Raw genomic sequence first — 72,089 nt, 5'->3', positions numbered from 1 at the left:
AGTGTGAAATAAAGAAAAAATTAGATTTCCCAATGTGGCAAGGGTTTCCTGAGTTAATTTTTGGGCCTAGAGGTTGAACACTGTTTGGTAGCACTTGGCTGTAGTGGTAGTAATGAAATTAGGGTCACATAACACAGCAAAATTCTTAGGTTCCTGCCATCACTGCTTGTGATAGCATCATCCTGGTCCCCAGGATGGTTCAGAGTTGCAAGTCCCTCTCCCATGGCTCCTTATGCCTAGGAGTCACAACCTGCTTATCCCTCTGCAGTGCTTCTTGCTTCTACTCTGTCCATTTCTTACCCACGGACACTAGCACTAGCACAAGCCCTTTTTTTTTTTTTTTTGACAGAGTTTCCCTCTGTCTCCCAGGCTAGAGTGCAATAGCACTATCTCGGCTCACTGTGACCTCTGCCTCCCAGGTTCAAGGGATTCTCCTGACTCAGCCTCTGAAGTAGCTGGGATTACAGGCATGTACCACCACACCTGGCTAATTTTTCTATTTTTAGTAGAGTCGGGGTTTTGCCAGGTTGGTCAGGCTGGTCTCTGACTCCTCACCTCAAATGATCCACCTGCCTTGCCTCCTAAAGTGCTGGGATTACAAGTGTGAGCCATCCTGCCCAGCCTCAAGTACAAGCTTTAACTGACTATTTTTAAGATGGTGGCACTAATTGAACTGGTCTTCAGCTTTCTTCCTTCCAACTATCTTATAAGCCACTGCCTTAGCAATTTTCCTAAAATCCCCAATGAGAAATGCATGCCTTTGCACAAAAAGATTGATAATTGAATCAAGTCCAGTGTATTCATCATAGTAGATAAGAGTCCTCACCCATCCAGCCCCAGTGAGGTGCTCGGTAGTTACGTCTTACGCAGCTGCCCACGTTCCTGCCATACCAGCTTTGTCGCTGATCCTGATAGTTCTCCCAGTTTTCTCCTCTTGATGACTCTCATTCACATGTGAAATGCTGGTTCTTCCCTGGTACCATTTCTGACTTGAAATTGTGCTGATTCTCTAAATTTGTCTTTCACCTTCAAAGGCAATCTCTGCTCCCATCTGAAGAGGAAACGAATTTCTCTGTTGTGTCCTTTGAATGGCTTTGTGCTGTTTTCTGTCTTGTACTCTGTAGAGGTGGGCATGTTGAGTTATTTTGCTAGACTGGAGGCTCGTGCAGGGCAGAGGCTAGGCTTTGCTCGCTTCAGCATCACGTTCTCCCACACGTAGAGCCAGACATGTAGTAGGCCTTTGCTAAATGCTGTTGATTTGAAGAGAGTATTTGCAGATTCTCTCCAGGAAATGGTGAAGTTTAATCTAGACCATCAACTCAAGTTTTTGTGTCTATAAAATGTGTAAAGCAAATATGATAAAAAAGTAGGGATGATTAATTTGATGTCAAATTATTCTGATCATATTTCCTAAATCAAAAAATCAAAATGTGATTTCATAAAGGATGTTTAAAACATGTAATTGACAAATGACAATAGGACAATTTCCTCCAAATTGGATATATTAAATTTGATTCCTTTTATATGTTAGCACATAACAACTAATGACTCTTATAGATGCAAAAATATGTAGTAATGCCAAAGGTTGTTTACTCAATATGCTGGCATGGGAAGACTTTACATATTTTGGTATATGTATCTTTTTAGTTTTTTAAAGAAAGCATACTTACATTTGCCTTTATAAAAACTTGTATAAATGTAAGGGGTACAAGTGCAGTTTTGTTACATGGTATATATATATCTTATGCCTTTATTTTCCTCATCTCTTTTTAGAAGTGAACTCTATCACATGGTACATTTATGAGAAGAGGAACCAGCAATGTTTCTTTCCATCTTCAACTATACTAACATCTGATGTTTAAGCTAGTCTGGGAATTAGGGGCACAGAAAATTGCATATTAAAGTCATACAAGTTTTTTTTTTTGTTTTTTTTTTTTTTTTTTTTTTTTTAGAAAAGCTCTTTCTGTGATTTGTTGCTCCAAATCTTTCTTCTCTTATATTAAAAATTATAATGTTGAGAATGGATTCTCTTTGCACCCAGCAGCAATATTTTAGTAAGCCTCTTTTCAGTTTTGAATAGTTTGTCTTTTTTCCATGAGTACCTTCAGGCCATACATACTTGGCTTTTTAATTTTTTTTTTTTTTGTAATGCTATTGTAATGGGCCTGCTGTTCAGTCCCCCAACACACTTAGCTACTTCTTTTGGGTGCTTGGGTGCAGATTTTCCTTTGAAGCCAGTGGGAGCTACATGCACAGATGAAACGTGTGGCAGGAAGGGGACAATTCCCACCTTCTCATCTCTTGGGCTCTTTCATCTCTGTGCGATAATGTTTTCCACTCCTCTATAGATAAGAATCTTTTTGTAAATTTCCTATATTTAACACCAAAACTAAATGCTGTTAAGCAGCATCAGCCATTCTCACCACATCCACTGAGACTAAAAGTGAGTCAGACAATTAGGTTACTCGGGCAGGAACTGTGACCCCACAAACTGATGATGTTTGATAGTGTCTTCCAGCATGTTCTCTTCTGCAAATGCTAGGATTCAGACTAAGGCAATTTCCATTTTGCCTCCCCCTTTTAAAAAAAGAGAGAGAGAATAAGATATGTATTTTAATGTATTCTTGATACTTTCCCTGCTTTTTTAGGGCCAGATGGGTGCTCAATGATACCGCTCAGTTCTTACGTGTGGTCACTGGATTTCATCTAACCCTCTTCCCCAGAGGTCTTGCTTAACACTGAAAAATTTAAAACTTAAGAAAAAGACTATCTTTTTTTCCCCCCCAAAATGGAGTCTTGCTCTGTCGCCTAGGCTGGAGTGCAGTGGTGCGATCTCAGCTCACTGTAGCCTCTGCCTCCCGAGTTGAAGCAATTCTCCTGCCTCAGCCTCTCAAGTAGCTGGGATTACAGGCATGCACCACCGTGCCCAGCTAAGTTTTGTATTTTTAGTAGAGATGGGGTTTCGCCATGTTAGCCAGGCTGGTCTTGAACTCCTGACCTCGTGATCGGCCTGCCCTGGCCTCCCAAAGTGCTGGAATTACAGGCGTGAGCCACCGTGCCTGGCCCAGAAGAAGACTATCTACAAATTCCCTTGACAATCCACGGCAATAGTGAATGGTCTTTCCTTTCAGGGAAGTGCCACCTTAAGTGATTGCTTGAAGAGAAATAACCAGCTGGTTCTCATCTGGAGGTCTGAGGAGTGCCAGGTCTGCCGTGTCCTGTACTCCTTTAGATCTTCGAAAGACTCCATAGGCCAGTCCTCGCGCTGACCTGACCATTCCAGACCTTGTAACTGAGGTCTTAGCTTCTTCTTGGTTTCTTTCTCAGAATTATCTTCCAGATCTCTACAACCTAGGAAAGGCTAAAATTGAGGCTTTCTTTACCCTAAAATTATTTCCCACATTTAAATTTCTCCCACACGAAGTAAACTCAGTGGAGGAAGATTGCTTTTCACCAACCAGCTCCACGCCAGCTCTTTCAGTTCTGAAATTTAAGGATCTAGAAGGGACACTCTAGAGACTTTTTAACTAAAGGAAACTAAACTTTTAACTAAAGGACATTATTTGCTTTTAACTAAAGGAAATTCTTAATTTTAACTAAAGGGAATTCTTAGTTTTCCAACATGTGTGTTTTCATATATGCTTGGGATTGAACACTTGAGGACAAATGAAAAATGTTCTTTAAATATTCAGATATAAACTACATTTACTATTAAACTAATCTAAAGGACTCGCCTGCACCACCAAGAGTAATTTTGTTTTAGAATAAACAAAACAAAATTTTGTTTGGAATAAATTGCCAACCAGTAATTTACATTTACTAACTTATTTAGGATAATTTTCCATGTGTTCTTCAGCAAACTGAACACTCTGTTACTGTGTAAGTTTCCTTGTCTGTAAAATTAAGCAGAGGACGTAGATTGTCCCAAAGATGTTTTTAACTATAATCATATTTTTTGATTTTGTGATCCTAGATAAACTTCAGTGTTTATCCTAGATAAACTTCGGTGTTTTCAGTGTGGATAGAAAGGTGATTAGAAGGGACAGCTGGGCAGAAAGACATAAAGTACAGTGTTCAAAGCAATTTGGGAGTCAAATTGGATCCTCTCTCTTCCTCTGAGGAAGTGTTTGAATGACTCAGGAAGAGCCTCCAACCTTCTCCCCTCCTGCTACTTTTTCTTCTTTCTCTTCTTCTTTGTCCTTTTGTTTTCCTCTTTGTCCCCCTTATGCTCCTCTATTTTCTTCATTCTTTGTTTTCTTTTCTTTTTTTTTTTTTTTTTTTGAGGCAGGATCTCACTCTGTCACCCAGGCTGGAGTGCAGTGGCATAATCACGGCTATCTGCAGCCTCAACCCTTGGGCTCAAACAATCCTCCCACCTCAGCCTCCTGAGTAGCTGGGACTAAAGGCACATGCCACCACACCTGGCTAATTTTTAATATTGTGTAGAGATGGGGTCTCCATATGTTGCCCTGGCCGGTCTTGAGCTCCTGGAGGCAAGTGATCCTCCTGTCTCAGCCTCCCAAAGTCCTGGGATTACAGGTGTGAGCCACTGTGCCCAGCCAATGTAGTGCATTTTTACTGGTTTGATATATTTATTTTATTTTTCAATGAAAGTCCAGTTACAATGATTAAGCCTATATTCTATCTCCTCTGCTAGCCCATCCCATATAACTAAGCACCAAAGTCGTCTTAGATTTATTAGATTTCAAAGAACAGGAAAAAGGAAATCAGTAGTTAATTTAGTGATGTTTTCTCTTGGACATTTTCCATGTACCTGAAGAGTGTGTGAAGAGTGATGACCTATTTTTTGTTGTTGTTGCTTTCTATAACTATCTTTTAGTATTGATTTTTTTTTTTTTTTTTTTTTTTGGTCAGAGAAGATTTCAAACAATTTAGAATAGGTTTTAAAGTCATCAGTCTTTAGAAAATTTGTCCTGTCAATACTATGAAATACATCTGTATATATTCATTTTTGAATTGATGGACAGATGACAGGCAGTAGGCAGCAGGATTCCGTATTAAACAATTCTTGTGTTAGTTTCAGAAAGCTTAACAATCTGATCTTTAGTACATGAAAATAAGCTGGAAAAGAGCAAAAACAGATATATGCATGAGAATTTGGTCTCAAGTCAGAAAATAGCAAACAATTACTTTTATTAGAATTTTTTTTTTAAAGTAAAGCTAGAAAATGGGAATGATTGATACCATTACGAACAAATGAGCTAATTATTTTATGTTTTATTGAAAAGTTATCTGTTGTCTTATGCCATGTGGAAAATTTTAGAGATTAGTTGAAAGGGAATAAAGAATGATTAAAAGTTTGGAAGACTGAATTTATGAGGAAAAATTTTGAAAAAGCAAAGTTCTAATGATGATCTTCCAGTAAAAGGTAGTGTGGTTTGGTGGGAAAGGCGACAGTTTGGGAAACAGAAGGCCAGTGCCTGACTGCAGCTACTCCCAGTGACCCCCCTGTGTCAAATTGTCCATATTTGTCAAATGAAGGCACTGTATTGAGTGATTTTTTAAAAAGTCCTCCCAGCTCAAACTTTATAATGGCTTTTTATCTACCAAGAATATAAAACAAAAAGAAGTGTGCAGAGTGTATTGAGTTAGCCCTGTTAAGAAACAAAACAAAACAAAACAAAAAAGATAGAGCATTTTAAAGCTAGGGGTGAAACACTCATAGAATTTGGGAAATTTTATTCCATTTATAATGTTGGCATTTGGGTTCAGTGCTTATCTTTTTTTCTTTTCCTTTGCAAAGCCCATTGTGTTTTGCTTATTCTTGGCAGTGTTCACACACAAGCTCTAGGAAAGAAAAAAAAAAAATAGAAAAAATAATGCAAGTGCAATTTCTTCTGGGGAGTCCACTGGTTTCCTCTCAGCTTCCCCTACTTTTTCTCAAACCTGGCTTGCATACCAATGTGTTGTGTTTCTTTGCAAATCTTGTTAGAGTTTTTGCACAACAACAACAACAACAACAACAACAACAACAAAAAAGTTTAAAAAAGGAATGAGAATTACAAAACTAAATAAAACTGACAGGCTACCAGTACTTAAAAGCAAAGTAAGAGCGAATTCCCCTCTGCACCCAAGTCCTTCAGGAACTCATGGAAACAAGTAAATAAGTAACTGCTTTCACCTGAAGTATGACAAAGAGGGCCTCTGGGTTTGCTGGGCAAGTACTAGATGGTCTTCAGCTTCCTATGTGGTCCAGAGTTTCCGTAACATGATTTCTGCCCTCAGGGAAATCACATTTCAAAAGTGGGAAAAAGGGAAGTGTAGACGAAACTAGTGTGTGGCTCATTTGAAAAATGACAAAAGCTAGTTTACCTCTGAGTGTGTCTCTAAACACCTCTGGCATTCCATACAAATACAATTATTTTCTCCCTTGGGGAGTTCACCGGTTTAGGTGGGTTTTTGTTTTCTAGTTGCTTGGGAGAGTGAGTCATGTTTCAAAAGCTAAACCATTAAGCAAAGAATAGCAAGCCATAAGCAAGGGACACAGTGTAGAGTGAAAAAGCTATAATGGTCTATGCACTTATGAACTATTTAGTATTTAAGAGAAGTTTTACTTTTTGAGAAATTCAAAGGCATAAGTATAATACTATCAGTTTCCAGTAGTTGGAAAACAAATAAAAGTTAATTGTAATGAACACTTAATTGTGGAATCCTTACACTTTAGAAAGGATTTCAAAAGCATCTATTATAAAAACAAAAACAAAAATCTCCTCTAAAATCCAGCTAATAAACTGACTCGCTATCCAGGGCATCAATACACTGGCAAAAAAAAAAAAAAAAAAAATCATTCTGCTTGTTGTGAGTGTAAAGCTTTGGGTCTCTTTTCCAGGGTGAAGAGAGAAGGAAACATTCCCTATATGGTTATGCATTTGTGTGGATTGTATACATAATTTTTTTGCGAGGTGTTATAAATCAGACAAAAAGAGAAAACGTATTTTACCCAGAGATAGCAATTACTTAGGGGGATAAAATACAGCAGCATAGAAAGACTAGGAACTATTAACAATCTCCTTATCACCGAATGAAACTGTTGTCCGACACACTAATTATGGAGTTGAATATCATATCATAGATAGAAGTGACAGATCGATACAATCTGGCTTTTGCTTCATTCAGTTTCTTAACTTGTGGCTAGAAGCCAGTGATATATTTTGCTGTCTTTGTTCCTCCCTCCACACGTGCTCTGGTGAGCAGCTCTTATGTTTTCCTTTCCTTGCTTAGCCATGATCAGTGTACTTTTTTGAGGTCCTAGTAAGAATTTAAATCAGTCCTGGCCAGTAATTACTGTCTCTTTCCAGATGTAAATCTCTTAACGCATACTTCATTTTTATTCTTCTCCAGTGTTACGAAGAAGGGTGAAGTTCTGTTACAGAGCTTGTTGTACCATTAGCAGGAAGGGCATAAGTTGCTTTCCTCAGTCCTTCTGTAAAATGGGTGAGGACATCGTTTTCTGATACTGCTAATCTAAAACAGAGGTATTTTGGTGATTGCATATGCTTTGGCTTTTCTCCTTCCCTGACCCCAAGAATGTTCATTATTTCCACATCGCGCAGGTTCTACCTAGTCTAAAGAAGACAAATTTGTCAGGAACAATAGCTGTTGTATCTCTCAATGCATTCTCAACATAACCAGCATTCGTCTACAAAACTTTTGAGTATTTCACCCAGTGAGGGTATGAAATAGTTTAGAATAAGATTTTTAATTTTGGCCACTTTTATCTGCTTTGACTTTCTCCATATTATCTCAGAAACCATTATATGCCATTCAATCAACTGAATTATCTGCTCCAAATATTTTATTTATTTGACTTATATTTATGCAATTTTTACATATCATAGATATATGTAAAATGAGGTTCTTGTCTTAATAGGAGGATGCCATGCAAACAAATAACTGCGATATATGCTGATGTGTCAAGAGCTATGTGAGTAGGGCAAAAACTAAATCTTATAGGACTCCAGGAGTGGTAATGAGACATATCTGGTTGCTTCTATCAGGGAATACTTCAAAGACGAGGTGGCATTTAAACACAGCTCCTAAGTGAAAAAAAATTTCAACAAACAAAGATGGGGTGGAGTATATGTTGGTCAAAGGATCCAAAATTTCAGTTAGACAGGAGGAATAAGTTCAACAGACCTACTGAACAACACAATGACTATAGTTAATGGCAACGCATTATGTATTTGAAAACTGTCAAAACAGTAGATATTAAATGTTCTCACCACAGAATAATATGTGTGATAATGCATGTTAATTAGTTTGAGTTAGCTATTCCACAATGTATATATATTTTAAAACATCATGCGGTACACCATACATATATACAATTTTGATTTGTCAATTTAAAAAATAAAAAACAAGGGGGTGAAAAATAGAGATGGGGAGAATGGGGAGGGGGTTTCAGAAAGAGAGCAGTTTAAACAAAGATACAGAGCTATGACAATGCTAGATGAATTGTCAGGAGGAAGGCTATCATATCTTGGAGCAGGAAGCCAATATATTTAGACTAAAAGCTAAGACTGGAAAATTAGGTACAAATTAGATTGTAGATGATTTTGAATGCAAGGCTAAGAAGTTTAAATTTAATTCAACATTTATTGAACTTGGGAACTTGGCACTATTAGATAGGAATAGTTTGGTTAGGAAGACCGTATATGGGAGACCAGTTGCCATCTATAGTGTTGTGTTGAGGACTGAACTTCGGTCCTCAACTAGGAAGCTGCTGGTGGTCATGGAAAAGAAGAGAGATATATCAGACATTCCAGACGCAGAGATAACAAAATGGGAAGTCTAATTGAATAGAAAAAGAGAAGTCTGAGACAAATAAGATGGGAGCTGTGTTCCCTACAGGATCGTCCTGGTGAGTCTTGTTCTTTCTCTACTTCAATGTGTGCATTTCTTGGAGCATGGAGTGGGCTGTGCAAATTACACTCTTCATTCTGAATGCTCATCTTCTCCAGCTTTACATTTCTGAAATCAGGATATGTCTTACCATCTATGGATACGTTTAATATGGAAATTTTTCTTGAAAGGCAGTTAGTAAATCAACGATGCATATTTTAATTGATGATACCTTATCATCAAATAAATAAAGTGTACATTATTGCTGTGTTTGGGTTTTGCTTTCAAAACAAAGTTATTGTTTTGGGTCTTGTTTTCCAAACAAAATTATTCTATAGTCTTGCAATTAAGCCAAACAGCCTAGAATGCATAAAATACATTTAAATATTAAAAATACAGCAAATAATATCCAACAAACACCTACATTGCCCGAAGTAAAGAATCACTGTAAAAATAAGTCAATTGTCAGAGCTTTGGGCAGATTATGCAAGTATTCATCAAATGTTTACTGACTAGCTCTTAGGAAAAAGCCACTCTTCTAGGTGCTAGAGGGACACAGCACAAAGAGAAAAGAATTCTGTCTTGGAATTGGGGGTGGAGAGGTGGAGTTCCCAAGAAGAAAAGACAGGTATACATAATTTTAACAAGGCAAAATATGATTATCATAAGAGAGATCCCCAAGTTGTTCTTTGGATTATTTGAAGAGGGGATGCTCATGTTTGCTTGGGAATATCAGACGAGACTTCAGGGAAGATGTGGCATTTAAGTTGGGCCAGGAGAGTGGGGAGAATTTCTGTAGATAGAGGTCAGAACCTGAAAAGGACCATGTGTGTTCAGGGAACACAGCAGTCCAGAGTAGTTGGAGTGCAAACCATAAGCAATAGCAGTGATAACTGTAGGAAGCATTTGCTGAGCAATTACTATGTGCCAGGCACTGTTGTGTTTCACTTGGTGATATGCGGTGTTATTGGTCCCATTTTGTAGATGAGGACACAGAAGCACAGTTAAATAACTTGTGCAAGGGGCTAACAGCCCAAGCATCACCAGTTGTCTTTACTTCTTTTGCAAGCAGGACGCATGTAAGATCTCACACACACAGTGATGCTCAGCTATGAAAGAATGCTGAACACAGGTCAGGGGAGGTGTTGCAAACTTATGTTAAAGTTTGGAGTTTATTCTGTAGCTGAAGTGACAACATTCTCTAGATTTGGAACACTATGTCACTACCTCATGGTGTGTATAGTAGAATTGAACCATAATGGTCTTTAGTAATATGGTACCAGGGAAGTATAGAATTGAACCATAATGGTCTTAAGCAATACGGTACCAGGGAAGTGTAGATTGTGTGTCAAATTCTAGCATCTTTCAGGGGATATTTAAACTCCTAACTTTTCATAAGACTTTGCATTCTCAAAGATCTTTTCTATTACCTATGTTATTTATTTTGATTCTCATAATGGTGTGGCATTTCTTCCTGTATTGGTTACAAGGGGAAATGTACCCGAAACTGGCACTGATTGTCTCAAAGCCCTATGGCTAACAGGTGGTGGAGCCAGGGAAAGAAACAAGGTATCTGGAGCCTAGATAATTGCTACTGTCTTCTGCTTAGTCCTTGGCACTTTCTTCTTTTTACTGGTTTTGTCTCAACAATCCTCCTTTTTACAATCAGAGGTGTAAATAAGCATGCATATGGGAATTGATAGGTTTGCTTGACACTGGAAGTCAGTTCTCTTAAGTAGGAGATAGTATTCTTACCAAGAAAGAAAAGTGGACCATTCTCTGGCTGACATTAGCAGAAGCAGGAGGTCGGGTGTTTGCCCAGTAGCTTCTGTAGATTTCCGTTGACGAGTAGGGAGCAATCCTAGCTGGCTACCTCTGGAAGCTCAGTGTCTGGACTTCATGGCAATTTCGCTAGGCTTCTCTTTCAGGAATTAGGCCAACTGTCCAACTCCCTTGGGCTAAATCATTCATTTCACAACCTCTTCCCTGTCTCAGCTTATAAGTAAAATAAGATGTTCACAGTGCTTGGCTAAAGAACAAGTGTCACTCTTTCTCAATTCAACATGATTTTTTTTTTTTTTTGGCCATATATTTGTTTGTAAAATTTCAATGCTTATTTCAAAGACCTTCCACTCTGTTTTGAGTCAATATCCAGGCAAAGGAGGTACTGGGTAGTTATCCATTATTGGGGTAGACAGCACATTCCACTTTTAATATGGTCTTAAATATCTCTAAGTGTAAGAAAGAATGGATAGCATATAAATTTCCTAGGACTGCCATAACAAATTACCACCAACTTAGTGGCTTAAAGCAACCAAAATTTATTTTCTTATGGTTCTAGAGGTTAGAAGTTAGAAATGGAGGTGTCACCAGGGCATGCTTCCTCTGAGACTGCACAGAAGCCTTTATTCCCTCTTCTCTGCTTCTAGTGGTGGCTGTCAATTCTTGGTGCTCTTTGACTTGCAGCTACAAAGTTTACAATCCAAAATCTGCCTCTATCATCACATGGGGTTCTTTTGGTGTGTCCGTCTTCACCTGGTATTTCAATCTCTTATAGGACACCAGTCATATTGGATTAGGGCCCACCCTAATGACTTCACCTTAAAAAATACCCTATTTCTAAATTAGGTTACTCTTACAGGTACCAAGGGCAAGGATGGGATGTCAATATATCGTTTTAGGGGGACACAATTCAGTCCATAAAAGATACAACCAATAATTGACAATCTTCCTTTTATTATGGTTAGTTACATACTCGTCGTATCACTTTCTCACGATTGTAAATTTCTTAGGCATATGAGCTGAGCTCTAATAGAAGAAATACTTTGATCCTCTTTGGTAAATCCATAGTATTGTTAGAATTATTGTTTTAATTGTGATCATACAAAAGTTTTTTTGTCAGTCTCTATCTTCCCTACTGGATTTTTTTTTCTCCATGAGGGCAGGGATCTGGCTCATTTTTATGTTCTCATGGGATTAGCACAGTTAACAGGAAACATTATTGCAGAGTGGCTAACCTTGTCATGTTTGGAAAATGATGATATGGATTGTAATTCTGGCTGTTCTGGGTCTTAGTTGTTAACCTTAGGCAAGTGTGTTGGCTTCAGAATCCTCATCTGAAAAGAATGATAAATATCATACTCTTCTTACGGGTTATATAAAATTAGACACATTTTGCATATTGCCTAACTGTTATTATAATTATATACTCAGTAAGGGCTTGCAGAATTGAATTCAAGGAGGCCAAACAGTCTAGTCATAGTTCTGCCATTAAATTACTCTATTTCTTTGGGCAAGACTGCCATCTTTTCTGAGCCTTAGTTTGTTTACCTGCAAACTAAGGGAGCAGATGAGATGACTTTAAGATCCCTTCCAGTCTGTGAATTCAGCTAGTGTCTTCTTATGACTTCGAGAATACATACACACACACACACACACACATACACACATACGTATATACATATGTATATATACACACATACATATACATAAATATATGTGCTCTCTCCTGCTACATATATATATGTGTATATGTATATATACACATATATATGCAGTCACTCCTCTGTATCCATGGGTTCCACATCTGTGGATTTAATCAATAATGGATTGAAAATATTAGAAAATAAAAATGGATGGTTGTAGCTGTATTGAACATGTACAGACTTTATTTTCTTGTTATTACTTCCTAAACAAAAAACTATTTACATAGCATTTACATTGTATTAGGTATTATAAGTAATCTAGAGAGGATCTGAAGTATATGGGAGGATATGCATAGATTATATGCAAGTACTACATTATTTTATATAAGGGACTTGAGCATGTGTGGGTTTTGGTATCTGTAGGGATCTTGGAACCAATCCCCCACAGATATCGAGGGATGACTAGAGATATACAGATGGAGAGAGAGAGAGAGAGAGAGAGAGAGAGAGAAAGAGAGAAAAGAGAAATGTATATATATATTTGATATATATAGTAAACCAATATATACTCAATTCTATTCTTTATTGAGGAGTCTAACAAATAGTATGGATTTATTAGAGGGCTCTATTGTTATTGGTTTCTCTCCTGTGCTTACTACCCTGCACTGTATGTATTTGATGGATTATGTCAATTAAATAAAATTTGAGAAATATTTATGGCTGCCTATTGTAAGTCAGGCTCTGTGCTAGGTTATGGGCACCCAAAAATGACTGGTATACTATTCCCTGTGTTACATTTGAATCTCAAAACAATTGAGATTTCATATCATTTTTTACAACTTGTAAACAGGCAGGAAAAGAAATAAAATAGAGGATTCTGGTTTTCTAAGAAGTTACCTTATTGCTTTTCTGTAGTTCCTTCTGCTACACACGCACACACACACACACACACACACACACAACCTTCTAGACTCTGAAAACGAAAGCGGAGAAGGTGAGGAACATTGCAACTGTTGCTTCCTGCTGACCTTTCTCTGCTGATCCACTTACCATTCTCAAAGACAAGCCCCTATAGGTGGCAGAGCTAATCCAGGCAGTTCCAGATGGTAAGCAGATTGGAGGAGGGTCTATTTGGGGAACACTAAGGTGAAAGTTCTCCCTGGAACTCATCCATCCACATCTGGATGTGGCTTATCACCTTTATTCAATGGGTTGAGTTGGGACCTCCCTAGTCGGTAATATTTGAACTGGGATGTGGAGAAAGAGAGAGAAGACAAATGAAGCAGGCCAAGGGGAACAGTGTTTTGGGCAGAAGAAGCAGTAAGTGCAAAAGCCCTCAGGAGGAATTGCTTCCTGCCAGAGGAACAGAGGGAAGGCCAGCGTGACCGGGTCAATATGAAGTTGTAGGATCTGCCAGAACATGCAGGACCTCACAGGATAGAGTAAGGAGTTTGGATTTTATTCGAAGCTCCGGGGAAAATCACCTAGATTTGATGTGGGTGTTTTGTTGTTCCAAGTATTACACAAAATTCCAGTCCCCAAACAGGTTTCTTGCTTTCTAAGAAGTTACTTTCTACAGCCCTGAAGCCCTTGTCGATTCTGTGGGGCTGCCTGTCCACACCCATTGGGCAAGAGTGAAGATTAAGTAAAAGCCAAGCACTGAGTGTGACGCAGGATGCTAGGTAAGGGAAGAGGAAGGAACTCTGTCACTTATTTACCTTGAATTTTGATAAAAGATTTGGATTTCGAAATGGAACTGTGTATGTGGTAGAGAAGGGTAGGGGTAATAAGTGAATTTGACACTAGACAACTGCCACTTTAGAAAGTGAATTTCAAAAGAACACACCAATGCCCTTTACCACCATAAAAATTCATGGCTCCTCTCTGCTGCTATATTATTTTATGGAGACTTCAGTAGATCTTTTTGAGGAGGAAAAAAAGATAAAGAAATATGAAAGAATTGCCTCAAAGAATGAAAACAAAATCACATTAAGCAAAATAAAATGTTAGCCTGTAAACAAACACCAAACAGCCAGTGGATAAACCAATAATTCTCATTGGTAAGCATAAACAAAAGTATGAGGACCTTTAAAACCGTAAGACATTATGAACTGTATGTGATTGGTTTTTTATAATTCTTTTTGAATTGTTGGTATTTTTAAAGTTGACCAAATAATATATGAATGCATACTTACTATAAAAGATTCAAGCCATACTGGCATACACTTTGAACTTTCCTCCCCATCTTCTCCCACAATGGTTCAAGAAGTAACCACTCTTCTATTAACAGGCTGGTATATGTCTTTCTAGTCTTTTATGTCTACACATGTTAGTGTACATATACGTATGTGAACTTTAAGGAAAAAGTATAAATGGGATCACACCATACCTATTATTCCACCTTTTTCTCCACTTTGTCTTAAAAATCTTTATCAGCATGTTAGTGTTTATTGTATGCTTTTTAATGGGTGCAAAGTATTCCGTTGAATTAAATTACCATAAATTATCTCACCAGTTCCCTATTAACATAAATTTAAAACTCCGGTTTTTTGTAATCACAAACAATGCCATAAGAATCATTCTTGAATTGGTTTTTGCACATATGGAAGTATTTCCATAGGGTCAATTCTCTCTCTCTCTCTTTTTTTTTTTTCTTGAGACAGGGTCTTGCTCCATCACTCAGGGTGGAGTGCAGTGGCTCCACCATGGCTCACTGCAACCTCTGCCTCCTGAGTCCAAGCCATTCTCCTGCCTCAGCCTCTGGAGTAGCTGGGATTACAGGCACCTGCCACCACACCTGGCTAATTTTTGTATTTTTAGTGGAAATGGATTTCACCATGTTGGCAAAGCTGGTCTCGAACTCGTGACCTCATGTGATCCACCTCGGCTTCCCAAAGTGTGGGATTACAGGCGTAAGCCCCTGCGCCCGGCACTAAGGGTCAATTCTTAAAAGAAGATTCACTGCCATTAACTGTCAAAAGTGTAACACATTACATGTTGCACATTTAAAATTTTGATACTGTCAAATTACCTCACTGTTATTATGTCTTTATTGATTTGTATTCCTACCAGAAGAGTTTAAGTGCTCACTTACTTGCAATTTTGCCAATACTGGACATCACTAACTTTTATTATTTTTGTTTATTTGGTGGGCAAAAAGGAGTATCTATTTCAATTTTTGCTTTCCTGATTACTAATTAGGGTGAGTTCCTTTAATGAATCTATCAACAATTTGTATTTCAGTTGTAAATTATCTGTTCATAGCTTTTGCTATTTAAAAATACTTTGTTGAGAAGTATAATTTTAAACACTCTATTATAACCATTAAACAATTGTCTGTCACAAATAATTTCTTGCTATCTTTCACTTAGTTTTCAGCTATGAACATTAAAGCTTTCATTGAACAGAAGTTTTTCGTCTTTACATAGCTAATGCTTTCTGGGCTCTTATGTATTGTTAGGAAAAGCATTCCAACCTAATTATATTAAATATTCTATATTTTCTGCTATTCTTTTATAGATTTTAAGTTATTTTTACCTTTTAACTCCTTAAGCTACCTGGAAGTTGCTATTATATTATCATACAAAGCTAAGATTTATTTTTTTTCAAATGAGTTCCAGTCTTATTTATTGGAAGATATATTATTTTCCTAGTACACTGGAATGACTTCATGGAAATATAAATTCTTACATATGCATGGGTGTGTTTGAGGAGTCTCTATTCTTTGATAATATTGTATTTATAGACATTCTTTTTATTGACTTTTTCCGTTTGACAATACAGTTCTAACCCATATAACATTAAAGATAGTTTTCCCAATGCCCATCCTTACCTCCATCTCTTACCTCTTTAAATTTTCAGATTTTTCTTGTGCAGTTTCTCTTTCAGACGAGTGTAAGAATGTGTGTCAAATTTTATAAACAAACAAGCAAGCAAACAAACAAAACCTATAGAGATTTTGACTTGCAGTGAACTATTTTAGAACATTTGGGGATAATAAATGTCTTTACAAGATGGGCTCTTCTCATATGAGAACATGGCACGCCTTTTCCTTAGTCTGGACTCTAGAATTTTCTTCATAACATCTTAAAAATGTTTGCTAAATTCATTTCTGTTTTATGACTTTTTGGCTATTTTGATGTGTCTTTCTCCCATTCTTACAAGTTCTTTTGTAATAAGATAATATTATAATATAATATATTAACAAACATATAACATAATAACTGCAACTGTATAAGAAACTTGTTTCTTTATATTTGTGTGTTGTCTTTTGAATGCTATATTTCAGAAAAATTCTTACCAGGTTTTTGTTCTTCATGAATTGTCCGGGATAATCTAGTTATGAAGCCATATAATCAACAAACTTGACAGTTTTGTTGTGTTTGTTTATAAATTCTATACCTTTTATTTGTGATATACTGTAAAACTGTGAAGAGTGATGATGGTTATGGTCATCATGGTCTTCCTTCTTACAATAATGAAAAAATTTACATTTCGATATTAAGGTTAATGTTGGGTGGGTATTTCTGGTAGATACTCTTCATTATGTTAAGGTATTTTTCCTTCTATCCCCAGCTTACTTGGAGTTTTTAAAAGCAAAAATCAATCTTAATAGCTTCGACATCTATTACATTGAATTTAATTTCTTTTTAATGCAGAAATTTAGTGATTTTATTTTGTTGCCTAAGGTCATGCTCTTTGACTCAAATAGATTTGAATGAACTGATTTCAATAAATTATTCCTACCGAGTGCAGTGACTCAGGCCTGTAATCCCAGCACTTTGGGAGGCCGAGGTGGGTGGATCACAAGGTCAAGAGATCGAGACCATCCTGGCCAACACGGTGAAACCCCGTCTCTACTAAAAATACAAAAAAAAATGAGCCGGAGCCGGGTGTGGTGGCGGGCGCCTGTAGTCCCAGCTACTCGGGAGGCTGAGTCAGGAGAATGGCGTGAACCCGGGAGGTGGAGCTTGCAGTGAGCTGAGGTCGCGCCCCTTTACCCCAGCCTGGGCGACAGAGCGAGACTCCTTCTCAAAAAATAAATGAATAAATAAATAAAATAAATTATTCCTATATTCAAATAGAAACAGCCCTCTTCACTGAAGCCAATTTCTATTGGGTGTGGCTAATATAATTCATTTCATGGTTGTTATGGCAGCAAGATAAAGATATATATGCATCAGGTTAAAAATAAAACTAAATGAAAATTATCTATCTATCTCTCTATATAGACAGGTAGATTTCTATATGCCTCTATATCTTGATCTTGACATTTGAACTTGATTGGACATATTCTTAAATATTTTATTAATCAAGTGACTTTAAAATAAAAATAGCTGCTTTTTAAAAAAATACAATAGTCCTCAAAGAAGGAAAATACTCCTGGTAATAAGTGGTCAACCAATTATATATTTCTCTTAAAGCCTTAATCTTGCTTGGAAAGGCATCTTTATATTATAGGACAATTGCCTTAGTACAGAAATGTTGTTCATTCCAGTTGAGTTAAACCCTCTCTACCTTTGTCTTAATAGGTTAATGAACAAAAGATTGTTTTGAATGCATTTTAAACAAATCCAGAATTAGGGTTCCTTTAACTATTGGTTATCCTGGTTACTTTGTGTTTCTTTTTAAAGGGATTTTTACTGTTAGGGCTTTATCTCTCCAAAAAGGTGATAGTTGGTAGAAATTGGGGAACTCATTAGAGGGCTGACACTTTTTTTTTTTTTTTTTTTTAAACAGAGGGATCCAATAGTCTACCGTTCTTCACACTCTATATGAATAGTCTTTTCTGTTTTCTATAAGCCTGTATTTTCATTCAGTTTTATTTTTTAACCCGATTAAATCGTGTGGCATGAATGGGAACACAATATAAAGCAAAGCAATTACGACTACTGTGGTTGATGGCAGCACTGAAAATCTCAGAATCCCCCTCTCATGCCTTTTTCTTTTTCCTCTTCTTCCTTTTTTTCCCAGGACATTCAAAGGATCTTACATTTTCATGAGTACAGTTTTAAAATCATTGCATAGACTACCTCTTAAGACCCAAAACAACCCTGATGCATTCACAGAGCATTTTGTATAGATATATGGATAAGTCCACAGGAGAAGCTGCCTTTTAAATCCCACGCACATCCTGACTGCTTCCAAGAGGCCCCAGTACTACTGTGTACCTTCAGCATGGACCCTTCAACATGGAGCTGTCCCTACCATATGCCCAACATGCTCAAGGTACTCCCCCTAAACCTGAAATAAAGAAGCAAATGGAATTTTTAAAAATGCAGTTAATGATGTTTCTACGTGATAAGTGCACCAAATGAATGTGTCTACTTTTACATCTATAAGAATGTTGACATTATCTTACTGAGTTATTTCATGAAACACTGATCTAGATAATCTATTTAAAGCCCAAATTGAATTTAGTGGCTTAATCCCTTGAATGATATTGTAATCTACCCATAGCTTCATGATTTGATTGAATTAAACTTGAATAAATCAGAAAATTGTTTCCTTGCACTTGTATTAAAAACATAATAGATTTGATGTATTGCTAGCTATTATTTATATTAGGTTTAAAATTTTTCTTTGTGCTGTTTTAAATATGCATGTCACAACTCTAAGCCAATATTTGGCTTATATCACACTAAGATTTCTAACATAGGGTCTTTATGACCTTTGTTTCTGTTATTTTCCTTTCCTGAGCTGCCTGTTTTTCAGGGCTTGTCCTAGTTACAGATTTTTAGTTTATCGTTTTCTGAAGAAGGCTATTACTCTCTGGGGAGTAGTGTTCATAATCCCAGTGATCCACACTGAGTTGGATGAGGACGTCTGTCTACCCAACTCCAACACTCGAATAAGGTGATACATAGGACAGAGCAGTTTTCACAGTCAGTGGATCCTCATATATGGGAGTAACTTTACTAAATTAAATTTACCTTATATAGATTCAAAGGCACAACATTCAAATATTGTCTATGTGACTTTAACCCATCTCCTACATCAGTCCAGAGACCCAAATAAAAACTTCCCTTCCAAATGAAGGCAAAAGGCCAAAATAAAACAAATTAGCAAACCAAAACAAAACAAAATCCTATGATGTTCCAGGAAGCTAAATAAAATCTTCTTGTGCAAATAAAGGCAAACTGCAAAAATAAAACAAACAAAAACTCAACAACTATCTTAAGATCAGGAAGGCATAGAGGAAGTCTCATTCTTTAAGCAACCAGTTACTCTTCTTTTGTGTCTTACAATAATCCAGAAATTTCAGACATTGGCTCTGATGATGATTTTCAAACACATCTTGATTTTCAATGGTAAGAAATTCACACGTATTGTAGCCTTTAGATTTCTCCAGGGTGAGCAAGGGCATCCTTGCTGCACATAGAGGCACTTGGTAATGAATAGGGCTATTCATGTAGAATTTATGTCATTTCCTTTTTTAGCTTTTCCTTTTGAAGCCTTGTTACTTAAAACAAAATTCAGTAGACATAGCTTACTTTATACCATGTGCTATTCGTGGGCTATTCTGTCTATTTTTCCCTGCAAATTTTTGTTTTAGATATGTGAACACTAAGGTTTAGGGAGTGTATTAGTTCAAGCCACCATAACCAATACCATAGCATAACAAATACCATAGACTGCGTGTCTTTAAACAATAGAAATTTATTTTCTCACAGTTTTAGATGCTGGGAAGCCCAAGCTGAGGTGCTGACAGATTTGATTTCTGGTGAGGGCTCTCTTCCTGGCTTGCAGGAGGCTGCCTTCTTGCTGTGTTCTCATTTGGTGGAGAGAGAGCCCTCTGCCACCTCTTCCTATGAGGGCACTAATCTTATCAGATCTCAGCCTTATCCTTATGACTTCATTTAACCTTAAATGATTCCTTAACTTCCTTATAGGCCCTATCTCTAAATACAGACACATTGAAGCTCAGGGTTTTAATGTATGAATTTTGGGGGGACACAACTCAGTCCATAGCCTTTAAAGCAGCAGAGCTAGAATTTGAATCTAAGTAGTGTGACACTGGAACCCTGTTGTCAACCCTCTTACAGCTGCCTAAGATTTTCATAGATGATTATAAGGTTGGCTCAGTTTGTCTTGCAAACCTCTCCACCTTTCTTTCCCTGTTCTATGTTTTAGGCATATTCCTCTCACCTGACTCTACCAAATCTCCATGTTGTAGGCCCTCAGTGTTCATCTCATTTGTACTAAAGATTAATTCCTTCCAAGGGTATTTGCATATTTATGAACACAATGTTCCAAATAAGAGGCATGCCCCACATAACAAATATTAGCTTTTAGAGCATATGGCAGATGAGACGTATTTTTAAGAGACTTTGTCCTCATCTCTCAGATCACCCCTTAGTGAAAATTGTAGCACTTTGGAATATGAGCTTGTAGTACATACATTTCTTACCAAATTAATTAATTTTTTCCTTACTAATACCAAGAACACTGTTGTTTAATTCATTTTGTTTAATATCTACTGCTTCCACCTTTCTCTTTTTATTAACATTTATTGAACAATTTTTGTATGTAGGACATAAAGTGTACATTTAAAGATAAAAGGTGTTCTTTGCTTTCAAGGAAATTAGACATTAGCAGAGAAACAGACTTGTATACAACTAACTACTGACCTAACTAGAATATATTAAATCTCAAAATAAGAATCTAAAAAATGATATGACATTTCAGAGAATGAAATCAGATAATACAAAATAATTTTTATTTCATTTTATTTTGTGAACAGTGAGATACTCTTGAAATCTTACGAGTACCTAGATAGCTTGATCCAATTCATTTCCAGAATCACCTCTCCAAAATAAAGGGGAGGCTAAAGGGGAAGAGAGTCTGATCTATTATAATTTTCCTAAGGTAAATCCTAAAAGAAAAGAGATGTTCTAAACAGTAGAACACCTTTGTAAGTCAAGGATTTGTTGTTTGGAAGTCACATCCCCCTTAAAAGATTACTGTTTCTCCACTCATTATCACAAGGGACACTTTTGATCAGGATATTAGTGACTGGCATGACACAGGCAATGACAGAACAGGGAACTGACCAATAAAAATAGACTAGGTCATAAATTTGTAATTAACAGGTGTGACCATGTTGATATGGGTTGGTTGAATGTCAGAGCTGCTTTTGACCCTTGTTTTATATCCAGAGATCCCATGATTTGAAAAATTTTACTTGTTAAACACATTTCATGAGTTAAGTAATAAGTAAATTATTTTCCAGTTTCTTAATTGAATGATGATCTATGATTTACATCAGCTTAAGGTCAGTATAACAATGAATTGATACAATTTTAGTGGCCATTTATAAAAATGGGTGAGTCAGTTGGCCTAAGTGCGTGGCCTTATATTAAGCAAATGTATAATTTCCATTTGGCATTTTAAAATATTAAGAATAAATATTAAAAATATTTACCTAACTTTATCAAATTCCTAGGGTACAGTGGACTGCTGTCATCCATTAATAGTGTTGATTTAATTTATGTGCCTCATAGTCTGGAAATGTTTTTAAAATCAATCTCTCTCTCTTCCTAATACACACACCCCTCCCCCCCACATATACCTGTATATATATCTGTACATATCTATAATTATAGATTTTACGTGAATGTCTTTATAACTGATGTATTGTTCAGTTGCCAAGGTATTTACCACTCCCTTTTGCCTTACACATTTATGTTACACACCTGGCTTCTGAAAACATGTGTTTTTAATTTCCGATTTAGACCATTGTATGTTTTTGGTGATATCACTTTGTCCATGTCAAAATTCAATTCCAGTATAATGAGTCATGCTATGATAGAGTTTTTAAAATCTATAATTGGCTTCAACTTTTGAAGCACTATTAATTCAGATTTTACTATTTATATTTGGCAATTTCTACTTGAGTTGAATCCATCTTCACTTCCAGTACGCACACATTCCATTTTTAGTTCAAAGATTTGCTAACTCTTTTAAATGCTAGTATTGACCTTCGGAGATTCTAAAAAGCACATTTGACTTTTTGTGCCATGTAAAACTTCTCTTGTTGACTTTTGTTTCGATTCTTCCTTTTACTTGCCTCCCCTGCTCCTCCACTGAAACCAGTTCTCTCAAAACTACCTGCCCCCAACCTCAGCCAAAGGAAAAAAAAAAAAAGCATCTGTGATCTTGAGTACGTAGTGATGGTGCCCTTGACACATATGCACATGCAGGGACCAACAGGCAACATTCTTGCGCCACCTTGGTTTGCCTGTTACCTTCCTGCCCACTCCTTTCCTCCCCTGGGACCACTTTCTGATGCTGCTGCAAAGTCTTGTCTAAGAAATGGCAACATTGTGCCCTAAATGTGCTGACTTTCCCTTCCCATTGTACTTTGTAAAGATCATGGGTAATTTTAGTAAGGACAAAGTAGCAAAAGGACAACCAGAAGAATGCTGAATGGTTACAACCCCAGTGGCAGATATAATGTCTTTTTGATGAACATTAATGATCTAGGGTATACTTCAGGGAAAGTACATTACAAGGTCTTCGAGAGAGAACATTATGACCGGCACCTGTAATTCTTGCCTGTATTCACAAGAACTGAATGTCCTCATGAGCTGACTTTTGCCTTGCATTGCTAATGTTAAATAAGAGAATGGATGGGAAACAAATGGTAGCACTTGGGGACATTTTTCTTTCTTCTCTAAAGAAAAAAATGGCAAATGGTGGTGTGAATGCAACTTGCCACAAAACATAAAAGTGTAAGAGTTCCACTGTTTGAGGTGAAAAAATAAGTTTGTTTTTTTTTTTTAATTGTAAAAATTAGCTCCAGGTTCTCTCAGGAGCTTAAAGAAAAAAAGCTTTGAGAAATGGGAGTGAATTGCAAGATAGGGTTTGTGTAACAAGTTCCTCAAACCACAGAGGTCACATGGGCTCTTTCTGCTTTGCTACTTTTGATTACTTGTCAGAGTTGTACTTTTAGCTTCCCCCATCCTGCAAGGCCACTCAACCATGTGCTAGCTGGAGTGATCTTTATTCACAATGTCTTTACAAAGGCTCCTGCAACACAGCAGCAATGGCAATTTGGCGGACTTCTGTGCTGGGCCAGCGTATAGCTCTTACTCCACACTCACAGGTAGCCTTACGATGGACGATAATAGAAGGATTCAAATGTTGGCAGACACGGTGGCTACTCTACCTCGGGGACGAAAGCAGGTATGATTGCTATTTTGTACCTTTTAGAGTGTTCACGTTCTCTTGAGGGCAGAGTGATATGTTTGTCTGACTTCATACTAATAGTGATATTTTAGAGGCTTTGGAATTAGTGGCTGATTATTATGGGCGAAGGAGGTGAGATGCTCAGGGAGCTGGGTGAACCAGTCCAAAGATTTGAGACCACAGTCAAACTTTTTTTTCAAGGCAAAAAATAGTTTGTTTTTCTCATTTGGAGAAGTGCTCAGATAAAATAAAAATCATTACGCATAACAAACTTGAAGATGGTTTATATAGATACAACCAGTATGAGAATTAATGATCTTTTCCCCATTGTGTCTCCCTTGATTCTTTCCCTTCCATCCTCACTTGCAGTCCTTGATGGTCATTTCAGTTCATAATCAAATAAGAAATACTTTTTTTGAGGACAAATTTTGTTGACTAATTATCTTCAGCTCTTGGGCACTGGCACATACCTCATGCTATTGGAAAGTAAGATTTTTGTTTTTGGATAGATGAGTGCCAGATTGAATATCAGCTCACCACTTAGTGACTGTGAGATCTTGAGCAAGCCACTTGCCTCTCTAAGCTTCAGTTTCCTTTTTTCTAAAATGGAGTTAATAATAGAACCACCCTTATTGGGTTCTTATGTTGGTTAAATAAGGAACTGTGCAGTGCCTAACATGGTGACTGGCATTCAGTGCATGCTTATTAACTGCCAGATTATGCCATTTTAATATTTTTATTGCAAAGTTTGTCTCTAGGGATGAAAACTCATTTGGAAAAATCTATGTCTAACTGAATTTATTTTGATTTTTTGTTCTTCAATTTCTAGCATGTCAAAAAAATATTTTTAACCATAATACCTCTTCAGGATTTTTTAAAACGACTTGCTCTAAATCCCCAGGTACATATTTGAATTTCGATATAGGATTTCTACAGAAAATATTTAAAATTGCCATAGAGCAAGAATTTTTGTGCTGAAGTCTTGCATGTACATCATGTGCTTCTCTTACGCCTTCTAAATTCAGGATTAGAGAGGTATGGCATAGGGGGAGAGACATGATCTTTTTTGCAGTGATGTATATAGCTGATGCCTTGGCATTTTTCACAATGAAGATAAGGGCATAATTTTCCATGATTTGTATTATTGATCGTTCTCAATCTAAAGTGCTTTTATGATACAAACTTTAATGTAGTGATGCACATTTCATCAATCTACAACCTGTCTGAAGATAAAGCAACATGAGAAATGCCGACATCTTTTTTCAGTTTTCAGATATAAAGCAGTCAGATTTTTGTTATATTTGCCATGAAGCTATCACATTAACTATGGTTCACTTGATTAGGCTATGTTTTTTTTGTTTTTTTTTTTTTTCCTGAAGAGAGTTGGTATTTTTTGAATCAGGGTGGGAACTTTCCACCCTCTATGTCCTCCATACCCGCAACCTCACTCATTTGATCTACTCTCTAGCCCATGCAATTCAATGCAACAGATGGTTCCTGAGCACCTACAAGGAGATAGACATCATGCTAGAGTAGGAGGCAAAAAGACGAGAAGGGAATGTTTTCTACCCATATACTGTTTACAATTCAGTAAGCAGAAAGAATGGGTTTTCTGCAAAGTAAAACAACATGAATACTCTCATCCAAGTGAAACATCTTTATATATAGTCTTGGAAATAGATATTCCAGATATTGAAGGGTATTCCAGAGCAAGGGAGAAACTGAAGCTGCGGCACAGATCCTGGTGCCTGGAGGATTTTTTGTGTAACAACACAATATTAAGTGTGTCAGGAGAACCTGGTTAGTGTGTAGGAGGTGAGAGGAGACCTCAGAGCTGGGCTGCTTTACAGAACATTTGGACAACTTCTGAAAAAGCCGGCACGAGGGCCACTGAACATGTTTGAGAAGTAGAAGATTTCAGGAATCTTATTGTAGAAATGTGGTGGATTAGTAAGTGAGTAGAGACTAGTGGTGAGGGAGGAACTTTTGCAGTTGTTGGAGAAAGCAGAAATGGGGGAACAGAAAGGAGACTGAAAAGCTTTAATATGAAAGGAACTGAAGATGGAGGAGTCACATCTGGTTTAAGCCAGGTGAAGATAGCATGAACTGAAAGAAGGCAATCAGTAGGAGAGGCTGATTATCAGAAGAAGGTAAAGACAGGGATTTTGGCATATGAAATGCACGTGTGTGTGTGTGTGTGCATATGTACGTGTACACATATGTACACAGGCACACACATATCCCCATACTAATTAATTTATGTAGATGTTCTCATCTTTTCTAGGTCTTCTCATTCCCCTTCTCTCAAATTCTTTCATGTGGTAGACTCCCCATATCCAAACAGCTTTTTCTTACTGTTGTGAGAATTGCTTTAAAAAATAGCAAAACAAAACTTCTTGTACATGATAGTTCTGATTCCGTACAATTATCATCAATGAGACTTGATGCAAGTTTATCCCAACATTTCACAATCTTCCAAATGGATGTTCATTTCCTTTAACTGGTTTTTAGAGAATAATCACCCATTTGGCACTGACTAAATTGCAGGCAACAAGATCCTTGTGAGGCAATCACATGAGCAGGTGTTTCTCTGCCTACTGTTATTTTCAACACTTTCAGGGCTGACGTCAACAGCTCATACTTCTTGTTGTTGTTGGCTTTGGTTTCTGCAAAGCTATATCTGGTTAGCTTGTAGTTTCAAATTAGTCTTCAGAATCAATTGGGTGTTTACATTCAGAATTATTTAAAAATAGATTTCTCTGTGTGCATGTCATCTCACTACCTGTACTGGTAGGAAGTGTCAGACACCCCAGTATGGCTTCTGCTTGTGAACATAGTTTTAGGGCAAAAGAAAGAAAATCTTTGCAATGGAAAGCTCGATAGGAAGGAGACAGGAGGAATTAAGGACAGCCTCTATCAATGGCGCCAAAGAAGTAGTGATTGTCTTACCACCCACTCTCATAACTGTAGTACGTTGCTTTTGGAAAGCAGTTTTTACAGAATGCTATAGTGAGAACCAGGGACCTGACAAACAAGTCCACAAACTTTAGTGGTACCACAGACTGACTCTCTTTTCCTCATTTTCTTTCAGTTATCACATTATTGCTAAATAGGCAATTGCTGGAATGCTGATTTCATCTACAAGTTCAGATAGGGAATGTGTGCTCTGCTCTGGGATGTGTACACTGCTGGGCAGGGCTCTGCCCTGCAGTGGCTTTCACGGTGTGTCCAGCAGCACACCCATTAGGTGCTGTAACTCCCAATTGTCCTGAACTACACCAAAGGATTTTAATCACTTCATGACAATTTTAGGTAGAAAACTGTGCTAATTTCACTACAAAAGACTTTGAAAACTATTCTTTAATCCATATTGTGGCATGCATGATCAATACCCAATAATTTTTCTTGAAGAGGTCTGTCTGTGAGCCTACAGTCAGACCTTACTTGGAAATGGCAGTATTGTATTTCGGTTTCTCCGGGCACTTAACATTAGGCAATTAAGTTCAGCTCCATTATTTTGTTGCATCTTTGAACAGTCTGTGGAGCATTGATATCCTAACGCTCCTTACTTGAAAAGGGGTGGAAGTTGCATGGAAGAATTAGGGAGTGAGGCAGGGGACTGGAAAGGCAGCTGAGCACATAATTTTGGGGACTTTGAAACAAATACCAGTGACAAAAAACCTCACTCTTGAATCAGTAGCCTCTCCTCAGCACCCTCCCCAACACTTTCAGGAGATGAGTATATAGAGTGGGGACCAAGAGGAAGTAACCCTCTGTAGGAGCCCCAGAGTGGCTACAGTGTTGAATTTTGAGCTTCTCTAAGGAAGGCTGGCTATCTGGCTGAGCTGCCAATTACTCCTATCTTTCGAAAATTGATAGCTGAAGTATTGGTCTTGGTTTCCCACTGAAGAGGAATGTGTGGAATCACTGCAGAGCAGAAGAAATTAAATTTTGAATATTAATGCCTGATCTTTAAGTCATTTGACTAAAAACAGAAGAGTGATCGTAAGCCCAACACTAGGTATCAGTGTATTATGGCTAGAAAGGAGTTAAGAAGCTTTGTCTATTCAGCAGTCATAATTGAATGTGTAGTTTGCAAGCCTGCCAAATTGCTAAACCTAGATTTCTCATATTAGATAATGTGTAATAAAAGACAGCTGTTGCCAGCATATGCTGTGAATTGCACACCAGTTCCTCATTCATGATTTTTGGTGCCATCACTACAACCCTTAGAAAAGGCTCTGCCTGGGAGGGCTGTCTGGGGAACATAGACCCCACTGGTCAGATCCTTGAATAGGGCTGTTCACCCAAGGGAAAGGAGTGCAGGAAAGACTTTTTTTTTTTTTCTCCAAGGTGCAAAACCCTTGATAAGATCTTAGACACACTTCATTTCACTTTAGGCAGGTAGTTTGGTGTGTGAGCTAGGTCGAACCCTGGGAACATTCCTTTCCACATCGCCTGAGTCTGACAGCCCAGATCACAAACAAGTAGACTTTGTGTCAAGATGTGGCACGTGTCAGAGAATTTGACGGTACTTAATTTATTTAAATTGTTTTTTGTTTAAGTGTTAGGTGCTTGAAACAGCCTCTTAGCTAATACAGAATGGAAACTAATTTGTAATTTGACTTAATCTGACTTTTGGTGTGGCTGATAACCCAAATCAGTCAGTCCACAGGAACTGAAAATCTGCTATGTTTCTCATGTTGTGCTAGACAAATATTTTCATCTTTAACTAGTCAATTAGCTAGATAGAAAGGTTAGAAGTAGAGTGGTAGGGGAAGTATCTATAGAGGTTTCAGGTCTGTCCTGTGGTTTAAAAGATTTTACATTTGAATCTATCCAGAATGACTTTTGATTCAAAAGACAGGTTGGATGAAATCTTGAAGTTCCTAATAGATGCATTGATTTCTGGCATAGTAAAAGGGCATTTAAAATTGACAAGGCTCAAAATTTTACTAATAATTTATTAATTCTTGCCACCATTCATCCACTTAGCAGTTATGTACTGAGGCACTACTATAATTGTTTTCTTTTTTTTTTTTCTTTTTTTTTTGAGACGGAGTCTCGCTCTGTCACCCAGGCTGGAGTGCAGTGGCCGGATCTCAGCTCACTGCAAGCTCCGCCTCCCGGGTTTACGCCATTCTCCTGCCTCAGCCTCCCGAGTAGCTGGGACTACAGGCGCCCGCCACCTCGCCCGGCTAGTTTTTTGTATTTTTTAGTAGAGACGAGGTTTCACCGTGTTAGCCGGGATGGTCTCTCGATCTCCTGACCTCGTGATCCGCCCGTCTCGGCCTCCCAAAGTGCTGGGATTACAGGCTTGAGCCACCGCGCCCGGCCTATAATTGTTTTCTATTAGTACTTTTTCTATACTTCTTGTTTTGGATTGAATTTTTTTTTTGTTCTTGTCTGTTTTCTTTCATTTTAATTTTTTTGATTTTTAAAATTTGTATTTATTTAGTTGATATATAATCATACATACTCATGGTATACATAGTGATGTTTTGATACATAGAATGTATAGTGATCAGATCAGAGTAATTAGCAAATCCGTCATCTCACACAATGATCATTTCTTCGTTTTGGGACTGTTGAATATCCTCCTTCTAACTATTTGAAACTAGTACATGATATACTATTGTTAACTATAGTTAGCCTACAGTATAGAGCACTAGAACTTATTCTTCCTATCTAGCTGTAATTTTGTATCCTTTAAAAAATGTGTCCCTATCCATTTCTTCCCCCAACCCTTCTCAGCCTCTAGTATCCTCTGTTCTACTTTTTACTTCTATGAGATCAACTTTTTTTAGCTTCCACATATGAGTGAGAACATGTGGTGTTTAACTTTCTATTCCTGGCTTATCTCACTTAACATAATGTCTTCCAGTTCAATCCATGTTGCTGTGAATGACAGGATTTCATTCTTTTTTATGGCTGAATTGTATTCCATGGTGTATATATACCACATTTTCTTTATCCATTCATCTGTTGTTGGACACCTAGGCTGATGCCATCTCTTGGCTATTGTGAATAGTGCTGCAATAAACATGGGAGTGCAGATGTCTCTTCGATATAATGATTTCCTTTCCTTTGGATGAATTCCCAGTAGTGGGATTGTGGGATCATATGGTAGTTCTATTTGTAGTTGTTTGAGGGACCTCCATACTGTTCTCCATAGTGGCTGTACTAATTTACATTCCCACTAACAGTGTATAAGAGTTTCCTTTTCTCCTTATCCTCACCAGCATTTATTATTCATTGTCATTTTGATAATAGCTATCCTAACTGGCGTGAGATGATACCTCCTTATGGTTTTAATTTCCATTACCCCAATGATGAGTGATATTGAGCATTTTTTCATATATTTGTTAGCCATTTGTATATCTTCTCTCTCTCTTCTTTCTTTCTTTCTTTCTTTCTTTCTTTCTTTCTTTCTTTCTTTCTTTCTTTCTTTCTTTCTTTCTTTCTTTCTTTCTTTCTTTCTTTCTTTCTTTCTTTTTCTTTCTTTCTCTCTCTTTCTTTTTTTTGAGATGGAATCTCACTCTGTTGCCAGGCTGGAGTGCAGTGGCATGATCTCAGCTCATTGCAACCTCTGCCACCCAGGTTGAAGTAATTCTTCCAATTCGGCTTCCCGAGTATCTGGGATTACAGGCACCTGCCATCATGCCTGGCTAATTTTTGTATTTTTGTAGAGACGGGGTTTCACCATGTTGGCCAGGCTGGTCTTGAACTCCTGACCTCAGTTGATCCACCCTCCTCGGCCTCCCAAAGTGCTGGAATTACAGGCTTGAGCCACCATGCCCAGTCTTGTATGTCTTCCTTTGAGGAAGGTCTGTTCAGATCATTTGCCCATTAAAAAAAATTTTTTTTTATCTTGAGGTATTTCAGTTCATTATATATTCTGGATACATAAATGAGTAGTTTGTAAATATTTCCTTCCATTCCACAGCTTGTCTTTTCACTCTGTTGATTGTTTGCTGTGCAGAATCTTTTAAATTTAATATAGCCCATTAGTTTATTTTTGCTTTTGTTGCCTGTTTTTTGAAAGTCTTATTCATAAAAATTTTTCCCAGTCCAATGTGCTGGAGCATTTCCCCTACGTTTTCTTCCAGTAGTTTTATTGTCTCAGGTTTTACATGAAGGTTTTGATCCATTTATTCATTTTCAGTTGATTTCTGTATAGAGTGAGAGGTATGGTCTAGTTTCTTTCTTCTGCATATGGATATACAGTTGTCTGTTTTGTTTCATTTTTAAATCTTGCTACATATTTAAGATTTTTAAATTTTACTTTATGTATTTTAGTGATTATCCTTGAGTTTTTCCCATGATATTGAATTTAAGAAAGGACAATGTTGAAAACTATCTTTACATATTTCTCCTGAACTTGAATATTTCACTTGGCTCTTCAATCACCTCAGATTCTTCCATTTTCATTTAGTAGTTTATATGTTTTTATCTATTTCTCTATTTTTCAGTTTCCATTCTATTCCAGGCCCTGTGCTGGGCATTGAGGCAGAAAGTAAAACAAATAACATTCCCCAAGAGGCCCAAATCACACAGATGATTATGTACAGATGTGAAGTATTTGCTCCAGTATGCATTTCATATAAATATATACATATAAGTATACATATATATAGCTCTCTCTATATGGATATATGAATAATATGATGAATACTGATAGCAAGAGTAATACTTTAAAAATATAAGCCCTTATTTATGGAGGTATAAGATACTTCTTTTATAAAAAGAATAAAAAAGCCCTAGTTATGATTATATAATTTGAATTAAGGGTGGAAAACAAGCAGCTGAAGATGATAAAAATAGATTAAGAAAATATGAGTACAATATAAGGGAGAGACTGAGAATGCTTGGAAATATCAAGTTTGTGACTCTCTTCTGCGAGGAGGCCCACTAACATAGATGAATAGTCACTATACTTGTTAACGGTACATATGAAGTACAAAATCAGGTTACAACAAACCATACCAATCCTTGTAGGCATTCCACAGTTAGTGCTTATAAACTGAAAAGAGATACTTTTTAGCAAGACTAGAGAATCTTTTTGGGTCTGAGCCATCTATTTCAGTCTTCATTGCAACATAAGTAAGTTGAAGCCCAGAACTAACAATAGAGGAAAATATAATTAATTTACAGCAAATTGGCAAGAAGAGATCACCTCTCCATTACATTAAGTTTATGGACTGGTGGCTGAATTCTTAACACTGGTCCCTTCCAGGAAATGTGTGTAAATGCTGGCATTTGGTACCTGGAAATTCAAATTTCCTACAGTGGTGTAGGCATCACTCCTAATAAATGTCTTAATAAGCATTTCATTTGTGTAACTTGTCGCATAAGCATTAATATCTTCTACATATTTTCCCCCTTCTAGTTTTCATCCTTTCCTTATTTTATTTTGCCTTGTCTGGACTGACTATGCATTGATCTCTTGATATTTTATGTGTTCATTTATATATGACAGCCATTTCAGGTTGACAATTAAAAACCCAGGGTTAGCTAGGAGCTTATGTGTTGGGTTCTTGAACCAACACTTGAGAATAGGGCTAATAAACATTTTCTGAACAAAGAAACAAACAAACAAACAAAAAAAACAAAAACAAAAAACCACACACACAAAAACCTGCTGCAATTTTCCTAAAAAATAAGTTGTCACCTTTTGTTGATGCTGCTTCTGTTTACAGCGGTAGAATGTGTCCTGAAAGCTTATGTTTATATGATCTTTTCTGAAAGTGTAGAGGAATGAAGGTGATATTATTTATATCATTTATACTATTCTGAGGTTTCTTTCCTTTCTTTGCTGGAAGTTTTACTTCAGTCTTCCAAAACTATTACAAAAATAAATCATAAGCAGAAATGAGGTTTTGAGTTCCTGGTTTTACCTGAATTGTGTGTGTGAGTTGATTGTTTAGAGATTATTTTATCCTACTAAAAACAGTAACATATTGAATTATTATAGTAAACACAGTCATTTCATCATCATCTCCAAAAACTATAAAGTATTTGGGTTTCATATGCCATTCTACGTATGCTATTTTTCTTTGGATTTCAGTGTGATTACAAATTGCTATGGTTAATCTTTCAGAGTCTGTTTTAAATACAGACCAGAGAGGAAGTTCTCTTTGGGAGCTTTGGAGTTTTGCCACATTATATTAACTCTTTTGCCACATTGTATTACTATCTAAGCCTCTTTCAATCTTTTAATTGGAATGCCTAGAATCCTGTCTCCCTACTCTCCTCTGCTGTCACTAGAGAATGTAGAGAATGGAAATGGCTGCCTTTATGCAACAATTTCCCAGGAGCTGGGCCAAAGAAGGTGGTAAAGAACAGGGTGTATGTGTGTCAGTGTGTGTGTGTGTGTGTGTGTGTGTGTGTGTGTGTGAGAGAGAGAGAGAGAGAGAGAGAGCGAGAGAGAAAGGGAGAGAGAGAGAGATTTAGAACATTTTACAGTGTATCTTGAAGACCCTGGGATAACTATATGCTTTTTGTATTTTTCAGCTTGCTTTGACCAGATCAAGTTCTTTAAGTGACTTTTCCTGGTCTCAAAGGTAAAGAAATTGAATTATTTTTTGTCTCTCCCAAAATATTTAGGAACACAGCTCTCCAGACTGTTTCTTTCTCTCTCTCCCTTTCTCTCTCTCTCTCTCTCTCACACACACACACAGACACACACACAGAATCTTACATACTACAATTTACATAAATGTCAGTTATTTTTAATTGTGACAGTTATTTTTAATGATAAATCTGTGCCAAATGTGATACTTTAATTTTCATGCAGTTTCTTTTTTAAACATTTTTATTACAGAAAGCTTGTTACTGTGGAGAAGCAGGATAATGAAACATTTGGATTTGAAATTCAGGTGGGCAGTTTTCACATTTTCTAGACTTCCAAGGAAGAAAGTGGCATTGGTAGTGTCATGTTATGTGCAAAGAAATAATGAAGTTAGGATTAGAGAATGATGGAGTCTATGATTTTATTCAGTGTGTGCTTGTTTGGGGGTAGTTTTTCAGTGTGTTGAGTACTATTAAGGAAGGAAAACATTGAAGATGATAACATAAAACCCCCGAGATATGTTCAACAGTTTGTGCTTAGTTACTTCGGTCTTCCCTTAAGTCCCAGACCGATCAGAAATGGTTGGTACCAGCCAGGTCTTAGATAAGAGAGTGAAATACATTTTACAGATGTGCATTTGATATATTTGCATTTTGAATGTGTTTTGCATAATCATATTGTTATACTGTATATCAGATTTTAAATATTTACTTTGGCATTCAAGAGACACTCAAAAGACTATACATCTGTGTATATGGAATGCATATATTCATGGATAGCTCCTGGTGCGTTTTGCTGCTAAAGAGTTCATATTGTACATGATGAAAAACTTGTAGCTTTTTTTCCTAATGACAATGCTTTATAATTGTTATTTGAAACACTTGAGAACATTTGGCTCTACTTGCAGATTGCCTCATGCTGTAGGAAATTTTTAAGTCTTTGTAAGTTTCAGCATAATTGCCTAAGAATTTCATTGCTTATTTGCTGTCTGCTTTTTCATGACCACATTTGTAAAGTGGGTGAGGTAGGTCAAATGAAATCTAACCCAATTAAGTGCGACAGTAGTAGCTTAAGCATTTCTGTTTTTTTTTTTTTTTTCCCATAGTACGTTTGCATGTCTTTTGGATGTGTTTTGCATAATCATATTCTTACACTCTATATCAGATTTTAGATCTTAGCTTTAGTGCTGCTTTCAGAAAACTTTGGTGTGATATCAGCCCCACAATTGGAAAGTCAGCGTGTATTTTAAGATTAGGAACAGGAAACTGCTAAGTAAAACATGTTTTATGAGTAAAGAAACAAAATGGAACTCTAGCTGCAATGAAGACAGAGAAGGCACTTTGAAAAGAGGATTGCTTCCACTTTCTGAACTCTTCTACTTTTAAATTTGGTGAAATCTGTAATTCACCACAGTAATTGGTGAAATCTATTAGGTTTTAGAAGCATAGTACTCCCTCTTATTCCCCAGTCATATGAACTACTCCCTATTCTGTTGTAGAGACTCTGCTTTTTGTCACTGCCTCTTTTTAAAGGAGAATTATCCTCAAGGATGTGCAGCAGTGGCTACTGAAAACAGGATGAAAGACTACTCACCTGTCTTTATTTTTCTTACACTGCTATAATATATGTCACTACTCATTGTTCAATGAGTAGTGACATCATATATATATATATGTATATGTATATTATATGTCACTACCCTTAAGTTTTTCTCCCATACCATAAACACTTATTCTTCATGCAGCAAGAGTCAAAACTATGTCAGACCACAACACCACCGAACCTTTGTAGATCAACATGAACTAAGGGCACCTCTAAATGGCAGCATGCATGTGTTATCTCAGTGATGCGGGAACCCACACCCCTGTAAATTCCCTCTGGTATATGCTCCCCATTGTCAAATACACACCGTAATCTATTCCCTAGTACTCATCAGATTGGCAGCAGTCAACAAATAGGAGACATGCTTCCGGGAACTTTTTGAAAATCAGATAGAATCTCATGTACTCATATTGTGCATGCAGTGTGAGTACGTATTTGGGATGTGGCCTACTAGAGGAATGACACTTTGGAAGAGACCAGATCCATGGTTCTCCATGGGAGCTAGTTTTATGCTGCTTATGAGAATCGTACAGCCCAATAGGAATGCAGACTTTGGACTCATGCACACCTGAATTCATATCCTCTCAATGACTGCCTTATGGGGTCCTTAGGAGTTTTAAATGAAATAATACATGCAGTATACCTAGTGATGTGCCTGGTACCAATAGAAGATCCACAAATGACAGGTGTTAGAATGAATGTCACTGGGCATGAGAAAGGACAATGAGATCTTTGTGTCTCTAAGAAATGCAGGTGATCATTGTGTCACTGATCCCTTAGTAGGAGCTAGAAGACTGGGTAAGGGAGAGAAGTATCCAGTTAATACTTTCTGTAGCTTTGGGGTTTCCGTTTTTTTTCTGTTTCTAACTACCAAATTTTACACCCAATGTGAACATATATGGAGGTGCCAGTTACATAAATCAACATGTTTCCACTGCACTGTACTCAACTTTGATCTCTGGGAATGGAGGGTAGAGTCTCACTGCTAATGAGAATTGTTAGAACAGTGGTTTCCCAAAGGAGTGTCAGTTATATCTTTTGTTCATGTACCACATGAACTAGTTCAGTCTTTCATCTCCAGAAGGGTCTAGGCTATACTGAGAAGACACCTGGTAGGAAAGCTGTTAATGAAGTTTCTGACATAGATGGGAACATAGTGCATGATCTTTTGAAGTCCCTTTCACCTTTAAGATATGGGGATTCTAAGTGCCTTATAGATTAGATAGAACTCCTTTAGAGGTGAACAGACCCAAGTTTCTAGAAGTTGCTTGCATGTGGCTGACTTGTGGTGCCTCAGGGATTATTGAATAAGAAAGAATGAACATCAGACATTAATTTTTTCACAAGGAAGTAGTACTTTAATGTAGCTTAATTTTAGGAATCAGATGTTTAAAAGACGTACCCTACTCAGAACACTGATTTTGCTTCTAAGTGGGACTAGACTTCATAATTTAAATGTGTGAGAAAAAGAAAATTATATTTGTTATAGGTCATTGGGACACTATATCTAGCAAACATTTATTCAGTGTTTTGGTATAATTAAAAATAAAAAAAACCCACACAACCAAACTTCTTGTGCCTAATTGAGGCAAGAGTCGAAGCTTAACTTTTTCTAATTTAGTTGGGTGACTAATGAACCGGTGAGGATTCAGGACAGGCATACCAGAGGGTGCTCAGAAATGAAGGTAATTGAGTCAATTATAGTACTTTTGAATAAATGCAGGGCAGATTGTCATTATGTGCAGAACTCTGATTTAAAATAATCATTGTTGGCATGTCTCCTTGCTGCATGTGTACAATTTCATACTCCTATAATGAGTGTTTTAGCTGGGGAGAACCACACAGGGATTTTTCTCATTGCACTTGGCCATCGTTGTTTTATCCCATTGGGAAATGAGAAACTCAATTTTTAAAAATAAGTATGTAATTATGACAGCATCAGGTGATATCTTGGGCTTGAAAATATAAAATCTTGAGCCACTTTCATTTCACTTTCTTTCTCATGACAGATGTCTTTATGAATGGAGTTGGCTACAGATTGTCTGGTAGAATTGCAAAATTGATACATTGATTCAGTTTATAGCGGAAATCCTTTCCAAATTGTCCTTTGGACTTACCTGTTATACTGCTTAATGCTAGTTGACATCATTTTACATTTTGGCAAATAGATGTTGAGGTTGTTAAATAGTAACTATATGTCACCTTAATTTTTACAGTCTTACAGGCCCCAGAATCAGAATGCCTGCTCCTCGGAAATGTTCACTTTGATATGCAAAATACAGGAGGACAGCCCAGCTCACTGTGCTGGCCTGCAAGCTGGTAACTTAAATTTTTGCTCATGTTAGGAATCGTTTAAATAGAAAGAAAATAAAATGTTTTGAGAGTGAAGGTCAGGATGTATTCGTTGCTTTGAGTTTTCTTGGCTCCTTTATGTTTTTAAGACTTGGAGCTGCTTGTTTCATTTGCATGTCAGGAGGGATTATTTAACTAACCAACATAACACTCATTTTTCTTGGCATCTCCCAGGTGATGTCCTTGCAAATATCAATGGTGTGAGCACAGAAGGTTTTACCTACAAACAAGTCGTTGACCTGATCAGATCGTCTGGAAACCTGCTAACGTAACTATCTGTCTAGTTCCCATGGGGCTTCAAAATGTTATGTTTTCTCATAATGCCTGATGAGTGAATAAATAGGCTTTTTGTTCAGCATCACAAGACAGGGTGAGGCAGTGCACTGGAGCTTTAGAGTGGGGTACAAACATTATCAGTTCCTTTTGTTTTTCAAGATTCCTCACACTTCAACATACTGTCAACATCTGAAGTCAGAGGACATCAATAGCCCAAACGTCTGTGTGGGAAGGATGGCCTTTAAAATGTATTTTTTAATGTTAAATTCAATTAAACTGGCACACATTCTCTTTAAACTGGGAGGAACTGATCCAATTTTCATGGTTGATATAATCCTGTGTAACTAAAACAAATAAAAGGTCAGAAGGGCTGAGTTTTTCCTCTTATGTGACAAGCCACCTGTTTTTCTCTTCTAGTGTTCCATTGGAAAGGAAGAATAGTCTGTTCAACCCTCCCCACCCTGAAACACACATACTCACACCATGTGTTCCAAATATTCCAAACTTTTTTTTTTTTTTTTTTTTGAGATGGAGTCTCGCTCTGTCATCCAGGCTGGAGTGCAGTGGCGCGATCTCGGCTCACTGCAAACTCCACCTCCCGGGTTCAGGCCATTCTCCTGCCTCAGCCTCCCGAGTAGCTGGGACTACAGGTGCCCGCCACCACGCCTGGCTAATGTTTTGTATTTTTAGTAGAGACGGGGTTTCATCGTGTTAGCCAGGATGGTTTCGACTTCCTGATCTCATGATCGGCCCGCCTCGGCCTCCCAAAGTGCTGGGATAACAGGCATGAGCCACCGTGCCCGGCCCCAAACTTTTTTTTTTTTTTTTTTAATTTACTTATTATTATTATACTGTAAGTTGTAGGGTACATGTGCATAACGTGCAGGTTTGTTACATATGTATACTTGTGCCATGTTGGTGTGCTGCACCCATCAACTCGTCATTTACATCAGGTATAACTCCCAATGCAATCCCTCCCCACTCCCCCCTCCCCATGATAGGCCCCGGTGTGTGATGTTCCCCTTCCTGAGTCCAAGTGATCTCATTGTTCAGTTCCCACCTATGAGTGAGAACATGCGGTGTTTGGTTTTCTGTTCTTGTGATAGTTTGCTAAGAATGATGGATTCCAGCTGCATCCATGTCCCTACAAAGGACACAAACTCATCCTTTTTTATGGCTGCATAGTATTCCATGGTGTATATGTGCCACATTTTCTTAATCCAATCTGTCACTGATGGACATTTGGGTTGATTCCAAGTCTTTGCTATTGTGAATAGTGCTGCAATAAACATACGTGTGCATGTGTCTTTATAGCAGCATAATTTATAATCCTTTGGGTATATACCCAGTAATGGGATGGCTGGGTCATATGGTACATCTAGTTCTAGATCCTTGAGGAATCGCCATACTGTTTTCCATAATGGTTGAACTAGTTTACAATCCCACCAACAGTGTAAAAGTGTTCCTATTTCTCCACATCCTCTCCAGCACCTGTTGTTTCCTGACTTTTGAATGATCGCCATTCTAACTGGTGTGAGATGGTATCTCATTGTGGTTTTGATTTGCATTTCTCTGATGGCCAGTGATGATGAGCATTTTTTCATGTGTTTGTTGGCTGTATGAATGTCTTCTTTTGAGAAATGTCTATTCATATCCTTTGCCCACTTTTTGATGGGGTTGTTTGTTTTTTTCTTGTAAATTTGTTTGAGTTCTTTGTAGGTTCTGGATATTAGCCCTTTGTCAGATGAGTAGATTGCAAAAATTTTCTCCCATTCTGTAGGTTGCCTGTTCACTCTGATGGTAGTTTCTTTTGCTGTGCAGAAGCTCTTTAGTTTAATGAGATCCCATTTGTCAATTTTGGCTTTTGTTGCCATTGCTTTTGGTGTTTTAGACATGAAGTCTTTGCCCATGCCTACGTCCTGAATGGTACTACCTAGGTTTTCCTCTAGGATTTTTATGGTATTAGGTCTAACATTTAAGTCTCTAATCCATCTTGAATTAATTTTCATATAAGGAGTAAGGAAAGGATCTAGTTTCAGCTTTCTACTTATGGCTAGCCAATTTTCCCAGCACCATTTATTAAATAGGGAATCCTTTCCCCATTTCTTGTTTCTCTCAGGTTTGTCAAAGATCAGATGGCTGTAGATGTGTGGTATTATTTCTGAGGACTCTGTTCTGTTCCATTGGTCTATATCTCTGTTTTGGTACCAGTACCATGCTGTTTTGGTTACTGTAGCCTTGTAGTATAGTTTGAAGTCAGGTAGCGTGATGCCTCCAGCTTTGTTCTTTTGACTTAGGATTGTCTTGGAGATGCGGGCTCTTTTTTGGTTCCATATGAACTTTAAAGCAGTTTTTTCCAATTCTGTGAAGAAATTCATTGGTAGCTTGATGGGGATGGCATTGAATCTATAAATTACCTTGGGCAGTATGGCCATTTTCACGATATTGATTCTTCCTATCCATGAGCATGGTATGTTCTTCCATTTGTTTGTGTCCTCTTTTATTTCACTGAGCAGTGGTTTGTAGTTCTCCTTGAAGAGGTCCTTTACATCCCTTGTAAGTTGGATTCCTAGGTATTTGATTCTCTTTGAAGCAATTGTGAATGGAAGTTCATTCCTGATTTGGCTCTCTGTTTGTCTGTTACTAGTGTATAAGAATGCTTGTGATTTTTGCACATTAATTTTGTATCCTGAGACTTTGCTGAAGTTGCTTATCAGCTTAAGGAGATTTTGGGCCGAGACAATGGGGTTTTCTAAATATACAATCATGTCATCTGCCAACAGGGACAATTTGACTTCTTCTTTTCCTAACTGAATACCCTTGATTTCTTTCTCTTGCCTGATTGCCCTAGCCAGAACTTCCAACACTATGTTGAATAGGAGTGGTGAGAGAGGGCATCCCTGTCTTGTGCCAGTTTTCAAAGGGAATTTTTCCAGTTTTTGCCCATTCAGTATGATATTGGCTGTGGGTTTGTCATAAATAGCTCTTATTATTTTGAGGTACGTTCCATCAATACGGCCATACCACCCTGAACGCGCCCGATCTCGTCGGCCCCAAACTTCTTGATAGAACAGTGGCTTTCTCAGTTAGAGGTCTGACTGATTTTTCTACCATAACAATACTAGCACCTAATAAAATCTTATTAGGATAGTTAAATGACGAAATTTGCTCATTCATTAAAATCATATTTATTGAGCAAATACTATGTTTCCAGCTCTGTGATAGGCTCAGGAGAGACCAAGATAAAGACTCTCTTCGTACGTTAATAATTATGGAAGGAAATGGCTCAGAAAAGCCTGAAATTTAAGTAATGTTTATATTTCAGTTATTAATAACTACTATGAGAAAAGTACAAAACAGCAATGGCCTGTCATGCTGGGTAAGGAGGCTGCTAGTTTGGCTTAGATGTGTAAAGTGGTCTTTTCTGGGGAGGTGATATTTGAGTTGAGATCTAAATGAAGAGAAGGATGGTCAAATGAACTCCTGGTGAGAGCACTTCAGGCAAAGAGAGAGGTCTCTGAGTTCTCAAAATGGGCTTGGCATGTACAAGGGAAAGAAAAAAAGGCAGTATAATTGGTAGTTGATGGATTAGAGAAAGTGTAATAAAAAATGAAGCCAGAGAGTTGGCCTGGGGACAGACCATGGATCTCTTTGGTCATGCCAACAAGTTTGAGTTTTATTCTGATTGAGGTGGTCCTATGTTGTCTCATTTATTCTTCACAGCCACCCGTGAGGTTAATTTTATTCCTATTTATAGATGAAGTGCCTGAAGCTTAGAGAGGGTTTAGTTAAGGTCACATAACCAGTAAGTGATAGGGTTGGGAATTGACCACCTGCTCTGGATGCCAGGATCTGTCCTTTTCAGCTATGGATGCTCCTTGGAAGCTGCCAGTAGAAAATCTGCTGGATGTTCTTCAGTGATTCTGGTCTAAAACTTCAAAGGATGCTTTGGGTGTTTGTAAGAGTAGATATGAAAGATGGTGGTGGTAACGAATTGAGTCCAACTCTATAGGTCCTGTGAGTTCAGGGTAAAGGATGAGGCGTTCTTGCTCTAGAGAACCCTGGATCCAAAGGAGAGGAACCGTGCAGAGTCTGAGGGGAACTGCTGGTGGTTAGAGTCAGAACGCATGTTCCACATGGGTGAAGAGGGTAGACCATAGGTAAATAGGGGTGGTAGATGGAGGTAACTGTTGGAAATTCAGGAAAATGGGAGACAGTCTGTGCAAATACTGAGCAAAATGGCCAAATCAATGGTTGCACTTTTGCCCATACACATCTATTGCTTCAACAGGTCAAATTGACATTTAATCCCAATGAAACAGATTCATATGGATTCCTGTTATTTCTCAGAGAGTCAACATCACCTTAAGGAGAAAACAGAGAGCATTTGGCTTGCTACCACCTGATTATCCCTGGCACGATGCTATTAGAAATAGAGGAAAACTGATCTCCACATTTAATGCTTTTACTATGTCTTGAAAAATTCCTTGTATCTTTATAGAGTTACAGCTTAATTACAAGAAGGAACCTGAACCAACACTTTAAAAATTGGTGTGTGATTCACAAATGAAATTTTTAAATCATATTCAGATTGATGGTTTAGTAGTCAAAATAAAAGCCTTTAACTTGAACACACAGAACAAATCAAATCACTCAGAATGGAACCAGTATTTTATTTTTAGAAATGTGTATGGTGTAGGAAGAATAGAACACTGGTAAGTCGATAATTCTAGGATTAGAGTTTGTAAACTGAATGTTTTGAGATGAAAGAATCATATGAATGTTATTATCTCATAGTAGTTGTACTTCTCTTTCTTCTAGTACCAAAATTATAAGGAGATTTACAGAGGTAAAGGCTCCTAGAATCCTAGGGAGGAAAGGATTTCTCCCTCTTTCAAGAAGTAGCATGTTAATTCCATGGTTGTGAAAGTCCCTAGTGCCTATTGTTTCTGTTATTGTGCCCCTTGTGTTCAGCATGGTTTCTAGAATCTGGTACATAGTAGATGCCCAATCAATGTTTACCAAGTGAGTGAGGTCATTCAGCTCATCCTCACAAGAACAGATTCTAGTACAGAGCAGCCATCATTGTCACATAGTGACTTCTATAAAATAAGCTATAGTTTACAAATTAACTAGGATCCTTTCTTATAGCCACCTTCTCAAGGGGAGTTTTCCCCTATTTTCTTTCTCTGAATGTTATCAGAAGATTTGGCTTTGGTCCAGCTACTCGAAGTGCCATGAGAACTGTAACATTTATATTTCGTTTTTAGTATAGTATGTGCTCAAAGTGTAGTACTCCATAATATGGTACTTATTTAAATGAATCACTCATGTTACTCACTCCCCACCTTCTTCTTTTTATTTTTTTTTTCTTAAAACAGGATAGAGACTCTTAATGGAACAATGATTCTGAAAAGAACAGAGCTTGAAGCAAAGCTGCAGGTTTTAAAGGTAATTTAACTTAATGCAGCGAGACACATTTTTCATCCTTGAATGTGTGAGTGGTAAAATAAAGATCTATTTGAGGAACTGAGATAGCCCTTGAAAAAGAAATGTCGTGATGAATCTAAACTGCTGAATTATCAAGAGCCACACAATTACCTTCGGAGGAATATCAAATTCTGCAAACCAGTGTAAATCACTTTCTTCCTTCCTCCTTCTGTGTGTCTATGAGGCTCAGAAAGGCAACAGGAAGGCACGCCACTTGAAGAACTCTTCATTAGTGCACCTGTGATCTCTGTTGATTTACATTTTGTTTGGAATTAAGACGAAAAAGTCATTATTTTCCCAAGTGTGTTGGAGGGCCTGGGTTTTTCACTTTTTCCATGTCCCCTTCTCTTCTGCCTCATTCTTAAAACAAAAACCTTGTCCGTCCAATCCTGTGACTGTCCTTGAATCTGCTTTCATTGGCAAATACATTAGCAACTTCAAAGGAGGAAGAAATTAGCGTCCAAGAGATAGTAAATAATGCAGGATGTTTAGTGAAAATTCCCTGGGATGGCTTTTTGAGGCTTTTAAAAATCTCAGTTCTCTGGCTGATGAGGGTCTCCTAAGCCATGAAGTCCAGACCCTCACTCATGCATCTGAGTTATAGTTCGGAAGACCTCTCTGTTTGTCTCAGTGACCTCTGCATCCCAATCTCCCCCTTGCAGAGTGACAAGGTAGCCAATCTGAGCAGAGACTGTAGTTTACTATAGGCAGCTTGCTTACTTCGTCTTTATTTAGCAACAGCTGAAATTTATTAGTTTTCTTCATGAAATATGAGCTTATTAATTATTGAGCCCAAGAGAGTGGATTTTATTTTGTATCTTTTTCTTCCTCCACATCCAATTCATCAACAAGTCTTGCTTTCTTCATCAGCATTGTTTTGGATACTCTTGCCACTGTGCTTATTTCTGTGGTTTGTTGAATCAATTTATAAAATTCCTTGAAAAAACCTCTGCTCAAATTTTGATAGGAATTGAATTGTATTCATAAAATAAATGAGAGCAATTAAAATCTTTATGGCTTTCACTTTTCTCACGTTGAATTCAGGATCTCAATCTGTTTATTCAGATCTTTCATGGACTTCAAAAATATTTTGTAATTATCTTCCTATATTTTTACATGTCTTTTATTATATTCATTCTTGTTTACTTCCTTGTTGTTCTTGCTATATTAATCTTTTAAATTTTCAGCCACTTATTGCTAATGATTTTGTTGAAATTTTTAAAAATCCAGTTGTGTTGAACTCCCTTTATTCTAATAATATTTCTTATAGATTTCCTGATATGTTCCATATAGGTTTCTTATCATTTGCAGATAGTAAAATTTTGTGCCCCTTTAGCTCAATTATTGAAACTAATTTATTTTTCCTCTCCTATAGCATTGGCTAGGATCATCAATATATTGTAAATAATGATAATCTTATTGTTGACTTGAAAGAAAACATTTCTAAGATTTTTGTTACTACATTTTTATGAGTAGTAAACAATGCTTCATATTGTACTTGAATTTAAAGTTAATTTGTTTTTGCAAAAGAAAGATAATCTTAGTGAACATCTTTTTTAAGAAGTTTAATTTTTTTCACCTTTTCTTAGAAAAAAGAAATATTGAAAACAAGAATGAAAAATAGGGTTATATTCTATGGAATAAAGTACTAACTTGCACAAATCATTATTTCCTTCCTTTAAGCAATTTCTATTCTTTGCATGTTTTTGTCTTAAGTTTTAATGTACATACTTACCAATATATGAATTTTTCAGTATCTCCATCCTCTTCCAGAACATCATGAACACCATACAATGTTTAAAATGCCCATTTAAGACCCTATATTCCTTATTATACTTACTTTAGAGAATTTGTATCAATTTTTTAAAGTACAAAATACAGATTTTTGTTCTATAGCTGGTAGTGAAGAAATACATCAACTTGTACCTTTTGAATGTTTGCTGCTGTTTGTTGCATTCTACTCCTTACCTCTAGGTTTACTTTCTGTCTTGCTATAGTACTTCCTTCTGTGGGGGTAAGTAGATTTTTGTTGAAAAATGTTTTTATTTCACTGCTACTATTGGAAGACAGTTTTGATAGGTAATTGAATTATTCTAAGTAGGTGTTTAATTCCCTTAGCACTTTGAATATATTACTCCTTTAATTTTTTTTTATGAGAGAGCTCCTAATTATTTTTGGCAGGTAATCTATATTTTCTGCTAAAGGTTTTAACGTCCTTAATTCATCCAGAATAAAATTGTATATATTATGAGGTATGGGGAAATTTCCAATTTAATTTTTTTCCATATGAATAACCAGTTCTTCCAGTAGCATTTATTTTGTAGTCCCCCTTTCCCCTTCAACTGACTTGCAGTAAAACCTCTCTTTTTAAGCAAGTTCCACATATGCATGGATTTGCTGATAGGCTTTCTAATATGATTCACGGGTCAATTTGTTTATCCCAAATTGTTTATAATAAATCTTGATATCACATTGGGCACAGTTATTCTTGGTCCTTTGATCATCTATATAAATTATAAAAGCAGATTATATGTAAATAAATGTTGGTGTTTTGATTGATATCACATTTTATTTGTCTATTTTTGGAGACAGGGTCTCGCTCTATTGCCCTTGCTGGAGTGCAGCAACATGATCATAGCTTACTATAGTCTCAAACTCTGGGCTCAAGCAATTCTCCTATCTCAGTCTCCTGAATTGCTGGGATTACAGACCTGAGCCACCATTCCTGGCTCTGATCACACTATAAAAAATATATATATATATAAAATAATTATATATACAATATAATTATATATTATATATTAATTTGAGGAAACAACATCATATGGTATTAGGTTTTTTATGGATGGATGATCTTACCATTTTTTGTTGTTTTCTTGAAAGTCTTTCAATAAGGTTATAATTTTATGGACATAGGTCTTATACATCTTCTGTTAGACTTAGTCCTCTGTACCTTATGTTTTTTGTTCTTATTATCACTTCTTTAGAAAAACTAGTTTTGATTGATGTTAATAGACATGTGAAATTAATTTTTCTATGCTGTTACTATATTCAAACACTTTGCTAAATTATAGAATAGTACTATCTATTTTAATAACTCTAATGAATTATCTGTAGATTATTTTGGACTTACTGTAGCGATAATAACTATCTGTTAGGAATGAGTTTTGGTTCTTTTTCTTACCTTACTTCACAGCTTAGGAGCTACCACAGAACAATGAATAGAAACCATAGTTGTAGGCATCCTTGTTTTATTCTTGATTTTAAAGAAAATTCTAATTTCTTTTCTATTAGGAATGAGTTATCTTTCAGAGTAAGGAGACTCCCTTCTATACGAAGTTTGCTGGTAGTGTTTATAGTGCTTGTGCATTAACTTTTATTAAATACTTTTTTCTGCATCTGTTAAGCTGGTCTTCTCATTTATTCATTTGAAAAAATTCTGTCAATATGTGAATGAAATTCAAATATATTCTAGTATAAAGCTACCATTTCATTTCTAGGATAAACCCAACCTGGCTTATCCTTGAAATTTATAATTTGTAAATGTAATTACAGATTTGATTTGCTAATATTTTATTTAGGATTTTGAAAGATAGTCTCATTTTTCAGGTAGACTGGCCTGTAATTTTCTTTTCTTAGATTATCTTTTTAAGTTTTGGTATCAAGTTTACTAGACTCTTAGCATGACCTGTTTTCCTCTTCTTATTTTCTGGCAGAATTTTAATAATACCATCTGAATCATCTTGGTTTAGGATTCTTTTTTAATGGGAATACTGTTAATGAACTGTTTCAATTTCTTTATTAGTTGAGAGACTACTCAGGACTTCTGTTTTTTTTTTTTTTTTAAGCCAGTTTTAGTGACTTATACTTTTGTTAACAAAGTTTTTAAATTTGTTAACTGAGTTGATGGTAAAATATTATTCTGATGTTTTAAATTTTTGTCAAAAATTGTTTGAGTGTACCCCATTTTTTTCTTGCATCTTGTACCACTTTTTATGCTTCTTTTTTTTTCTTGATAATTTTCTCTACAGAATTTTCTATTTTTGGATCTTCTAGAAAACCAATATCTGTGGACATCTTTAAACCTTTTTCTGGTTGCTTTAAGATATTCTTTTGTCCTTATTGATCTATGGTTTTACTACAATGTAATTAGTTCTGGATTCATTTCTAAATTTATACTATGTAGAACTTATAGTGCTCTTTCTGCTCAAAGACTTTCTTTAGCTTTGGAAAACTATCAACTCAATCTTTTTGGAATATACCTTCTATACCACTCCTGTATTACCTTGTGGAATTCATATTAGACATAGTTTCTTGATTTATCTTTCATGCTTCCTAATGACTATTTCATAGGTCTTTATTTATATTTTTGTGTTACATTATTTCTGAATTCTTTAGTAACATCTCCAGAAATGTTCTTGCTAGCTGTTCTGTGTAGAATGTGTTCTTTCTATTGAGTTATAAAAATTACTTTGTTATTATCTCGTAGTTCTTTTTCATGTCTATCTGTTCTTGTTTTTTCCATTCCAAAGTTCTTGTTCTTATAAACATTGATCTTATTTATCTCTCAGAGGATTAGAAACATTCTTATTTTAAAGTCTTTTTTGGACACTTTTCTTTTTTTTTCTGAGACAGAGTTTTGCCCTTGTCACCTAGGCTGGAGTGCAGTGGCATGATCTTGGCTCACTGCAACCTCCGCCTCCCAGGTTCAAGGGATTCTCCTGCCTTAGCCTCCGGAGTAGCTGGAATTATAGGCGCCTGCCACACCCGGCTAATTTTTTGTATTTTTAGTAGAGACAGGGTTTTTGTCACGTTGGGCAGGCGGGTCACGAGCTCCTGCCCTCAGGTGATCTGCTTGCCTAGGCCTCCCAAAGTGCTGGGATTACAGGCATGAGCCACCACACCAGGCCTTGAACACTTTTCTATTTTCATTTGATTTAGAGAATCCATGTACAAATTATCAATTTTAAAATCTTTTTTATCATTAAATATCTGTGAGTGTCTGGGGATTTAGATTGCCTACTTCCCTTGCATGGCATATAGCCTCTCCCTTCAGCACAAAGTGATAGTTGGATGCTTGCCCCCACTCAGCATTTCAAGGCTACCAATCCAGAGCCAGGTCTGGGGGCTTACATGCCTTCCCTGGAGACTCAGTGAGCTGTTTGGCTCAAGCCATGAGGCTGTGCTTAGGTACTCCTGCCTTTCTTCATACAAGCTCTACATGAGCCATAGCCAGCAGCATCAGCTTTTCTCAGCCTCCTTTCCCAGTGATGGAGCTTCAGCCAATGTTTTTTTCTTCAGCAGAAAACCTGGCTCCGACCTGTGTTTCAGATAGGTGCATGTAAACCATATATTGCCAAAAATTTTCTTTCTGTTTGTCTGTGTCCAGAAGACTTTAAGTTTCATTCTGCTTTCTATCTTGCATGTCTGTCCTGTTTCTAATCTTGAAATTATGAGATTCCGTTTATCTCTTGAGCCAGAAATGTCTTGGTCTGACCCATAGCCAAAGTCAGGCTGGTTTCCCCTCCACACAATGACATTTACTTTGTGCGTCCTGTGTAAGTGAGCATTCTTTCCCTCAAAGACTCTTCTTGGGGCCAGGGGCTCTTCTTTAGAAACAGTGGTCCTTTCTGATCCACATTTTCAGGGATTCCCTTTCTTCTGACCTATGATTCAAATGTTTAACATGAAAACAGCACATCCAATGGGCTAGCTGGGCGAGCTAGTTTGTAATCTACTTCTGCTATTTACTGGGTGTGTAGTGCCTGGGAAATATTTTGTTACACTGAATATTCATTTTTGAATGTTACTTTTTAGGGAAGTTATGAAAATTAAATATCATGTTATCAGTGAAAATGCAACTGAAGTACTAAAGTGCCATGGAAATGTTCAGCTGTATTTCAATCCTGTAGATTGAAAGCATTGCAAACTTCTTTGGAACCAATGTGTGACAGCTGACAGTTGTTTTAGGAAGCCATTTTTTTCATGTATTCATTCAACCGTTATTTACTGAGCAGCTGCTATGTAGCTGGCACTCAACTGGGCACAGTGAGGTGATGCTGCCCAGCAGGGTTAGATCTCACTTGTGCTTTAATTCTCATCTAATGAGAGCTCAGATATGTCCAAATATACAATTGTGATGTCAGTAATACAGGCAGAAACAGACCCAAAGAAAAACAGGGAAGCTTGGTTACAGTTGAAAAACCCTTAGTCACTCTGACACATCTGCTCTTTACACTGGTATTTTCTTGGTTTAAGTGACGACAAACCGAAATGACTGGGCCAAATCAACAAATCAGATATTGCAACACCAGTATTTTTCCAAAAATTGACTATATGGCCAGTGCTGACTTTGTATTTTTAGATAGTAAGTGCAGAAATGTAACTTCCTCTTCTTTCTGTCTCTAGTTTTTACTGACCTATCCCTATGCTCCTCCACTGAACTCTAGTCTCCTGTAGGAAATAAATCTCTTTAAGAAAGATGAAAGTGTTTGGTATGTATGCCAGGTACTTGTTGCCTTATAGTCCCTATGTCCCTAATTTTGACCTTTGTATAACCACAGATTTACATAGTTAAAAGCCGGGAATAAGACAGCATAGCAGTCCTTTTTTTTTTTTGGAGGCAGGGTCTCACCCTATTGCCCATGCTGGAGTGCAGTGGCATGATCACAACTCACTGCAGCCTCAACCTCCCAGGCTTAAGGGATCCTTCTACATCAACCTCTTTTTTAAAAAATTAATTGATTAATTATTTTTGAGACGGAGTTTTGCTCTTGTTGCCCAGGGTGGAGTATAATTGTGCCATCTCAGTTCACCACAACCTCTGCCTCCTGGGTTCAAACGATTATCTTGCCTCAACCTCCCGAGTACCTGAGACTACAGGTGCCTGCTACCACACCCGTCTTATTTTTGTATTTTAAGTAGAGATGGGGTATCGCCATTTTGACCAGTCTGGTTTCCAACTCCTGACCGCAGGCAATCCACCAGCCTCAGCCTCCCAAAGTGATGGGATTACAGGTGTGAGCCACCGTGCCCAGCCTCCTCAGCCTCTTAAGAACTGGTGTGCACCACCATACCCAGCTAATTTAAAAAAGAATTTTGTAGAGATAAGGTCTCACTATGTTGCCCAGGCTTGTTTCAAACTCCTGGTCTCAAGCAGTCCTCCCACTTCAACCTCCTAAAGTGCTGAGATTACAGATGTAAGCCACTGCCCTCAGCCCTCAAAGCAGTATTATAGCTATTCTAGACTATATTATGGTACAGAAAGAACAAGAAGTTGACTGAGTCAAGCATTTGATTGATTTATTGCTCGATTTTATATTGGCAACGATAAGGGTTGCTGTTAAATGTTACTAGTATCAAGGTTTAGAAAATTCTGCCCAGTTATTGTTCAATCTTTTAAGACTGAGGAATAAGCCATGTTCCCCTCAAGCATTTAATGATGTTCTTGCAATTTTATTATTTTCTTTCCCTTAATCCTTCCCTAAATATACATTTTTTCTTCTTCCTTTTTAGCCTTCATCTACTCCTTGCAGATTGCTTTGTGGGAAGGACTGCTTGTTTCAAGTAGGCTGTCTTTCCTTTGGCATAAGAGTCCACAGGAAAACCTGAGCTGTGCCCACTTGCTGGGCTCGCTATAGGGACCTGAACTGGCAAAGGAAGGGGAAGAGGAGAGGATAAGGAATGGGAGAGAGTGAGCCTATAGCTGTGTTTTCTTCAGATGCCTTCTGCCTGGTTTGTTTTACATTGCCATTGCCTCAGTCCCCTCTGTGGGATAGGCTAGGACTTGTGTGCTGTCTTGACCCATGTGGCAGCTACTTAGTTTCCACTGTGGGCCTCAGCTCTCCTGTGCTGGGGCAGCCAAGAAGGGAAGCAGTTAACAAGTTAGGGTACTTAGCAGTGTTCTAAGTTTAGCCCACTAAGGAAGCATTTCAGACAGTTCTGTTCTCTTTTTTGGTGTGGAAAATAAATAGGTGTCCAAGCCAGGTGCGGTGGCTCACGCCTGTAATCCCAGCACTTTGGGAGGCCGAGGTGGGCAGATCACGAGGTCAGGAGTTCGAGAGTAGCCTGGCCAGCATGGTGAAACCCCATGTCTACTAAAATTACAAAAATTTGGCTGGACATGGTGAGGCGCAACTGTAATCCCAGCTACTTGGGAGGATGAGGCAGAAGAATCGCTTGAACCTGGGAGGTGGAGGTCTTCAGGCTTGTATGTTGATGATGATATTTGTAGAGCGTTAACTAAGTTCTAGTCACTGTTCTAAAAATTGTACATCTATTCACTCATCTAATCCTCATAACATTTCCAGGGTTTAGGCTCTATTATTGTCTTCATCCTACAGATGTGGGAATCCTGGAGTATAAATGCTTGCCTAAACAGCAAGTACATTTTCACAGACGCAAATATCTTTTTAAAATAATTTTTTAAATAAAAATATATTTTATTGTTTTTTTTCAAAGAAAGCTTGTTGGCCCAATATCCTCCTTTTATACAGCAAAAATATTTTAAATGGATGAGATGGATTGGTAGTACTAGAAAGAAAGGTAAAAAATTTTAATGACAAATCTCAACACCTAAAATTAAATTGCTAGCTTCACTGGGGTTTCCTAATAATAAAAACTTTTTTTTTTTTTAATCTCACAGCAAACTTTGAAACAAAAATGGGTGGAGTACAGATCTCTGCAGTTACAGGAACATCGTCTGCTTCATGGTAAATGCAATTTCCTGTTCAGAAACCACACTAACATTACTTCTTTCAGTATTTCTGCCTCTAAGTTGTTTTAAGATTATCATCATTATAAGAAAAATTTGACTAGTGCTGGTCAAAGAAACGGGTCTGTGCTTCTTTGGCATGAGCTTTGGAGTGGCTGTATTTGGAGGAGGCTCAAGGCAAGTCAGATCCACTACTCTACACACACACACACACACACACACACACACACACACAACGCAGATGCGCATGCGCACATGCACACTGATGCACACGCTCAAAAACAGACATCTGGAGATTTTAGAAGATCATTGGGGAAGATTGCCTGACTTTCCTTCTACTTCAGTGAATGAATTACGTTTCTGAAAAAATCGTGGCTCGGGGCTGTATAGTTTCTAGAAGCTATTAAAGCTGGAATGGTTGCACACTTATTGGGTAGAGCTCCTGTCTTTTGTTTAAATTGCATAAGTTGCGTTTATTCAGAGAATTTCTTTTTCATGGCCCCCAAGACCAAGACAGAAATGTGTAAGATTATTACAACAGTAAATGCATGGCTCTTGCCATTGAGTACATTTTTAAGGGAAGGGTTGAGTTTAAAATGTGTTAATTTGCTATTTGCTGTGTGACAGATGTAACCAAAGGAATGAACTTTTGTGTGCAAATAATTCACTGAAACCACTATGTGGGTGCGAAATATAGGTTATCTCTTCTTTGAATAGCACCAGCTTAAGTCTCTAACCTAGAATATTCATTAAAAGTGATAATCAATTTGTTTACCAAAAAGATAACAATTTAATCCTTAACTAGTCACTAATTTATGGCTTAGATTTCTGATATAAAGTTCTGTGTTTTTTTATTGAAGTGTTTGAAACTTACGAGCAAGTTACTTCTCTTTTTTATATTTTCATTTAATATTTTTAAAAAATTCATAATAGCTTTTTTGGGTAGTGAAGTTTGTTAGAGAGGCAGAAGTATTTAATACAAAAACTTCTTTATGGCCTTGTAAATTCAGCCACCTCCTTGCTTTCTTTAGATGTGAGGGCTTTTTAGCCTCATTTCCACTTCTGGAGCATCCTGAATGGCCCGGTGAATATAAATTCTTGCTGTTCTATAGGAACGGCCTTGTGTTATAGACAACATTGTTAGGTCAGGTCAGGGTCCTCATAAAGTCATTGTTGTATACATTTTTTTGAGCAATTGAGGGAGTTCTGCTTTTTCTAGATGCATAGTAAACATCCAGGGCATGTGATTCTATAAGGCAATTGCTCTCAAATCAAAAGAAATTCATCACTTATTGCAAGATGAAATGAAGTAGGTTGTATTAGCAAAAAGGAAAGCATTATGACCAGTCACTGTGGCGCTGGTTGTACTCAACCTTGCAAATCATCTGAAAAAATAGTTTCTTTTTATATTATCAACCAAGGACAAAAGAGAGCAGCAGTAAAGATAATCAGTACAAAATAAAACCATTTTGGAGTGTGCAGTATTCTATTATTTTTTTCTGAAGCAGAGTCACTTACTGATTATGTTTTTCCAAGGCTGGTATTACAAGTTCTCTCTCTCTCTCTCTCTCTCTCTCTCTCTCTCTCTCTCGATACCAACCAACTCAGTTAGTGTGGAAGCAGGGAGGGTCGTTGGACAGGGTATTGGTATGTGATTAACATTCTGGTTTGAAGAGCCAGATGTACGTTGTGAAGGATCAATGAAAAAAATTTAGCCAAGCAGATAAAATTCAATTTCTTCAAATAAATTATTACTTACTTGAGGACAAGGATGCTTTCTGGGTACAGTATCATTCCAGAGAATTTAAGTATTCCAAAATGAAACTTGGAATATTGAGGTTGGAAGATACATTTGATTTCACAAATCCTTTCTCTAAGAAACACTTATGAATTATCTGTTCCATAATTTTTTCTATATACCTCAAATGATTTTATAATAATTTTAGAATTATTTTCAAAAGACAGTACCTAACAATCAGAGAAACTAAATGGAGAAAATCATGATAGCATTTCCCAGGTGTATTCTATGGAACCCCATTTCTGTGAGAATTATAATAAAAGGTTTCAGGGTTATTTAAATTGAAGAAATGATCATTTTGGAGATTCAGATGTCACATTGGTAGACTGTCAGTTGGGTTGAACTGTTCTCATATGAAACATCTTGTTTAAATTTATTCTAATATTATAATTTTTGTGACCATGGAACCTTGGTCTATGAACAATAGTTCAGGAAACCCTACTATACGGTTTATCAAATGGCCTCATAAACAGTTACTTATTTATGCACGCCAAAGCTCAGTGAAAAATATTTTTCACACTTACTCTTTCTTGTGTCATTCAAAGAGAAGTTTTGATGCAGCGTATTTATTTGTAGGAAATGATGAACAGGTCCATTTCACAGTAGATTTTGTTCTCTGTGCTCTAGGTGATGCAGCTAACTGCCCCAGTTTGGAAAACATGGACTTGGATGAATTGTCTTTGTTTGGACCCCTGCCTGGGCCAGGCCCAGCCCTCGTGGACCGGAATCGATTATCCAGTGAGAGCAGCTGTAAGAGCTGGCTGAGCTCCATGACTATGGACAGTGAAGATGGCTACCAGACGTGTGTGTCTGAGGACTCCAGCAGGGGTGCCTTCAGTCGGCAGACGAGCACAGATGATGAGTGCTTTATCCCCAAGGAGGGGGATGATTTTCTGAGGAGGTCATCTTCAAGGAGGAACCGGAGCATCAGTAACACCAGCAGCGGATCCATGTCTCCCTTGTGGGAGGGCAACTTCTCAAGCGCGTTTGGGACCCTGCCCCGGAAGAGCAGAAAGGGAAGTGTGCGAAAGCAACTCTTGAAATTTATCCCTGGCCTTCATCGTGCTGTGGAAGAGGAAGAAAGTCGCTTTTGACGGATTGTGGTGTCCTTTCAAATTGGCTTATTTCACAAATATCTCTAGACTCACCCACATCCCAGCTTGATGGGAAAGTGCAGAAGAATTGCAAAACTGACATCCCATTTCACAGCAATAGTGACCTTTATTTAAATTGTTGTGTCATAGTTTTTGCTTCTTACATCATTTTTCAACCTGAACAGCTCAATTTCTAAGCAGACAGGGAAACTAAATAATAAGTTAATTAATATAACAAACATGAAAGTGCCTGCTCATCCCAGTACTGTCTTTGAAAGCAAAACTAATATTTATTTTCTAGATTATCCCTGTGAATAATAGATAACTTTTGGAGTCAAGTATGAATAAACATTTGGCAGAATATAATAATCTGCACTGTTTTCTATAGGATAATTGGTGAGTTATAAAATCTTAGGTTTGCTTATGCCCAATGGCTTCTGGGGAGGCTTAATAATAGGCAGTTTTGAATTTGTTCAAACCTGTAATGACTTGTAAACAAAGATGACCATCAACCCTTTCTCATATCTATAGTGACAATAAAGTGGGAAGTATAAGATTTAATAGGAGGGGTTAAGGTTCATGAGAACCATGGAAAGATGTGGTCTGAGATGGGTGCTGCAAAGATCATAATAAAGTCTTTTTTATAGTCAATCTAAACAAAATGGGTGGGGATGTCATGTTTTTTGCCTGATTCAACTTTTGTTCTGCTTACACATTAATGGCAAATCTAGAACTCTTCGAATCCTACAACTTTGCAATTTTTTTTCTATAAATGTCTAACATCCAAAACGTGAGAGTTGTGAAAAGGACTTTGCTCCTGTAGATTTTTTCATATTACTTCTCTATATCATATATTCTAAATAGCTATCACTTCAGCAGTCTTTTGCCTAATTATGTTAGCATCACATTACTTCTAGCCTTTCAATTACTCCATGTTTTATTTAATATCCATTAAAGTCTATGAATTCTCTGTTCTGGTGGCACAGCTGTTCATTACCTATATTCTAGAGTAGACAATCTGGACTATGTAATAAATAGTCTGCTGATTTTAAGTTCTCTCTCTCTCTCTCTCTCTCTCTCTGCGTGTGTGTGTGCGTGTGTGTGTGTTTGGGAGAAACAGAAACACTTCACTTTAAGTAGAACTGCTAAATTTAAGTAAACTTCTGATTAAGAAATGAGTTATTTTGAGAAAAAAGAGGGTAGGGTAAGGAAGCATGTAGGATAACAAGTATAAAAAGATTTCTAGGCCGGGTGTGGTGGCTAACACCTGTAATCCCAACACTTTGGGAGGCTGAGACAGGTGAATCACAAGGTCAGGAGATCGAGTTCATCCTGGCTAACACGGTGAAATGGTGAAACCCCGTCTCTACTAAAAATACAAAAAAGTTAGCCGGGTGTGGTGGCGGGCACCTGTAGTCCCAGCTACTTGGGAGGCTGAGGCAGGAGAATGGCGTGAACCTGGGAGGCGGAGCTTGCAGTGAGCCAAGATCGAGCCACTGCACTCCAGCCTTCTATTAACTCTTTGAACTGAGAAACATCCAGTGGGCTGTGCATGCGGGTCACTCATATGAAAGGCAGAGTGTCACACCTTTCACAGAAACAATAGCAATCCTGTCTACCATTTACTGAATGCCTAGTTGGCTAAAGACACTTTATGTGTGATCCTCACAATTACTATATAGTAGGTGTTAGGCATACAGATAACAAGTCAGGAATTTGGAAATGTTCTCAGGGTCACAAGGCTAGTCAGTGGCAGGGTTTAAATTGGAAGTCAGTTCTTCCTTGCTCTAGTCTATTCTAGATATCATTTATTCTTTTGGTTCTGTTTAGTGATCATCACCGTACTTTTTATTCTACCCAACAGGAATACTTAAAATGTACAATTATAGATACTGCATAGATAAGTGTATTTCTTTGGGTAAATAGGAAAACAAACAAACATTTCTCTGTTCCTCATACAAAAGTTTCAGATATAGGTTCTTTAATAACTACGTGAAGAGCAATGCATTTATTTTCAACAAGAGCTTGCAAACCAGTTATGATTCAACAAGAGCTTGCAAACCAGTTATGATTCTACTGGTATTGCTCATTTCTCATCGTAGTCTAGAATCATCCTGCTAAAGGTCTACTTATACGAATTCAGCATTTCTTGTTATCCTATTTCACAAAGTCCAGGGAAAGGAAGCACCACATTTATTTAAGGAAAGATGACTTTGAAATCTTCTACAAGGTGAGAAAATGCTTTGAGAACTACATGGAATGACATAGGTCATACGGTAAAGCAGACCATAGATCATTTACTTTTCTTGTGACTTTAATACAGAAGTGTAATACTGCTATACGACAGTAGACCTCAAACGCAAAAAGGCAAGGAAGGGATGGAGCAAGCAAGCATCACTTTAGTTTGCGGTAAGAATTAGAGTCGAGGTATGTTCTGAGAATAAAGAAAAAAGTACTGGTTAACCAAAGTACAGGAAGGAAGGGCATGTCATGTTCTATATTTCACAAGCTGAAGAAAATTAGCTTTTGTTTAGTGGAAATGTGGGTAAATTTCTCACAGTATAGCTTTCAGACCAATTTATGACCTCAGTGGGGCTTTAGAAGAAACTTCTGGTGCATAGTGATTCACTCTGATATAATTTACTGGGAAAAAAATTGAAAAGTGTTTTATTAACTTGAAAGTTCTCAAATATGTAATACTGGTGAATTCCATTAATTGACCATCTGTTATGAAAATGCATTTTTCTGGAAGGGCATTTGATAAACCAAATTTGAATCAAGTAGATTGGGAATTACTTTATAATGCGTCTGAAGAACACAACCATGACAACAGATTAGTAATATATTTTTGGAAGTGAACTTTTATTTATGACTTTCTACCTTGTAATAATTTTATATCTTAAGTGCATGATACAGATATCATTTAAAATCCCAGTTTGCACTTAAGAGATCAAACGTGGAAACAGTATGTGTGTATTAATCACCAAAGTACAGGCATTTTTGAATGTATACATACTAAAAATAGTACGTAATACACAACTACATTGAGCCCTTCAGATCATAAAAGTATTGTTATTTTATATCCATTTCCTTACATACCTATGGGCTACAAAATCAAAATTTGATGCCTTTATGAAATAAAGAATGCTAGTTTTCAGTGTCAGGACTTTCTCTCTCTTTCTCTGTCTCTCTCCCTACATTTCTCTCTACCATAAAGAAATAATTGTTTTAAAAGCATATTTTTAAAAAATCCTGGGTGATTCTCGACATTTACTTCTTTGAGGACCTTAAAAGATACTACTTACTTAATTGAACTTTGCATGATTAGCTTTTGTATTGCTATTTAACAAATTACTGCCAGGCATGCTGGCTCACACCTGTAATCCCAGCATTTTGGGAGGCCAAGGCGGGTGGATCACCTGAGGTCAGGAGTTTGAGACCAGCCTGACCAAGATGATGAAACCCCATCTCTACTAAAAATACAAAAATTAACCAGGCATAGTGGTGCATGCCTGTAATCCCAGCTACTCCGGAGGTTGAGGCAGGAGAATTGCTTGAATCTGGGAGACAGAGGTTGCAGTGAGCTGAGATCGCACCATTGTCCTCCAGCCTGGGCAACAAGAGCAAAACTCCACCTCAAAAAAATAAATAATAAAAAAACCCCACAAACTTAGAAGCCTAAAATATACTTATTTTCTCAAAGTTTCTGTGGGCAAGGAGTCTGGGCACAGATTAGCTGGATCTGCTCAGGATTTCACAAAGCTGCAGTTTAGGTGTTACCCAGGGTTGGGTTGTTACCTGGAGGCTTGATTGGAGAAGGGTATGCCCTTAAGCTCCCCAGGTTGTTGTCAGAATCATTTCCTGGTGGCCATACAATTCATGGCAGCTTGCTTCTTCAAAGCTGGCAGTGAAGAGGAAAAATGGAGAGGCTGCGAACAAGACAGAGTCTTAAATAATACCATGTAATCGCCTTTGCCATGTAACATAACCTCTTAAGTGACTTCCCATCACCTTGCCTTATGATGTAACATTAAGATGGGAATAGCATCCTATCAACCGTACCATGTTTTGTTTGTAAAAACATGTCACAGGCCCACCCACACTCAAGAAGCAGGGATTACACAGTCATGAACATTAGGAGGTAAGGATCAGGGGACCACCCTAGTCTGTTTGTAACACCATTCAAGGAGTTCACAGACTTGATAACATATGGGTATTGAGCTGTCTCTAAATCTCCTTAAGTAAAAATTGGTGACTGTCATAATAATTTATATATAAAGAAATGGAAGCATTAGTGAATTCTGGAATGAAATAACCTGGTCAAGATTGTGTAACTAGCCAAAAAGTTGATAAAGAAAGTTTCTGGCCTCCTAACTTTGTCTTCTAGGTGCATTAAATAATAAAAGAAGATTTTAAAAGAATAAGAAAGAATGAACTAGTTACTTGCTTTCAGTTTTTACTCGGGGAATCTGAATGCATTTAAGTGAATAGTGATTGGCATACTGAAGTTTGCCACTTCTAGGCAGGCGCATCTTTATAAGCAGAGGATAGTAGGAACTTTTACACAGAAAAGTAAACAAAACACTTATTATCAAAACTACAAAGCACAAAAGGAAATGATCAGCCATGAGCAAAAGTTAGGAGATATCACAAAATTATCAGAACTTGAGGGGAAAAAAGAAGTTTGAAAGAATATAAAAAATGTGTATCTTAGGAATAAAGGATAACTTCCTCAGCTCGATAAAGAACATCTACAAAATGCCTGCAGGTAATATCATAAAGGTGTGACACTGGACATTTTCCTTCTTTTTTCTTTTGATGGAATATCGCTCTGTCGTCCAGGCTGGCATGCAGTTGTGCAATCTTGGCTCACTGCAAGCTCTGCCTCCCGGGTTCACGCCATTCTCCTGCCTCAGCCTCCTGAGTGGCTGGGACTACAGGTGCCCACCACCATGCCCGGCTAATTTTTTGTATTTTTAGTAGAGACGGGGTTTCACTGTGTTAGCCAGGATGGTCTCAATGTCCTGACTTCGTGATCCACCTGCCTTGGCCTCCCAAAGTGCTGGGATTACAGGCGTGAGCCACCGCACCCGGCCGACACTTTCCTTCTAAGATAGTTACAAAGCAAATATATTTTCTCTCACTTCTCATTTCTGTATTGTATGAAAATCTTAGCTAGTAAAATAAGGCAAGGAAAAGAAATAAAAGATACACAAGTTGGGAAGGAAGAAAAGAAACTGTCTTCATTTGACGATGATACGTTGTCTATGTGAAAAGTCTCAAATAATCAACAGTGCAACAAAAAATCCTGGCACAACTAAGTGAGTATAGCAAGGTCATGGGATACAAGGTTAACATACAAAAGTCAATTGCTTTCCTACATATCAACAATGAACAACTGGAATTTGAAAGAGGAAAAACAATATGTTGACAGCATGCAAAAAATAAAATACTTAGATATAAATGTAACAAAATATTACAGGATCTCTATATGGTAAACTTAACCCTAAATAGAGAGTCAGTGGTCATGGATTGGAAGACTCCATAGTTTTACAACTCAGTTCTTCCCCACTTAATCTGTAGATTCAGTGTAATCTCAATCAAAATTCTAGCGAGCTATTTTTTAGACTCAACAAATTAATTCTAAAATTTATATGGAAAGGCAAAAGACAATAATGGCCAAGAAAATACTGAAGAACAACAAAGTTGGAAGAATCACAATATCCTTTTAAAGACTTAATATAAAGTATTGTCATCATTACAGCATGGTATTGGCAAAATAATAGACAGATAAATCAGTGGAACAGAACAGAGTGTCTAGAAATAGACACACACAAATATAGTAAATTATCTTTGACACAGAAGTAAAGTCAATTAAATGTAGAAAGGATAGTGTTTTCAACAAATGGTTCTGTCAAATATGCAAGCTCTTATACGTTTCACAAAAATTGACTCAAAATGGATCATAGACATAGGTATAAAACACAAAACTATAACACTTCTATAAGATAGCATAGGAGAAATTCTAGATTTCCTTCGGCGTGGTAATGAGTTTTTAGATACATCAAAAGGATGATTTATGAAAGAAAAAGTTGATACATCAGACTTTATAAAAATTAAAACTTCTGCTTTGTGAATGGCACTGTTCAGAGAATCAAAAGACAAGTCATAGGCTGTGAGAAAATGTGGATATACACATTGTTAGGTCCGTAAGATGCAATACTATTCAGCTACAGAGAAATAAGCTATCAAGTCATTAAAAGACACTATGAATCTTAAATGCATGTTGCTAAGTGAAGGAAACTAGTTTGAGGAGACTAATACTGTATGTGTCAATTTATATGACATGATGGAAGAGGCAATACTAAAGCAATAATAAAGATATGAGTGGTTTTAAGGACTTAGGGGTGGGAAGAGGGCATGGAGATAGTTGAATAGGAGGAAGACTGGTGAGTTTTATATAGTGATGAAACTCTTCTGTGTAATATTGTAATCTTGGATACACGACTCTATGCATTTGCCAAAACCCATAGCACTTTACAGCATGAAGAGTTATCCTTAAAGCTTGCAAATTTTCAAAAAGCCCACTTAGGAGGTTGGGGGATCCCAGCATAGGATGAAGAATGTGACAAAAACAATCTAACTCTATTAAAAATGTATAAAACAATAGTGTGGAAAAAAAAGATGCTGAGCTAAGTAGCTCTGGAAATGATTGGAGTTTATAAAATGAAAGGCAAAATAAAACATACAAAAATATTCTACTCTAACAGAAAAACTTGCTTTCCATGTGAATACAATTAATAACTCTGACAGTGCTATGTATGTATACTGCAATTGAAGAATTAATAAATTCTTCATGGCTGATAATGGGAGCCAGATTTCTTACTGTTGGATTCAAAGTTTACAGATAAGTAAGGGAGAATGCTAGATTGACCCATGTGGTAATGCGTTTAAGTTTTAGACATCCATATGCACTCAATATTAGCTTACTAAAAGTATGGATGATTACATACATAAATATTCATAGATATCTGTGTATGCATGAATTAGTTTATACACACTTATTTTCTTGCTCTGTCAGCTGAGAGGTCAAGGAAGTAATGACACTTTAGTAGCAATGAACACACATAGCACCAAGATCCAAGATCTTGGCTTCTAATACCATTCCCCAATAAAAGAAACCAGAGTTCCTTGGAGAAATGGCTTATTCTAGGTCTGAGGCAGGGAATATACAAGAAAGGCCTGTAGCATCTTGTAATTTCAGAAAGTAATAAAATATTTTTAAAACCTTATAAAGATTGAGATATGTCAAAGGGAAATAGAAGCCAATCAGAAGGGCTCCTAATGGCCAAAGAGCAACAAATAAAACAGTATTAAATTATAACCCAAAATATAAAATAAGTATACGTTCATGTGTCCATACTGATATAAATAAGTGACAGAATAAATAATAATAAATGGAGTGAAGAGACAAACCTCCTGTATGGAAAAATTTCCCATTATTTATGTTCATACTTCACCCTCAAGGAAGAGGAGCAGAACTCCTCATTCCTTAAGTGTGGGCCGAATATGATGACCTTTTCCCAAAGGGTATAGTATGGAAAAAGGGGAAAAGTAATTTTACAGTAGAGAAACCTGACAAACACTACTCCAGCAAGATGATCACTATCAATGTCAATTGCTGTAGGTTTATGTGGCTAATATGTATCCTTGATATTATATAGTGAGAAGGACACTTTGTCACAATGATCCTCTTGCCCAGAACCCATAACTTCAGTCTAATCATGAGAAAAACACCAAATTCTAATTAAGAGATACACTATAAAATATCAGCCAGTACTTCTCAAAACTGTCAAGATTATTAAAAATGAGTAGAGTCAGAGAATCTGTCATAGCCAAGAAAAGCCTAAGGAGACATGATGACTAAATAGAATATGGTATCCTGGATAACAACTTGGAACAGAGGAGGACACTAGGTTAAAAGGAATTCTGAATAAAGTTTAAACTTTAGTTAATAATGTGCCAATATTGGTACATTACTTATAACAAATATACCATAATCACATTAGATGTGAGTAACAGGAAACTGGATACAAAGTATTTTTGCACTCAGTCTCCCCTATTCACATCTACTATTGGGAACCCTGTGCTATCTTCACCATTTTCCCCTAAATATAAAACTGTTCTAAAAAATAAAGTATACTAAAAAATAAGCACATTTAAATTAACTAAAAACAGTAAAACGAAGAAATAAATACCACAGTGGAATAATGAAGTATTTGAATTAATTGAGAAAATTTAAATGAATATAAATAAAATTTTATTTTAAAAACATTGGCAGACTTGGGCGGGGTGCAGTGGCTCACGCCTGTAATCCCAGCACTTTGGGAGGCCGAGGCGGGTGGATCACGAGGTCAGGAGATCAAGACAATCCTGGCTAACATGGTGAAACCCTGTCTCTACTAAAAATATAAAAAATTAGCCGGGCGAGGTGGCGGGCGCGTATAGTCCCAGCTACTCGGGAGGCTGAGGCAGGAGAATGGCGTGAACCTGGGAGTTGGAGGTTGCAGAGAGCCGAAATCGCACCACTGCACTCCATCTTGGGAGACAGAGCGAGACTCTGTCTAAAATAAATAAATAAAATAAAATTTAAACACAAAAAAAGCATTGGCAGGCATGTGGCTTCTGGTAGGGCATGTAAGGAAGTTGGAAGTCACAACTCCGTCTTAACAGCAAGTAAAAAACTTAACAGTTGGGCGCAGTGGCTCATGCCTATAATCCCAGCACTTTGGGAGGCCGAGGCGGGTGGATCACGAGGTCAGGAGTTTAAGACCAGCCTGGCCAAGATGGTGAAACCCCGTCTCTACTAAAAATACAAAAATTAGCCAGGCGTGGTGGCGGGCGCCCTTAATACCCGCTATTTGGGAGGCTGAGGCAGAGAGTGGTTTGAACTCGGGAGGCAGAGGTTGCAGTGAGCCTAGATCGCACCACTGCACTCCAGCCTGGGCAACAGACTGAGATTCCATCTCAAAAAAATAAAAATTAAAATTAAAAAAAAAAGAAAAGAAAAGAAAAGAAAAAAAAAACCCAAAAATCAACAGCTCTTTTTAGATGCATCAAAGAAGTGAGCTCACAGGGCAAATCACTGTCCCCTTAATTGCAGACAGGCACATGCAAAGAATCATGATGGACTAGGGTAGGAACCCACAGCAGAAACTTCCATGGGAACCAATGCCAGGGTAGGAAAACCTGAGCTATAATTGACAAATTGCTAGAGGCTCAGAGTGGACAAATCTGACAGTAAAAAATTCCAGAGGTTCCTCTCGTGTAGTTGTCCCCATATTTTTGTGACTTTTACAAGATTCTCACTGTGAATAGAGAAGAAAAATCTATTATACTCTCAGTAACAGAGGGGAAAAATAACTATTTTGAAATAAGCCAGAGCATTCTGTTCTTCTTAACAAGGCCTACCCTCAAAATAAACTATTTTATCAGGGCCTAAACTATTTTTTTTTTCAGAGCCTAACTGAGCTGGGGGAAGGAAAGTATACAACTCTAGCATGCTCTAGCCATTCTGTTCCATGTAAGTGGAGGTAGGGGCAGAGGTGGGCCGTGAAGCACTTGTGAAGTTCACAATGCAGAGTCACATGTTCACTGAGACTGAGACCTTATCATAGCACTATAGAATGCTCTGTACACCCTGCATCTCATGACCACATTACTAAAGTTAAAGACCTAGTTATAGCAGTTCATTTTACCTAGTACATCATGCTGGACTATCAAGAAAAAAATTACAAGGCATACTAAAAGCAAAAGCAAAAACACACACACAAAAAAACAATTTGAAGAGACAGAGTAAGCACTGGAACCAAAGTTAAATAGGGCAAGGATGTTGGAATTATCAGACTGGGGAATTACAACAACCATGGTTAATATGTGAAGGGCCATAATGGATAAAGTTAATAACATACATGAACAAATGAACAATGTAATCCGAAAGATGGAAATTCTATGAAAGAATAAAAAAGAGATGCTAGAGATGGAAAACACTGTAACAGAGGAAAGGACATCAGGAAGATGGCAGAGTAAGAAGTCCTGGACTCTTTTTTCCTGCATAAACACAACGATTCAGTAAAAATTCATGGGTAAATTTCCTTTGCAGGATATCAGAAACTAATTAAAAGGATATCTACTATAAGATAAAGCAAAATCGACCCCCCACCCCGCAAAGCCAGTAAGGAGATTCAGGACACCATCTTGTTGGAGACTCTACCCCAAGCACTATGCCATATGATTAGGAGAGACAATCTAAACTCTCAGCTTTACCCATGGGAAGGAAGGGGTTGATGTGCCTATTCCACCAACGTTCCCAAGGAGGTCCCCCAAAAGATTTGATTCTGTCTCACTGGTCCTGGATCTCTGATGGGTCCAGCATAGTCAATCTCCCTGGAGATGAACACAGGTTGTGGCTTAGTCTGGGATAGGTTGTGGCTTAGTCTTCTCCAGGATGCCTTGGCTCAGCAGAGTGCAAGCAGACACAAAACACAGCTCCCTGCTTCTCCCTGGGAAGGAGAATAATTTGTAGAGCTCCCCAGAATCTCTGATTTAGCTAATTGTTGGAGATTTTCTGCTGTACCAGGTCAGTCTGTGAAGACTGGGGGAGGAGCCTGCTTTGCCTAACGGGCAGACACCAAAAAAGAGAGTAAAGGAAAATGAAGAATAAGGCATAGATGTTTAAACAACAAAACAAGATAAATGTCCAGAAGCTGACGCAAGTGAAATGGAATTATATGATTTGCCTGCCAGAAAAGTAAAATTAACTCTCATAAAGATGCTCACCAAGTCAAGAAAACAATGCATGAACAAACTGGGAATTGCTGTGCAGATATAGAAATATCTCTGTGGAACTGAAGAATTCCATAATTGAACTATAAAAAATTCACTGGAGGGTTTCAACAGCAGATTAGATCAAGCAAAAGAAAGGATTAATACACTTGAAGACAGGTCTTGGGAAGTAATTTAGTCAGAGGAGCAAAAAAGATAAAAAGAATGAAAAAGGAGAAGAAAGTTTAAGAGACCATGGGATACCATCAAGCCAACCAAAATATGCATTAAGAAGGTTCCAGAGGAGAAGAAAGAGAGAGAGAAAGGACGAGAAAGCTTGTTCAAAGAGAAAAAAATGATTTAAAAACTTCCAAAGGCTGGGGAAGGAAATGGACATACAGATCCAAGAAGTCCAAATGACATCATATAAGACAATGAGAACCTTGAAAGGTACAAGAGAAAAAAGATGTGTGATGTACAAAGGAAGCTCTTTAAGACGATTAGCTAATTTTTCAGTAGAATCCTTACAGGTCGGAAAGGAGAGGGAAGATAAATTCAAAATGCTCAAAGAAAAAAAAAGAAACCCTTGCCAACCAAGATTATTATAGCTGCCAAAATTCTCCTTAGGAATGAAAGAGAATAAAGACTTTCCCAGACTAAAACAGAGAGAGAAAGAGAGAGAGGAGAGAGAGAGAGCTCAAAATGTTAAATGGAGTTCTTTAAGATGAGATGAAAGGACTTTAAACAGCAACATGAACACATAAACAATGAAGAAACTTATTGGTAAATGTAAACATATAGGCATACAGAAAATTGTGTGAATGTAATGGTTGTGGGTAAATCACTGAATTCTAATATAAAAGTTAAGATATAAGTATTGAAAGTAACTACAACTAAAAATACATTAAAAGATACATATATGCATAGATGTATATTGTGACAACAATAATACATTTTGTATGTGTAGGAAGTTGAAATACAGAGTTTTTGTATGCAACTGGATTTAAGTTGTCGTCACCTCAAAAAAGAATATGTGATATATACACACAATGGAATTCTATGCAGCCTTTAAAAGAAGGAAGTCCTACAGTATGCAACAGCATGAATGAACCTTGAGGACACTATGAAAAGTGAAATAAGCCAGTCACCAAAAGATAAATATTGTATGATTTCACTTCTGAGGTATCTAAAATAGTGAAATTCATAGAATCAAAGAGTGAAAGGGTGTTTGCCAGGGGCTGGGAGAATGAGGAAATGGAGGGTTATTAATGGGTGAAAAGTTTCAGTCAGACATAATGAATAAGCTTTAGAGATCTGCTGTAAAACATTGTCCCTATAGTTAACAATAATGTACTGTCTACTTAAAAACTTGTTAAGATGATATAGTTCATGTTAAGTGTTCTTACTGCAATTAAAATGAACCATTGTAACAGAAATGAATAATGCCTTTAATGGATGTTTTAGGAGACTGGACAAAGATGAGGAAAGAATCTCTTAACTTGAGAATGTCAGTAGAAACTTTCAAAGCTGAAAAGCACATAGAAAAAAGACTGAAAACAACAACCAGCTAAAAATCCAAGAAGAGTGGGACAACTACAAAATCTGTAACATATACATAAAAAGAATACAAGAAGAAGAAAGAGAGAAATGAATAGAAGCAAAGGAATAATGACTAAGAAATTCCCTAATTAATGTCAGATGTCATTCCAGGAATCTCAGAGAAAAATAAGTATGATAAATACCAGGAAACTCTACATAAGTGTATCAGATTCAAAGCTGAGGAAAATAAAAAATAAAGAAAAAAATATGAAAGAAACGAAGAAAAAAAAAACCTTGCCTGTATTTCAGCAAATGTAAGAATTATACCTGATTCCCCAGAAATCAAGCAAACAAGAAGAAATTAGAGTAAAATATTTTAAGGATTGAGGGACAAAAGAAAAGAAAAGAAAAGAAAAAGCCTAGCAAACTAGAAATCCATATCCTGTGAAATTATCCTTCAAAGTAAAGGAGAAATAAAGACTTTCTCAAACAAACAATAATTAAGGGAAATCCCTGCTTGTAGACCTGTTTTGCAAGAAATGATTTTTAGAAGTTGTTTATAGGGAAAAAATGACATAGGTCAGAAACGTGGATCTATGTAAAGAAAAGAAGAGCTTTGAAGAAGGAATAAGTGAAGGTAAAATTAAATCTTTTTACAATTTTTAATTGATGTAACAGATAATTTGTTTAAAATAACAACAATGTAATCAAATATATGTATTTATGTGTACATGCATAGGATTATGTATGTTTATGTATAAGTAAAATGAATGGCAGCAGTGATACTAGAGGCAGAAATTAGAATTAGAGGAATTAGAATTTATTATAAGGTATTTACATTGTCTGGAAAGTGGTATAGTGTTATTTGAAAGTGGACCTGGATTAGCTGTAAATGCATATTGAAAACTCTAGGGCATCACTAACAAAAGTATTGGAAGTATAACAGATATATTAAGAAAGGAGAGAATATAGAATTATATAAAATGCTCAATTAAAATCACACAAGTCACAAAAAGGTTAAAAAGACTAAAACAGGAACAGAGAAAAAGGGCAATGAATAGAAAACAGTAACACATATCATAGATATTAATCTACCTATTTAAATAATCATTTTGAATGTCAACGTCTAAATGCACCAATTAAATCACAAAGATTGCCAGAGTAGATCAATAAAACAAGACTCAACTATGTGTTGTGAACATGAGACCCACTTTAAATATAGAGACACATAGAAATTAAAAGCATGTGATGGAAAAGCATATGGCATGCTGTCACTACTTTAAAGAAAGTCTCTTCTGTTTGAAATACAATTTCAAACAGAAGAGACTTCAGAGCAAAGAAAATTATCAGGGATAAAGAGGAACATTATATAATGATAAAGGGACCAATTCTCCAGGAAGACATGGAAATCTTAATGTGTATGTGCCTAGCAGAGCAGCAAAACACATGAAACAAAAACTAACTGTAGCCTGTTAGTTTAATCCACTATTACAGTTGGAGAATTCAACACCCTCTATCAGAAATGCACAAATACAGCAGGCAGAAAATCTGCAAGGACATAGCTGAAATCAATAACATCATCAATCAACTGAATATAACTGATATCTATCAACTACTTTATTCTAAAACAGAAAAATACACATTCTTCTCAAACTCACATGGATTATTCACTAACATAGACCACATGCTGGCCAATAAAATATACCTTAACAAATTTAAGAGAATATAAATCATCCAATGTCTGCTGTCAGATCACAATGGAACTAAACTAGAAGTAAATTAGCTAGAAAATTCCTCAAATACTTGGAGATTAAACAACACACTTCTAAATAATGCATAGGTCAAAGAAGAAATATCAAGAGTCATTAAAAATATTTTGAAATAAATAAAAATAAAGACAACATATCAAAAATTGTGGCATGCAGCAAAAGCAGTGCTTATTGGGAGATTTAGAACATTTAATGAGTATATTAGAAAGGGGAAAATATCTAAAATCAGTAATATAAGCTTCTACCTTAGGAAATTTAAAAGAAATACAAATTAAATCCAAAATATGTAGAAGAATATAATTAATAACAATTAGAACATAAATCAATAAATAGAAACTGAAATTTCAATAGAGAAAATCATGAAACCAAACATTAGTTCCTTGAGAACATTAACAAAATTAAAAAGCCTTTAGCAAGGCTAACTTAAAAAAAAAAGAGAGAGAGAGAGAGAGAAGACTGAAATTACTAGTATCAGAAATGAAAGTGAAACACCACTATAAATCCCATGAATGGTAAAAAGATAATAAAGAAATATTATAAACAACTCTGCCCACAAATTTGATAGCCTAGATGAAACAGACCAGTTCCTTGAAAGGTACAATCTAACAAATCTCACACAAGAAGAAATAGAGAGTTTGAATAGGCCCATATCTATTTGAATTTGAATAACAATTGAATTTGAGTAAATAGAAATCAAATAAATAAAATCTTTCAAAAATAGAAAAAAAACAGGACCAGATGGGTTCACTGGTGAGTTCTAACAAACGTATGAAGAATAAATTTTACCAATCCTCTAGAACCTCTTTCAGAAGATAGAAGCAGAAGAACTATTTCCTAACTTATTCTATGAGATGAGCTTTACCCTAATATCAAAGCCAGGCAAAGATACTATAAGAAAAGAAAACTATAGACTTATATCTCTTGTGAAAATAGATTCAAAAATTTTCAAAATATTAGCAAATTGTGTTGAACAGTGCATAAAAAGAATTACATACCACAACCAAATGAGATTTATCTCAAGTATGCAAGACTGATTCAACATTTGAAAAATCAGTTAATGTAATTCATTGCATTAGTAACATAGAGAAGAAAAATCACATGATTTTATCAACAGATGGAGAAAAAGTGTCTGACAAAATCCAATACTCATTTATGATGAAAACTCTCAGCAAACTAGAAATAGTGGGAAACTTCCTCAACTTTATAAAGAACATCTACACAATATTCCTACAATAAACATCATACTTAAATGGTGAGAAAGTAGATGCTTTTCTGCTAAGATCAGGAACAAGACAAGGACATCTGTTTCACCACTCCTTTTCCATGGCTTACTGGAATTTCTAGTTAACACAATAAGACATGAACGGAAACAAAAACTATACAGATTGAGAAGGAAGAAATAAACTATCTTTATTCACAGATAATATGATTGTCTATGTAAAAAATCTAAAATAATCAACAGAAAAAACTCCAAATTTCCTGAAGTTAATGAGTGATCAAAGCAATGTTGCAGGATATAAGAATAATACACAGGTCAATTGCTTTCCTATATATTAGCAATGAAGAAGTGGAATTTCAAATTTAAAGCACAATGCCATTTATATTATCTTATAATCAAAGTGAAATATTTAGGTATAAAGCTAACAAAATATGTACAAGATTTATATGAGAAAAATTACAAAACTCTGATGACAGAAATCAAATAAATGGAGAGATATTTTATGTTCAAGGCTAGGAAAACTCAATGTCAAAATATCAGTTCTTCCCTTCTTGATCTATAGATTCAATGCAATACCAATCAAAATACCAACTTATTTGTGAATATTGACAAACTGATCCTAAAGTGCATAAGGCAAAAGTCCTAGAATAGCCAACACAAAATTGAAGAATAGAGTCAGATGATTCACACTACCCAAGTACAATACTTGCTATAAAGCTACAGTAATCAAGACAGTATAGTATTGATAAAATAATAGAAAAATATATCAATGGAACATAATAGAAAGCCCAGAAAGAGAATCACATAATTAGCCAACTAATCTTTGACAAAGAAGCAAAGGCAATGAAATGCGGAAAAGATAGTTTTTCAACAAATAGTGTTAGAACAACTGGACATCAACATACCGAGAGAGAGAGAGAGAGAGAGAGAGAGAATTTGGACATGACCTTGCAGCTTTCATAAAAATTAACTTGAAATGAATCATATGCCTAAACGTAAAATTCAAAATTATACTACTGCTAAAAGATAACATAGAAGAAAATCTAGATGACCTTGGGAAGAAGTAATTGATAAGCTAGATTTCATTAAAATTAAAAACTTCTGTTCAGCAAAAGACATCATTGAGAATGAGAAGACAAGGTACATTCTGAGTGAAAACATTTGCAAAATATGTATTTGATATTTTGTTATCCAAAATATACAAAACCTCTACAATAATAAAATGAACTACCTAATTTAAAAAGGGCCAAAAATCTAAGTTGAAACCAAAGAAGATGGCAGATAAGTATATGAAAAGATGCCCCCCATCATATATAATTAGGAAAATGCAAATTAAAACAACAATGAGATGCCACTGCATGCCAATTAGAATGACCAAAATCCAGAACACTGACAATGCCAAATACTGGTGAAGATGTGGAGAAAAAGAAACTCTCATTCATTGCTAAAGGGAAGACAAAATGGTAAAACCACTTTGGAGTACAGTTTGGAAACTAAACAAGTTTTGGAAACTAAACATACTTTTACCAGAGCATGAAATAATCACATTCCTTGGCATTTATCCAAGGAAGTTAAAAACTTTTGTATGCAAAAAAACCTGTATATAGATATTTACAGCAGTTTTATTCATAATTAGCAAAACTCAGAAGCAACCAAGATGTCCTTCAGTAGGTGAATGGAAAAGCTGTACTACAACTGACAATAAAATATCATTCAGTGGTAAGAGGAAGTGACCTATCAAGCCATGGAAAGACATGCACCAAAGTGCATCTTACTAAGTGAAGAAGCCAATCTGAGAAAGCTACATACTGTATGATTCCAGCTATATGACATCCTGGAAAAGGCAAAACTATGATCAGAGTAAAAGTATCAGTAGTTGTCAGGGTTTAGGGTGGAGGGAGGGATGAATACGTGGAACACAGAGAGTTTTTAGGGTAGTGAAACCATTTTGTGTGATACTCTAATTTTGGATACATGCTATCATACTTTTGTCGAAACTTACAGAATGTAAAACACCAAGAGTGAACTCTAATATAAACTATACTTTGGGTGATAAAGATATGTCAATGTGGGTTTAGCAATTGTAGTAAATGTACCACTTTGGTGGGGAATGGTGATAATGGGGAATGTTGATATGCATATATTGGGCCAAGGGATATATGTAAAATCTCTGTACCTTCTACTCAACTGTGCTCTCAACCTAAAACTGCTCTAAAAAAAGTATATTAAAAAATTGTTATTGAAATCAAATCCTCATAATCAGTGGGAAAGCATATCATACATAGATAAAGAGAGAATCTGTGAACTGAAAAATTATGGAAATTACCATAATAAATATATAAAGAGACTTCAAAAAGTTTGTGGA

At 36.7% G+C, this 72,089-nt stretch overlaps 1 protein-coding gene across 1 annotated transcript; it reads left to right on the top strand.

The window, feature by feature from the left end:
* The first annotated feature begins 23,226 nt into the window (after nt 1-23,226).
* Nucleotides 23,227-54,742, top strand: LOC112617061 (cytohesin-interacting protein). Its single transcript, XM_025373793.1, has 8 exons — nt 23,227-23,474; nt 32,991-33,040; nt 33,301-33,355; nt 36,867-36,969; nt 37,177-37,270; nt 42,660-42,729; nt 51,413-51,479; nt 53,907-54,742. The coding sequence occupies exons 1-8, from the start codon at nt 23,301-23,303 to the stop codon at nt 54,371-54,373; spliced, it is 1,080 nt and encodes a 359-aa protein (XP_025229578.1). The 5' UTR covers nt 23,227-23,300; the 3' UTR covers nt 54,374-54,742.
* The last annotated feature ends 17,347 nt before the right edge of the window (nt 54,743-72,089 follow it).

Source organism: Theropithecus gelada, unplaced genomic scaffold (assembly GCF_003255815.1).
Source record: "Theropithecus gelada isolate Dixy unplaced genomic scaffold, Tgel_1.0 HiC_scaffold_15875, whole genome shotgun sequence".
NCBI classification, from domain to species: Eukaryota; Metazoa; Chordata; class Mammalia; order Primates; family Cercopithecidae; genus Theropithecus; species Theropithecus gelada.
This window is presented reverse-complemented; position numbering and strand designations above follow the sequence as displayed.

What these genes read in the sequence shown, in the direction of transcription:
- LOC112617061 (XM_025373793.1), top strand. Translation starts at nt 23,301, where the DNA reads ATGTCTTTACAAAGGCTCCTGCAACACAGCAGCAATGGCAATTTGGCG. An exon ending in CATTTGGATTTGAAATTCAG is followed by an intron (nt 33,356 to 36,866) that starts GTGGGCAGTTTT and finishes TAATTTTTACAG; the next exon opens with TCTTACAGGCCCCAGAATCA. An exon ending in CAAAGCTGCAGGTTTTAAAG is followed by an intron (nt 42,730 to 51,412) that starts GTAATTTAACTT and finishes TTAATCTCACAG; the next exon opens with CAAACTTTGAAACAAAAATG.